A 72,089-nucleotide genomic window follows, 5' to 3' on the forward strand; every position below is an offset into this window, starting at 1 on the left:
AACAATTGTTCATCTACCTTTAATCAAAAAGGCAGCTGGGTTGTTGTATCCTGGGGACAACGTGTAGAAATTATTTGTCTACTATATCGGATAAATTCGTAGATGGTGCGATTTGTCTCAAGATAGTGACTTAGTCCACGCTTCATCCCCGTCACCTCTTTTGGGAATATCATTTTTGTGTAAATTTTAAGGAAAATTCAAGTAATATCTCTCCTTTATTTCCAACAGGAGGTGTAGGAGAAAATGGCATGAATTAAAATAAGTTTTGTTAGACTTGTTGGTTGTAATGGATATCAAATAGCACATAACTTAACAAAGTATGCAAGTCATATAGCAGGTGAGACAATTTAGCTTAAGGAAATACCCAATAGCGGTGAATCAACTTTAGTCTAATGTAATGCTTTTTCAACATCAATGAAATACAATCCTCCCTTAAGAAGAAGAAGAAGATATATTCATCTTTAGGGAACCCAAATGAAGATTATTATTATTTTTTAATTTTGGGTTTTGCTACCATTTATAGTCAGACTCCATAACTTATACAACAAAATACTCATATATATGGTATTTTAATTGTCTTCCTACCTTGGCACCAAAAATAGAAAGAGTATTAGGGCATAATATTATGGAGACCAACCTTCCATACATAAACACTTCACAAAAATGTCTGCCAAATTGCATGTCTAAAATTTTTGCACCCACATTATTGTCTTACTGATGGATCTATATGACTATATCCAAAACTCACACAACGACAACCAAATACCTTTTTAGCTTGTAAAATATTTTATGAATATCTAGTGATATGCAAGAACTTTAATTACATCCCTAAGACCTAATCAAAAGATAATTACATTCCTAAAACTGGTGGAAAAAAATCCCCAAAGGTCTTGAAGTTCTTGAGGCATGTAGGTAGACTCATCATTGTGCAGATTGGACATGCACATTCTTCAGCATCTTAAAAAAAAAGTTGTAGGTTGTAAAACATTTTATGAATATCTTGTGGGTTGTAAAACATTTTATGAATATCTTGTGATATATAAGAACTTTAATTATATCCCTAAGACCTTATTAAAAGATAATTACATCCCTAAAATTAGTAAAAAAAAGTTCCCAAAGGTGTTGAAGTTCTTGAGGCATGTAGACAAGCTCATCATTGTGAAGATTTGACATGCACGTTCTTCAACATCTTCAAATCAAAGACCCAAACCAAAAAAAAAAAAAAAGGAGGAAGTTATGCGCTCGTATTCCTAGGAAAAATGTGCCAGTTTGTTTGACACACTTGATTATTGTATCATGCCTGTATTATTTCATCACCATGAAGAATTTTCTCTTAGGGTTGATTAATGGCATTTCTTTTACTCCCTCCGTCCTACTTTGTTTGTCCTATATTCCATTTTAGGATGTCCCAAAATATTGTCCTATTTCTAAAAATAAAAGTTATTAATTTACTAATGTTCTTATTATACCCCTATTTTATTAATAATTCATTTTTTTGATAAATTTATTTAAGGGTAGTTTTGGAAACTTATACATTTTTAAAAGGTAGACAAGACAATAAATGATGTTCCCTTAAAAAGTTTGACTTTCCAAACAGAACAAACAAAGTGGGACGGAGGGAGTAACATTTATTTAGTGAGAACACATCAAAGTAAATAATTTTTAAAAGAATAAGGTATGTGTTAAGAAAAGTAAGATATTTATCATTTCCCAAGTGACATCCATACCTTTACTCCAATAATAATTATAGTTTTTAGCTTAACAAGTTCACCTAACCTCAAAGAACCATATTTTGTATCTTTGACAAAGATCAGTGGAACCCTTGTTGATGAGGCCAAGCTTGGCAAATGCTTTGTTAGCCACCCAAGGTTGCAATCAGAAGCTAACAATATAGCCTACAAACTCAAAGAGAAAAACATTTGACCTTTTAGGGCAACTTTAGATTGTTTCCATGCATTTTCCCAACGGGACAAGAATTTTCTCAAGATAGCAACCCTAGATGGAACTAGGCTTCTCTGTAATTACAAGCAATGTTATTAATTCCGTTTCGGGACCCGTTTCGTTTTGTACAGTGGAACGGAATATTTCGGTACCAGCCTATTTCAGTGTACCATTTTAAGGTGTTTCAGGTTCCTTAAAAATATATAATATATATTATTACTATTATATAAAATAATGAATTTAATTTTTTTTAAATCTTAAATAATAATAAAAAAAATATTTAAATATTTTTAACTTTCTACAAATAAAATTCACATTTTGAATAATTGTAAACAAATTAATAAATGTATAGTGTATACTCTTTCACCTTTAAAGCAAATGAAGTAAAGTTGATAAAAAATTGATGTGAATATTTTTTAACTTTTTACTTGTGGCATTATTGTAAATAAATAAGAATCTAGGATTAGTTTTTGAACTAGGAAATTTCCTAGAAGTTTCCTTACATTCTCCATTACTCCACACATATTTTCCATATTCACTTACCATGTCCTTTCCATATGATCTCCTTCATTCTTCTTCTCCATTCTCCACAAACTTCTCTGCATTTTTTTTTTTTTTTTGAATGCTTTCTTTGGTTTTAACACTTCCTCACACAATCAAGGCTGGACCACAACACGCCCAACAAGTAAGTGTTCTCTAGCAAAGGAAATGTCAACAATAAAGAAGTGTGATGGCTCAAAGAGACAATGTTGAAGCTGAATGAGAAACAGTGAAGCCTAAAATGGCGTAGATGAGGGTTTTTTTTTTTTTTTTCCTTCTTTAAATAGGCAAAATCTAGTATCGGCCGAAATCTTTATCTCGGCCGAAATTGGTTGGAATGACCTTAAATAGGCCGAAATCTAACCCGAGGTGGAACGTAAGCTATTCTTGTACCGGTTTGCATACCGATATGAAATATTCCAGCCGTTCTGGCCAGAATGGCACGGAATCAATAACATTGATTACAAGTGTGCACCATTTGTTTCGAAGTAAAATATTTTCACATTTTACAGTGATTGTTTTGTATTAAAATTTTTGGTCAAAAGTAAAATATTTTTAATCAACCAAAACAACAAGGCAAATTTGTGCAAAATATTTTACAGAGGAAATATTGGACATTTTACATTTTGTGTAGTCTCTCAGTCCCGATACTTTACCTGTTTCTCTCACTCTCACACTCTCTTAGTTTTCTCTCTAAAACTCAACCCACCATGGTCCTTCTCTCCCACCTATCACCAACTCCACCTTAGGCACCACCCATCATTGGTTCCTCCCTTTGCCGGCGCTACCTATCACTGGCTCCTCCCTTCATTAACGCTTCCCATCACCAACTCCACTTGAGTGTTTTTTCCCCCTATAATCCTCCATTGTTTTCATCAACTCCATCATTTCTTGGCCACCTCCATTGTCATCAACTCATCCATAGGTTCTTAGTTCTAATTTTTTTTCCCTTTACTATTGAGTGGGTTTACCGATCTAGGTTTTTGCTCCATATGGGTCAAGCATGGCTGTTTTTGTGTGTTGTCGAGGATGGTTGGGACGAATTGTGGGTTGTGGTGGTGGTTGGGTTGTGGTTCGTGGTGGTGGAGGGTGGGTAGCTAAAATGGTTTGTGGGTTGTTATGGTGCCTGTGTTGTGGGTTGTGGTGGTGGCTGGGTTGTGGGTTATAGTGGGTAGCTGAAATGGTTGTGGTTCATCAGTACTCGTCGTTGCAGTGGACCCTATGGGGAAAAGGCATTGAGGATCGGCGCTTGCTACTCTCTCATCCATGTCTCTACACGTTGCTGTATTCCCTCCATATTATATACTATTTTATTCGTACACAATCATGGAGATTTGTTTAAAGAAACAAGAGAAGAGAAGAATGTTTGTGATTGTGATGGGGTATCCCCAATCCTTTTTAGTTTTCAAAAAAGCTTTTATTATACAAGAATGAAGAATGGTGGGATTTTCAAATTCATTAAAAAAAAAAATCATCTTTTACATTGAAATGGAATAAGAATATGCTGATTATGGAAATTTAATCAGGAGCTTATTTTGTGGCTAGGAATGCTTGAAGATTGTGGGCAATATGAGTGAGCATATGGCTCAAATGAGTAACAAGCATATGCCGTGGTTTCAATTTTTTATTTTTTATTTTTTCTGTGGTGGCTTTGTTGTGGGTTACGGTGAGCAGGTGAAATGGTTTGTGGGTTGTTGTGGTGGCTGTGTAGTGGTGGTGATTGGGTTATGGGTCGTGGTGGAGGCTGGGGTTCGGGTTGCAATGGGTAGTTGAAATGGTTTGTGAGTTGTTGTGGTGACTATGTTGTGGATTGCAGTGGTTGGTTGGCAAGCTTTTTTATTCTTTTCCTCTCCAATTTGCTGATTTAAGTGGCCAATGGAGTGAGGGTGGTGGTTTGGTTTTTGCCAATATGGTGGTAGTTTGGGTGGTCAGTAGATTGGTGGTGGATTGGTTTTTGCTTATATGACGGTGGTTACTTGGATTTGATGGGTTGTGAGGTTAGATTTTTTTTTTTTTTTTTTTTTTTTATATAAATTTTTTTTGGAAACAAACACTTGAAATTGATTTCTTGCCATTTAAATGTAAACAACCAAATGCTGTAAAAATTAAAATATTTTCAGTAAAATCTTTTACATGTAAAATATTTTACTTTGAAACAAACGGAGTGTCTACAATACTCGTATCTAACAAAGGCTAAGCACAATACATACATTTTACCAAATTCTAAAACATGAAATTTCTTTCCATATATGAATTCATCATTAATTTATCCATAGTTTTTAAAATAATTACTCATGCATTTTCTTAGATTGAGAATTTGATTTGAAATTTGAAGTCTCATGATTTAGATGACAAGCGATCATTCCCATTCAACCTTACAACACTCACATCCGGTTTTACAAATTACTATCTTTTAAGCCGGATTGTTGAGCCCTATATATATCTAGGAATCACTAAAAAGACTTGCTCTCGATAGCAATGCCAATTGCCAAGTACCATACTTCTTACTTTTATTTAACAAATAAAATAAAAGCAACCGGAATAATAAATTATAAATGGAATTTTAGATTAGTTTTTTTTCTTGCTTGCTGACCACACAAAAATTTGTTCCGACAAAAAAACGACGTCGTTGCTATTCTCGCAGCTGCAGCTTTTCTTTCAACCGACTATGCAGTTTCATTTATCAAAATCCTAACCAAATACTGTACTAGCACTGGCTTTAACAAAGCAATCCTGGACCTGCAGCCAAACTTTCAATTACACACTCACTCACTCTAATGCTTCATCCACTTCCCAAAGCCACAAGGCTAATACCCCTTCAACTCCAACAACTCACACTCCCTCTCTTAAACCCACAAGCACAAGCACAAGCACAAACACAAAAACAAACACAAACACAAACAACAACTATCACTCTCCCAAATAACCCTCCTCTAAACCAACACAGCCGCAGCAGCAGCTTTGAACAAAAGTACAGGCAAATCTGCAACCTCCTCCTCTCCTTAACACACTCCAAGTCCCTCCAAAAGGGCCTCCAACTCCATGCCCACATCATCAAATCAGGCCTTCAAACCATCCCTCTCATTTCCAATCACCTCATCAACTTCTATTCCAAGTCCCAACTACCCCTTTTTTCCCGCCAAATTTTCGACGAAGCCCCTCGCAAGTCCTCCACCAATTGGAGCTCTGTTATCTCCTCTTTTGCCCAGAATGAGCTTCCTTTACTTGCCCTCCACTTCTTTCGTCAAATGCTCCAATCCGGGGCTCTTCCCGACGACCATATATTCCCTAGTGCCACTAAGTCTTGTGCCATTTTGTCTATGTGTGATGTTGGGCGGTCTATACATTGCCTTGCTGTGAAGACTGGGTATGAATTTGATGTCTTTGTGGGGAGTTCTACGGTGGACATGTATGCCAAATGTGGCAAGATTAAGTCTGCACGGAAACTGTTTGATGAAATGCCTGAGAAGAATGTGGTTTGTTGGAGTGGGATGATATATGGGTATGCTCAATTGGGTGAAGATGAGGAGGCTTTGAAGTTATTTAAGCAAGCCTTGTTTGATGATTTGGATGTTAATGATTTTACATTTTCAAGTGTTATACGTGTTTGTGGCAATTCAACTTTACTAGAATTGGGGAAGCAAATTCACGGGTTGTGCTTCAAGACGAGCTTTGATTCGTCAAGCTTCGTGGGTAGTTCTTTGGTTTCGCTGTACTCAAAGTGTGGAGTCATCGAGGGAGCTTATCGGGTTTTTAATGATATACCAGTCAGGAATCTTGGTATGTGGAATGCAATGCTGATAGCTTGTGCCCAGCATGCGCACACAGATAGAGCTTTTGAGCTGTTTAAAGAGATGGAAGGTGCTGGAATGAAGCCAAATTTCATTACTTTTTTATGTGTCCTTTATGCTTGTAGCCACACGGGTTTAGTTGAAAAGGGGCGATATTACTTCGAGCGAATGAAAGAGTATGGGATTGAGCCAGGTGATCAACATTACGCTTCCGTGGTGGACTTGCTTGGGCGTGCTGGTAAATTGCAGGATGCGATTTCAATCATTAAGGAAATGCCTATGGAACCAACAGAATCAGTGTGGGGAGCTTTATTGACTGGGTGTAGAATTCATGGGGATACTGAATTGGCCGCCTTTGCTGCTGATAAAGTCTATGAGTTGGGTCCTGTGAGCCCAGGCATTCACGTGTTACTGTCTAATGCTTACGCTGCTGCTGGAAGATGGGATGAAGCAGCGAAAGCTCGGAAGATGCTAAGGGACCGGGGGATGAAGAAGGAAACAGGTTTGAGCTGGGTTGAGGAGGGAAATAGAGTTCACACATTTGCTTCTGGGGATAGATGTCACGCAAAAACAAAAGAAATCTATCAGAAGTTGGAAGAACTAGGGGAGGAAATGGAGAGAGCTGGTTATGTTGCAGACACAAGTTTTGTACTTAGAGAAGTTGATGGTGAAGAGAAAAATCAGACAATTAGATATCACAGTGAAAGACTAGCCATTGCATTTGGGCTCATTACCTTTCCACCTGAGAGACCAATCAGGGTTATGAAAAACTTGCGTGTTTGTGGTGATTGTCACACTGCAATCAAGTTTATGTCCAAGTGCTCTAGAAGGGTAATCATTGTGAGGGATAATAAGCGGTTCCATCGATTTGAGGGTGGGAAATGCTCATGTGGAGACTATTGGTGATTATTTCTGTGTAAAATTTCACAGGCAAATGATTAAAGGAAAAGAAGAATGCTTCATTGCATTTCCAATTATTCCATACACTGAAATGCTTTCTCTGACAGCATTGAGGCTGATCCAAGTTCATATTGAGGGGTAGGTTAAGAAAAAAATTGGATTTTTTCATATCCGTTTATCCTTTGGGTATATTAATTTGAATGTTAACAGGTACGAATCCAAAAAAAAAGAAAAAAAGAAAGGAGAATATCACTTATAAACAATCTGTACAATGTGTAATAGGTGACTTCTCCTCCTGCTGCTTTTTTCTACATGTCAAGTATTCTCTCTCTCTGTGTCATTTTGGTGTCTTTGCTATACAGTCTGTAATTTGTTTCCTAAGCCTTAACTGGCTTACCCAATCTCATATCTAGATTATATTTTGTATGTCCACATTGTTACTTCCGAGTAATCATGCTACTAATTAATTGATCATGTGAAATGTGTTGAACTTGGAATATGTACGATTTTTTCCTTTCCTGTTTTACTAAATGTTTTTCAGACTTCCAAAAAAAAAAATGTGCAAGTATTTTCTAAGCTTTCTTAAATTAGTTCACATTTTCATTGTGGTGAAAACTTTGTTTAAAGTCCACAATACTCGGCACAAATTTTCTATTTGAATTTAATTCTATAATTTTGATGACTATCTGCTTACATTAAAGTTGTTTCCTTCTGATGGGGATAACTATGAACTTTCATGAAAGCATGGAAGATATAAAGTAAATCTGTTGATTTATTATGATATAAGCAAGATTAGGGACCCCCACCAGTTTTTGGAAGTATCATCTATTGGACTGGTTCTTAAAATTGTGTTCTTGTAGAATATATTGCCTTACTCCTCTGTCTAGACAAGGTTTTTAGATTTATATTCATTTGTTCAACTCATTATTAAATGTTAATTGTTATTAGATTCTATCACTGACTCATTTTATCCTTATATGTGCATTGTATTGTTAATTATTATGCAACAGTTAGTAGATATGCTTTATACATGCTGTGAGCCTGTGACAAGTTCCTTAACTATAAGTTTGATCACTGGATCATTGGGCTATTGCAAGTTGCAGCACTATGTTACTATTTGGTTTGTCTTTATAATTAGGCTGTTCTTCAATTAGGTCCTGTGGAGCTTACTATTGTAGGAGTTTCTATTGCTGTTTTCAATCAAGTATCAAAGATAGCAATATTCCTACTAGTCAGTGACTCAGCGTTACAGCTTCTTTTGTGATTAAGCAGATTCTACTGAAAGTTTGAGTACTGAAGCAGATGACAATGGAGTACTCAAGAATGGTTATGCTATCAATCAGGAGATGGAACTGGAATATCTGATGCCACAAGTTGGTGCGAATTTTACCTTCTTGCCCCTCTCGTTTTTGTTGAGGTACACTTTTGGAATAATTGCTATCATTCCAATGTATCTGAAGTTTTTCTTTTTCCTCCAATGTAACATTTTATGAATTACTTTGTTGCCTATTAATATGTTATGGTCTATTTTGACCAGAGTCAAGTAAAAGTCATCACTTATTTACAGTAGTTACAGGAAAACAAATGACAGAAGGTAAATTCCATCAGCTTCAGCAGCGTTGGTCATTGGCAGCATGCTCACAAGCTTTGTCCTCATTTTTGCTGCTAAACCAATATTGAACTACGTGGGTGTAGAGACTGTAAGTTTTCTTTCACTAGTGCTACAATCAATTGTCTATTATGTTTATTGTTCCTCAAAGGCCTGTGTGTTTAACCTACTTATGCCAATGGAATAGGATATATATATATATATATATATATATTCCATGGCATCAAATGATTACAAATAAATGCATATTTATAAAGCATTTTTTCTTGGAGCCCAACTTTAAACAACTCCCTCAATTAACTTAGGTTTCAACTATCTATCTCGGAAATTACTTATGAGCACTGCGAATGCTGCATCCAAAGAACTTATAGAGGAGCTTCAATAAAATTAAGAGAATATCTCCTCCTCACAGAGTAAAAAAGTGTAATAGGTTCATCAGATTGATACTTTTGTCTTGACTAAGAAGTATTGTTCACTAATTATTTGTCGTACCTTGCTTGGCAGTTAATTTAATAATTGACAGTTGATTGAATAAAAACTATTATACACCTTTTTATTATTGGTACTTATACATGCACTTGGTGGGTCTTGCACACAACATTGTCCTCCAACTTACTCTTACAAAGGGAGGAGGTGCCATTAAGCTAGATCTCATTGACAACAATTAGGGACCATATTTACACCATATATTTGGAGATAAGTTGATATTATTCCTGAAGCTTGCCAAATGCATGACATCATCCTATCTCCCCAAATTGATGGTGAAAAAGGTATCATTTTATATTGTCTTTCATGTGACAATTTGCTTTTATGCATATTGAAAGGAAAGGTATTTTGATTCTTTAGTGTAACATTGGTGCGAAAATCTGCATAACTGGCTTGCTGGTGGTTGGAGAAGTAATTCACAAATTCAATGTTCCTGTAGTGAGTTGAAATCACATAACTCCTTGAAGTTAACAGTTTTTTCTTCTCCAAAAGTTCAAAAATATTATCCAGGCCTGTACTAAAAGGATCCCTTTAGCCACCATTTTTTTTGTTCCAACATTCAATTAACTAAAATCTATATATAATGACTGCAGCACAATTCTGCCCCTGCAAAATTCTCCTATGCTAGCCCAACAATACTTGACATTGAGATCTCTTGGTATCAGTTAAACAAACGATTTGAGGATTTTTAATCAAGCTTTATCAACTACTGGGGAAGTGGTTATGGACAGATGCAACACATCTATGGAGACAGGTGATTGATACGAAATATGGGGAAGAATGTGGTGGCTGAACTTCAAGCTCACTCAGAGCACCTCATTGGTGTAGCTTGTGGAGGAGTATTTGCGCAGGATGGGATACTTTTCAGTAAAATTTATTTTTTAAGGTGGGAGACAGCACTTGTTTAAGGTTCTTCCATGATGTTTGGTGTAGAAATCATTCTCTAAAAGAGTTGTACCCTAGCTTGTATGCTTGCTTGCTTGATCAGAATGCATCAATCCATTCAATCATGGAGATTCCGGTAGGTGGGAAGGCCAAATATGGAATTTACAGATGTTTTCATGATTGAGAGTTGGAGTCGGTTCTTTCTTAGACCTTCTATTCTCCCATATCCCTAGGAGGGAGGGTGTGACAAGATGTAATGGATATTGAAAGAGAGCAGAGCATCTACTCTTCACCCTTGTTATGAGGCTCTCCATGGTGCACCGAATAAGTCTTTCCCATGGAAGTGTTTTGTGCGTTAATGCTCCCAAGAGGGTCTCTTTTTATGTTTGGACTGCAGCCTAGGATAAAATTCTTAGATTTGATAACCTTTAGAGGCTTAGAGCATTCACATCAACTAATGCAAAAAATATTGTCTATTTTAGAATAAGAATTTACTTTTTCTAGTTTAGCTAACCATTTTTCAAGACACTCACTTTTGATTATCTATTTTATACTCTATTTCATTAAAGTATCAGTTTTTCTTGATTTTTTTTAATTATTTCTCTTTCTTCACACCCAACAATTAGCATCCACTCTCTTCCTTTACCCTCGAGAAATAATAAAAAATCATTTTGCATAAACTATTGTGACTCGTATATTTTCACAATCACTATAGCGAAATTCCATTTTGTATAACCAGTTCATAGATGATATAGGTGATTTTTGGGTTTCATTTTCTATATTTTGGGTTTTAAGCTATTTTACATGAGTTGGTACAAATGCTCTTATCAAGCTTGGATTTACCTTAGTTGGGTGGTGTTGTATGTGCCAGTGCAGTAGATAAACAGTGGCTCATTTGTTGATTCAACGTGGTGTTGTCTATGATTTATGAAGTTAGTGTATAGAACTTTTGGAATTCCTTGGGTGTTACCAATGAGGGTGGTTGATCTTTTTTTTGGATGGAAGAATTGGTTTGAGAGACACTCTTCGGCAATCTAGAACATCATTCTGCTATGTTGGATGAGGCTATCATGGAAGGAGAGAATAGCCATACATTTGAGATTACAAACAAATCAAAGAATCAATTGGAAGTACTGTTGATTCACACTTTATTTGATTGGTCCCGAGTATGGGGTCTTACAAATTGTAATAAGCTTGTGGATTTCTCAAAATCACTTCTTTGTGTACAATTTTTTGTAATTCTTTTACGTTATAGAGTGCTGACGTAATTTATTTAATTAATAATTTTTTCTTTCTTAACGTAATTTAAAAAAAAGAAAGAAAAAGGGAGAGGCATTGAGTCGTTTCAGATATTTTTAATTAATATATCATCAAGATTACAGTCATTTAAGGGCTATGATTCAAGGTCACAAATGTTTATGGATTTTATCCACTTGTAAATAGAGGCTATGTCAACTTTATGAGGGACACTTGACTAATTGTTACTAGTGAAATTGTATCTTGCCTATCAATTCTATTGAGCGGTGAGAACTCTAGGGTCTCCTTGTTTCACCAACTTGAAGAGGCTTTTCTTCGTTTTCCTCCAAAAAATTTAGACTTCAATAGAATATCTACATCCCATTGTGATCCTAATACATTAACTCAGATCTAATCTTTGGATGGGGTTGTGGTGTTAGGATTTTATTTTATTTTTTTCAGTTCATGATTTAATGGACTGTTGTAATTTATGTGCTTGATTGTACATTGTCCCTAATGTATACTTCCTGTATACTTGGGTGACTTTTTTTATTATAAAATTTTAATATATTTTTAATTACTTAAAAAAAAAAAAAACTTTTTCACCTCCCATTTGAATCTTGAAAAGAAACCAAAATTTTTAATAATGGTTTAGAAAGAAAGCAACTTTTTTTCTTCTTATATTTACAAGGTATTTGGCACTCCCCAACAACTTAGTGATCCACAATCTTGTGTAGTAGTCCCATGTCTCACACACACCAGAAATTTGGTGAGATAAAATCCTGAAGTAGTGACTGCCAATTGCCAAAGGCAAAGTGATAGGATTTGAACTATGGGCGGCCAGTAATTCCTCAGGCATCTTGAACCCAAAGCCGAAAACCCTTTTCAGCCAACAGTATTTTAACCACTTCCCTTTTATAAAGATGTAAAACAAAGCCACTACATAATCTATGGATATTTTTCTTTCTTTCAAGTTGATTTTTCATAGTAATTTTTTTTTTCTTTTCAAATCCATTTTTCTTCATGATTTTATTTTATTTTATTTGCTTTAGATATGTTTCCCTTTTCAAAGTGTGATGATGTTGAATTTGTCCAACAAGTCATATAATTTTATCACTGCCCAACGATCATGTATGGTCACTTGATTGAAAAGATGATTGAAGAGATCCAATTGCTTCTGACAAATTGTTGTTCCTGTGAGTATGCTTTTTTGCTTAGAAATGGGAATAGGGTGGCTAGATTGATGGCTCAGTCTTGTTGTAATGTTAAAGCATTTCTAGCAGCTTAGTCATATTTTCAAATTGTTTGGAATCTATCTTTTGTTTATCTATATTTTCAAATACATTTTTCAATACTCTTTATCATTTCTCTGTCCTATCTAAATATTATTTCTACATTCTTTCTTTGTTTTTTTTTTCTTTAATTTTCCTTATTCTTTTTTTTTTTTTTTTCCTTTCTAAACGGCTATATTTTTCTAATTGCCAAAGCTATAGTTTTTAAATCTCCCAATAGTAACATTTGCAAAATTTTCAACAACCATATTTCCCACTCATTTTTTTAACGGTCATATTTTTGAAATAGTTATGTTTAAGAGGAGGTATATAATGCATTCGATGCATGATATATTTTAACAACAATAATTATGAACAAGAAGGATAATGGCATGAGAGATATATGGTTTAGCCATACCCATTATGTGTAAGTGGAAAATGTTAGAATTTGACCAAGCTTGGCCAATCAAGTCACCCATTAGTGGTGGATTCCAGTTAGTTCAACTGGTAAAGTTTCTGATGGTTGAATAAGAGATTTGAGACTCAATCCCCGCTTACATCAAAAACTAATTGGTGTCTTGGTCTGATAAAAAAAAGCAAACGCTATACGTTGAAACTCTTAATAATAAAAAAAAAAAGTCACCCATTAGTAAGGATGACCAATCAACAAAGCTAGACTTTAATGGCATTAACTCCTCATGTAACATACACGATACATTGGCGTGGGTTGCAAAAGGGGGCGTAACCTTCCATTTGTATAACTAATGCAATAGGGGGTTAGCTCACCGATGTTCTTCCTGATTCTCCTTGCCATGGTTCTTAAGCCATGGATTTCACGTGCCTTACTCTAGTGGCAAGCACAATCACAAGAAATAACTATTTGAGCCATGAAAGCATGGTTTACATACTATGACTTAGAGGTATTCATTTTTCTTATGCTAAGAAAACTGTCTTTTAATCACAACTTCTCATTGGACATGATCTCATTGGGGTGGGATCTAGATTACTTTTCCAAATTTCTGAAAGAATTCGAATGTTGTAATAATATTGTCAAATTCTGCTGCTTTTTGGTATGCACAAACATTCCTTTTCCCCAATTAATCATAACAAGTTCTGGTATTGCCATAGTTAAAATATACGAGAAGGGGATGTATGGAACCTCCTAGCTTAATGTTTTCGAAGTATACCTCAAATAATAAACTTTTATTTATGGAGGAAAATACATGTTATGTTTTCTCATAAGTGCTAAGCCACATTAGCACCCCCAACAACCTGTAGGAAATTCCCTTGCCATCATTTCAGTTTTGGCCTCAATGAAAACTTGGTGGGGGGGCCAAGCTTACGTAAGAATTTAGCTTTGGATTCTGCTAAATCTAATGGATAGAATGCTACTATGGTCACACCAAGTTAGTGAAAACACTTTGGTTGCCCCTTCCTATCATTCAGCCAAAAAAAAAAAAAAGTAGCTTTAGACTCCAATGCCAAGTTAGGGAAAACACTTTGATTACCCCTTCCTACCCCTTTTTATTCAGCCAAAAAAATTAAATGTAACTTTAGACTCCAATGAATCGCACTGTATCAGCCAGGGCTTCAAAAATCAGCTTCAAAAATCATACTCTGATGAGCTTGTGCAATGTAGCCAATAAGAGATTCACAATTTCATGTGAACTACTCAAATATTTTCTACCGGGAATTTTTGGTTTGCACTTGGCTCAACACCCAAATATAAGTGAGAACCAAACTATATGTGTGCATATTCAATGCGTTGCCTGTTGAGCCAGAGGTCTGTGAGGCTTTGGAGCTGAAACAAAACAAACTATAATTTAAGTATAAGAAGAGGATGAAATTATATATATAGTAGCATATTTTATTTATACATACTAGGGTGCTAACACATGTAACTGTTATGCTAACAAATCAAATCTTAAGCACATAAGGTTTGCCACATTGAACAAATGAAAGGTGTAATTTGACGTCCCAGGTGCATTATTAGCAGCATAACACTTTTTTTTAAAGTAAAATCAGCATAACACTTAAATGCACAAATGGAAGCCAAATAAAAGTTAGCTACTTCAAACACATCTATTACATTTCAGCATAGTTTACTGAAAATAAAAGTTAAGGCAATTCTCCTATTAATTCAGGTTGGAATTTGAGACATGAGAACATCTTAAGGTTTGAACTTAGAATATACTTTCTAGGACCCCTGACCAATTTTTCGTTTTTCTTTGTTTTTGTATTTTCCATTTCTGAGATCATGACTTACTCGAAATTTGTATCAAATTTGTATACCTTATAGCCTAATCAAATTTGTATCAAATTGTCTTTTGTCTTTTTCTATTTAGCTAGGTTCTTAAGATTTTAAAATAAGAAGGACAAATAATATCTAAGAATTTGTCAATGAGTATCATTTTCTCTCAACAGGGCAATTTCATTAAAATCTCGACAAATACAAAATTACAAATTAGACATGATATTTGCCTGACAAACAAGGCAAATTGGACATCACATGAGGCTGTAATATCACATCCCTACTCACTTTTTCATATTATAAATCTATTATAAACATTTAATACATGTGGGAGATTGTAATAGGTTAAACTTAATGACTAGCAGACATCCAATTATCATCTAATATTGATGTTAATTATGCAATATCAGCTTGTTGAACATCTTAGTTGTAATTATTCCAGTTTACAAGATACGGTTCAAGCTTTCAACCCATTTAAAAAAGGGTTGGCTTATGGTTAATTATCCACTTTAGAAAGAAATACTTCTATATGTCGTAAATCTGTGTGCTTGGTATACATTGTTGGTCAACTTCTTAAAAACTTGAGCTTTTTGATTGGAAGGTTTCTAAATGCTATCAGAGCCTTGATTTGACAAAGAGGACACTTCCAATCCTAGGAATACAGGACCTACATTTTTTTTTTGGATAGGTAAAGAAAAATTTGACGTAGGATAAATTGGGAAAATTTGTCTACATGTGGTTGTGGTGGCTTTAGGACCGTTTAAGAAGATTTGTGGATTTTCAGTTTAGAATCCCTTGTAAAGGGTTAGGCTTCAAAACATAAACTATTTATTTTATGGTTGAAAAGATAAGAAAAAGAAACTGAAATATAATTTTTGCATTTGTAAATAGTGAACAGTAACGTAACTATCTGTGAATAGTAAACAAGAGAAAGAAGAGAAAGGGACGAAGAAAGAACCCAAAGGCCAACATGCCTCAATACTCAAAATGCTGAATAATTTTTATTAATTAAATCTAACTTTTTTGAGTATGATAAGACACATATATAGACCCTACATAACTTCTAGTAGAACTAAGACTTCTACTTTGACTGGTAAACAAAACCCTAATTGAATTAAACCAAAGCCTGTACATAAAGATCCATAAACTATATTAGACTTATTAATAAAAGCAAACCTATGGCTCATACCCAATACTTGTAGAATTACTAAATACCCTACACTTTAGAAATACCAAATATATATATATATATATATATATATATATCATGCTATGGTTGCGCCATCAAAATTAATTTCTGTAAATGAACTAATAATTTGATTTAACACGCCTGCTTTTGGTAGGCAGACCTGACCCACCACCCCCCCCCCCCCCCCCTCTTTTTTTTTCTTTTTTTTTCCTCTCGTTTTGGGGAGGGGGCGGGGGGGACTAGTGTTTGTTTGTTAGCTTAAATTTTAGGAATGAATGATTTTTATAAGCAGTGCAGCGTGTTACCAGTAATGCCACGCACACCAATATGTTTGAGAGTAATATTTTAGTCTTGCAGAAGGTTAATTGTGAGATGCATTTCCAAATGTGACTCATGAATTCTTTTCTCCTTGTTTTCCAATTCTTTCAAATAAAGATTTATTGCTTCCTTGAACACAGCCAAATGGAGCCTAATTACGATGAAGTTACATACCATTAGGGTTCCCTTGTTCATAGAATGTTCGTAGAAGAGAGACTGCTTCTGATGCCATTATTCCTCCAGTACATTTAAATCCCTTTCCTTGAGGAACACCATGACTATCATTAAAGAGAAAGTTATACAGACTGTCCATTAGAATGAACTTAACAATGCATTAATTAGTCAGAGTGCATACAAAAAATAAAGAACAATTGAAAAGTTACGTAAACACTCTTCTTTTGGATTTCTACTTTCGGAACCACTCACAATCTAATATGAAAGTAAAATATTCTTGGGTACTACCAAGTCAAGCAGAAAATTTTGGTTTTCTTTCTTTGTGACAACACTCTGAAAGCATAGAAGTATTCCCTAAAGAAGGCAAATGAAACCAGAGACTGTAAAATTTTGTATTTAACAATCGTCAAAGAAGGTGGCAAAGACACAGAAAGAAACTAGTAAATTATTAAGAGAGAGTATACTACTGACAAAAGAACAGAGGAAAATAGATGAAATGGAACTTTGTCCACCATTAAAGGATAAATGATAACTAAAATCAATTTGTGTCAGCAGAAAGTATTCATGACAGGGAACATAACTGGAGCCCTCTTTAAAGACTTATAAGAGGCAAGGGACAGTTGAGTCTTATTTTATTGTTTTTTGACATTTTCAAATTTTGAATATTAACTTTTATTGTGATTGAGAGATTTACGATGTATCGATGTATGATTGTAATCTCTGGAGCCTATTAGAACAGGACTCCACAAATGTTTTGGGCAGTGCATTTTGAATGAAAATATTTTCCAGTTAGAATTGTTCTCACTTGGTGGTGATTCCAATCAACCTTAGGTGATGAAGCCTAGGGTTCTCTTGCTTTCCAACATGTTCTGCATCAACATGGTATCAGAGTCTGATCCCCCCTCCATTGACTCAGGTTTCATTGTGTTGGGCTGCTGTTTCAAAGGGGTTGGGCTCTAGGATTCAAAGCCGTGCACGAGGAGGTTTGTGGGACTCATGGACTGTTTGGGGTTTTGTGGCGGTATTCTCGGTCAGTTTGGGGGCAGCAACAGTTTGACCGCAATCGTCAGCTTTGGTGACTCTGCAAATTTAATGGGGCATCATCAGTCAAAAGGGGCTTCGCATGATTCCATAAGGTATGTGTTTGGTTTTTGTTCAAGCGTGGCTGAGGTTGATTTCTTCTTTAGTCTGATTTGGAGTGGGCGGAGGGGGGATTGGGCGCTCTAATCCAAGTTGATGCAGAACGTGTTTGAGGAAAGCAGGAAAATATGAAAACAAAATAAAACCCTAGGCTTCACCACCTAAGGGTGCTTGGAATCACCATGCAAGAACAATTCTAACTAGAAAATATTCTCATTCAAAATGCACTGCCCAAAACGTTTGTGGAGTCCCCTTCAATGGGCTCCAAAGACTACAATTAGACATTGATACATCATCATAAATCTCTCGATCATAATAAAAGAAAACATTCAAAATTTGAAAATGTCCACTGGTAAAATGAGAAACTATCTAAAACAATAAAGTCTGTAATTAAGGGATAGTAAGTGGCACCCCCAATATGGAAACTATGGCAAACAATCCCTGCATCCTTGCTCTGGTGTCCACACCACTGACACACCAACAAGAGTATGCAACAATAGCAATGAGCCTTCTCCATCCATGTTTTACCAAGGTAAATCCAGGGTCAGCTTTTCCATGCCATACATTTAGATTTCTCTTTAACATTAACGAAAGTGTATTATGGTTAGCCTTTTTATAGGTTTTTTTTCTTCTTCTTCTTTTTTTGACTAGCTTTTTGTAATATTTTTATTCTCTTCTCATATCCAATAGCTTTGTAAGGCCAAAGAGATGCATTTTTATCAAGGACATTGATAATAGACCATCACCTCATGTATCATTACTTTTGTACAATGATGCCATTTATTGGTTAAAACTTAGTCATCACTAAATGTTTCAGCTATCTGCTGGTTAAAAAGTTGAGGCATGGACTGGTCAACAGAGGTTACTTAATGTACCAATTTTGCATAGAAGATGATGATCTGTGTAGCTATTTCACAAACAAAATATCAACAACTAGCAGATTTTTGGCACAATAAGAATTATATCATATGCTTTACAACCTTTTTGGAGGGTCTTTCTCTGGATTTGTTTGAATATCAGCCAAATGTTAAGGCTGTTTTATTAACTTTTCTCTCAGTAATGCTATGCCCCTAAATTACACTTTATATCATATCAAGAAATATAAATATATATATATATATATATATGGCATAGTCTCAAATATATTTGCAACAATTTATTATGAGAAACAAAAAGCAAGTTTCCCAAGGAATAGAAAATAAATTGAACCAATCAACAAATACTTAACTTCGAGGATGGGTCCAGAAATAAACCTTTTAAGTGGCTCAGAGCTACCTAAATGCAAGGACAATATTGATCCACAACCTCCAAATTTATCATTTGCACAGCCATAACATACTTCTTTTATACCTAAAGAGAGAACAAGGTAATGCAACGATCAGATTATCGCCTAAAAAATAAAAATAAATTTCCTTTAATAGAGTTAAGAGCATACCAAGAATTGATAAAGCAGCTGCACACATTATGCATGGTTCACAGGTAACATAAAGGTAGCAGTTTGAAAATTTTTCAGCGACTTCTAACTTTGAAAGTCCATTTTTCTGCCAGTGCTCGAGAAGAATATCAATAGCTTCCATCTCCGCATGTCTTGTGGCCTGTACACATACCGCAAGTCAATTTTACTGAAAATTTTATAATAAAAAATCTCACAAGATTAGTTAAAAAGCATTAGTCACAGCTGAAAATAGCATTAAAAGTGGAAGGCCTTTAACATTTACATATGATTACTGTTATTTTATCTGTAAGAAACAAATGTAATAAGTTAAAGTGTCATACTTTTTCAAGGATGTTTGAATTGAGAAGTCACAACTATAATATTATTCAAGAACTCAGGGAAGCCCCAAATCAATAGGCTTAAAAGCTTTGTCAAGTTGCATGACTCGTGCTTGACCGTTGCGAACAGCTTTTTTTTTTTTTTTTTTTTAGGTAAGAAAAATCTATATAAATAAAGCTTCTTTATGCAAAAGGGCACAAAGAAGTCAAAAAAATAAAAGCAAAGAAAAAGACTTAAAATACAAGAGAGAAGATAAATAACGAACAAAAAGAGACTAGTCAAAAAGAGAACCACTAAAAGAAGCAAGCAGCTAGCCTTTCAGACTATCTACATCCTCAAATGTCCTCCTATTACACTCCCTCCATATACATTACATCAAACACAATGGAACTAAATTCCAAACGTTTGAAAGATGCTTCCCCAACTGAAAAGAAAATTTGGTAATGTTATTGGTAAAACCCACGACACCCCAAAAGATCGAAAAGCAAAATACCACAACCGATGAGCCTTCTCACAATAAAGCAACAAATGATCCACGGTCTCCCCACAACAACGGCACATAACACACAAGTCAACAACAACAAAGCCCCTAAGTCTCAAATTATCACCCGTGAGTATCATATCCTAAGCTGCAGTCTAAACAAAAAGAGAGACTCATCAAGGGGCCTTAACTTTCCAAATGCCTTTCCAAGGAAAGATGCTGAAGAGAGGACCTCGCAACTCATTATAAACCGATTGGATATCAAATTCCCCATTCTTCAACTTTCATCTCATGCGATCCCCATTTTCAATTGAAGGGGTATTGGATTCCAAAGTATGAAAGAAATCCACGACTAAATCCAACTCCCAATCATTCAAATCCTGAGTGAAACATACATCCTAACTCCTACTCTCCCCCACACCCTGCCTTGCTAAGGAGAACTCAACTAAGGCCTCTCTATTAATGGCAATCTCATACAAAACCAGGAAAGTAAATTGAAGAGGTTGATCCTCGCACCAACAATCTTGCCAGAATTTTACTCTATTTCCCACCCCAATCTCAAACCAAATATGTTGGCTAAATGTTTCCCAACCCATTCGGAGGGCTCTTCATAAACCCAACCATGCACACCCCTACCCAACTTATAAGTCCATCCCCCTGCTTTTCCCCAAACTTAGTAGCTACCACCATCCTCCAAAGTCTTGTTTTCTCAACCCCAAAACACCATAGCCATTTCCCTAATAAGGCATTATTAAAGGTAGCGAGTTTCCTTATTCCCAAGCCACCATTAACCATAGGCGCATGCACTTTGTCCCATACTACTAAATGTGACTTGGACTCACCCCCCCATACCTCCCCAAAGAAAATCCCTTCGCAACTTCTCAATCTTATTAGTCACATGAGTAGGAATGGTGAAAGGCAACAAATAATAGGTAGGGAGACTCGATAATGTACTCTTAAGAAACATCAATCTACCATTGTTTGACAAATAAAGCTTCTTCCACCCCACCAATTTTGCTCTCAGTTTCCTCCAAAATAGGATTCCAAATAGAAGGGGAATCAAAAGAAGCCCCCAAAGGCATGCCAAGATAAGACATAGGCAAAGTCCCGACTCTACAACCCAAAATCTCTGGCAAAGCATGCACATTATCAACCTCCCTTATTGGAACCATATTAGAACCATTTCATTCTTACACACATTAACCTTCAAGCCTATCACAGCTTGAAAACAAAGTAGCAAAATCCATATATGAAGGATCTGCTCGACATCAACATCACAAAAAAGAATCATATCATCTGCAAAACAAGAGATGTGAAACACATACCCCATCATCCCGCCTACTATCAGCCTTGAAACCTCGAATTAAACTTGTCCCCTCCACTCTCTTCAACATCCTACTAAAAACCTCCATCATAAATAAAAACAACATAGGAGATAACGGATCCCCTTGTCTCAGTCCTCTCGAACTTCCAAAAAAATCAGCTAGAGACTCATTTACCAAAACAAAGAATTGAAACATGGATAACAAGTACGAATCCATTTACACCACTTCTCTCCAAAGCCCATTCTCTTCAACAAAACTAGGGGGAGTGCCTCCCAATTTACATGAGCGTAAGCATTCTCAATATCTAGCTTACATATAATCCTTGGAATCTTACTCTTGACTCAGCTATCCACACATTCATTGGCAATAAAGACTGAATCAAGAATTTTTCTTCCACCCATAAAGCCATTTTAAGACTCCGATATTAGCTGATCTAAAACCCCTCTCAAACGGTTCACCAATACCTTAGCCAAGATTATATACACTCCCCAACAAACTAATGAGCCGGAAATCTCTAATATTAAATGCATCATTCTTTTTAGGGATTAAGGCAACGAAAGTAGTATTACGAGATTATTGTGTTGATGAAACTCCTCAAAGATGGATAAGACATCTTTTTCCACAACTCTCCAACAATGGTGAAAAAAATGCCATAGAGAAGCCATACGAACCTAGAGCTCTATCTCCTTCTATATCTCTTATAACTTGAAGGACCTCCTCCTTCTTAAACTTCCTTTCAAGCCATTCCCTTTTCGTCCCAATTTGATCAAACTCCAAACCCTCCACAAAAGATCTCCACTCCTTTGTCTCTTGATATAATGTTTTGTAAAACTGTACTAATTGGGTAGCCACCACTGAGTTCTCCTCATATATCACCCCATCCACCTCCAAAATACCCAAATAATACCTATGGGGTATTGCCATCTTGTGGAAAATTTAGTACTATTATCTCCTTCCTTGATACATAAGATCCTCAATTTCTGTCTCCATAATATTTCTTCTAAGGAAAGAAGATGTTCTACCTAGGACCTCACTGCTACCCTTTCAAGTTTCTCCAAGCCCAAGAGGGCCAAGACCAGTCAAAAAGAGAACCACTAAAAGAAGCAAGCAATTGATCTCCCAAACTCTCCACGTCCTCAAACGTCTATCTATTACCTTCCCTCCATATACACCACATTAAGTACAATGGAACCAAATTCGAAATATTTGACGAGTGCTTCCCTAACCAAAGAGAATATTTGGGACCATTCCTGGTAAGACACATGAAATATTTGGAATTTGGTGAGGGAGGCACTCGTTAAATATTTTGAATTTGGTTCTGTTGTACTTAATGTGGTGTATATAGAGAGAAGGTAATAGACGACGTTTGAGGACATGGAGAGTTCAAGAGATCAATTGCTTACTTCTTTTAGTGGTTCTCTTTTTGAATCTTCTGTTTCACTCTTCCTGCTCCACTATATACTCCACAAATAAAAACTTGCCACATGTTTATCTAATTTATTAAATGCTAAATTTATGCCTTCTATTATTTCAATTACCTAAATAGGATAGGTTATTTATTTATTTATTTTAGGAAATTGAAATAACAAAAGACATAAATTTAGCATTTAATAAATTAAATAGACATGTGGCATGTTTTTATTTGTGGAGTATAAAGTGGAGCAGGAAGAGTGTGATAGAAAATTTGGACTCGAGAGTTCAAGAGATCAGTTGCTTACTTCTTTTAGCGGTTCTCTTTTTGATTGGTCTCCAGCTTGGAGACTCACATCTAGTGACTCCCCCCTTTATTCCTTACCTTTGTATTTAATTTTTTTCTTTTTTCTTTTTTGTTCTTTTTCTTTTTCTCCTTGTACTCCTTGGTTTGCTTTGTGCTCTTTCCGCATGAAGTAGCTTTTCAAAAAAAAAAAAAAAAAAAAAAAACTAGGGGCTGTCCCTTCTAAGAGATGAAATTTCTATGAAATGTGGTAGTGATTGCAATTTGATTTCTTGTTAGACTAGATGTAATAAACCGGTATTAGCTTCATAACTACAAGATAAAGTGGTTAAAAAAAATGTTTGCAAATCAAAATTCTACGACACACAAAAGGAAACCAAAGCAGAGAAAAGGAGATCAAAGCAGCTCTGAAATGATAGAAACAAGTAGAGAACACATAGTGGCAAAATATGAAAGGAAAAAGAAAAGTGGATCTTACATTTCGTGTCTCAGTAGTTCGATTTCTTCCTGAGGCAATAACTTTCCCATCCTCAACAATCACACAGCTGGTAATCATATTAATAATGTAACCATAAAATCATACTCCAGCTATAATGTGGAATAAATTATCAGCATAACAATTAAGAAAGACTCATTGTACCACTTCATGAAACTTTTTTTTTTTTTGAAAGCTTATATTATAATGTAAGAAGGTAAGAACATAGTGTAATGTTTGTTTTGAAGAACATAGTGTAATGTCCATCTTCACAACACAGTTAACAGTGACATACCACCAAGCCCTGCATATGTGAAGGAGTACATGGCCTGAAGATCAAATTAACACGCCTCTCTCTTAAACATAGTTATGGGCAAGAAAAGCAAGCTTCGAGTAGCTATTTGGAGCAAAATATGAGAAAGTTATTCCATTTAATTTTTTCCTGGTTCACACAATGTGACTTACATAAGAAAAGGTCACATGATGAGGCTTCTATCAACATAAATAACCCAAGATTTCTCAAACCTATACTTTGCTCAGCTATAAATAGTCTCACCTAAGTCAATGAGCTCTACCTCAAAATACACTTCCTCCTCCCATAATAATACGATGAAGGGTGAGATTGCGGGTTCAAAACCCACTAGTTGCATGTATAACTTACCAAAAATAAAGAATAGACTCGTGTAGATTGTCAACAGCTAAAAAGGAACCTGAAGCCTTAAACTAAACATTTTGAAAGCTATAAGTCAAAGTCCAACTCACTAAATGTGATAGTTAGTGTTCTTATTGTAAGAGACTGATACAGCCAAAGCAGCCCCACCATAATCATTTATAATTTTTTCTTAAAAAATGACTAGGGGAAAAAACAGTGTACCAGAATTTTTTTTTAAATGATTGTATATTTAACCTATAAGGTTGAAGCTTCATATTTTTGAACTTGTGTTCAAGTCAAGCTTTAGTTTTGTGGCATTCTATAAACGCTCAGAGAAAATGATTGTATAATTAACCTATAAGGTTGAAGCTTCATATTTTTGAACTTGTGTTCGAGTCAAGCTTTAGTTTTGTGGCATTCTATAAAAGCTCAGAGAAATATTAATCAGGAGCAGGGCATTGCAGGGATACAAACTCTGAATTCAGCAAGAAATATAGTTTCTGACAAAATAAAATAATTCACAAAACAGTGGCACTTAGAAAATATTTTAAACTGTCATAGCACTAAATTTTTAGAGTACAATTGGTGACAGGCATGCCATGAAATTTTGTGGAGTATTATTCACAATGTTAGCAAATATATCTTGTAGAGCAATTAAAAGGTACATATTTCTGAAAAATGCTTGTTGTAAAACTTTATGGAAAAACATTTGAGGTGGGTGAGAGAGGTTTTCTCATTGCATTCGGTTTGAGGTGGGGAATGCTTGGTGTACCCGGTTTTGGCATCATGTGTGGTGTGGGGAGATTCCTCTTAAAGAGGCTTTTCCAGTGTTGTTTCAAACTGCTCAGAGCAAAGAAACTCATGTTGTTGATCTTATTTGTTGGAACAATGGGGGATATTGTGTGGGATGTTATCTTTACAAGGTCACTTCATGATTAGGAGTTGGGGGCTTACAGGCCTTTTTTTTTGTCTTCTATACTCCAACAACATTGATCAGCAAGTGGAGGATAGGATATGCTGGGTTCCTGAAAAGAGTGGCTTTTTTGCTATTAGGTCATATTATAAAATCCTCACAATCGGTTGTGTACATTCCTTCCCTTGGAGAAGTATTTGAGAAATATGTTCAGGTGCAGTGGGTTCACCACCGTGAACACATTGTTCCTTTTCTCATTAATATAATTTTCTATTATCTATCAAAAAAGAAAGACTCTTACACTGGATAATTTGAAAAAGAGGAATATTTGTGTTGTCAATTGGTGCTGTTTGTGCAAGACTAATGAGGAATCTATGGACCACTTGCTTTTTCATTGCACCTATGCAAGTAGCTTATGGTCTTTTTTACTATGCTTGTTTGGTGTTTCTTGGGTGATGCCTAAACAAGCGGTGGAGGCACTGGCCTGTTGGAAGGGGGTTCCAGGCGTGGCCAGGCTGCAGATAATTGAGGGCTATTCAGTTGTCCTATGTGGACTATTCGGAGAGAGTGGAATCGTCACATTTTTTAGGGGAACATTCCATACTGGACTTGAAACGTTTTTTCTTGTGTTCTTTGTATGATTGGATGATGGGGAATGTAATGTCTGTGATAAGTGATCTTTCCTTTTCCTCACTTGTAGAAGTTTTAGATTTGTGCTCATTTTGTTGATTGTATAGGCCTGTAGTATTACACCACCTGTCTACTCAGCGGCTAGATAGTAGTCTTTTTAAAATAAAAATAAATAAAGTTCATCTTTACTGATCCAATAATAAAAACTGTCATACAAAAAGACAGCACAACAAACAGCTTACCCAACAGGCACTTCAAGGCTGTCCATAGCAAGCTTTGCCTGCCACATGAAAGGAATGAACAAGAAACTCAGTAGAGAAACCATTTAAATTCCAAAAAGCAAAACAATAGTTTAAATACTAAAAAGAATACTAGAATAAACTTAGGCATGCACAGTAAGAAAATCAACATGAAGCTCTGCGTTGCTTCCAGCTAATATAGTCAACCCTCAGCTAAGCAGAAGCAATGAATGGCATCTGCAGATCAGAGCAAGCCACCAACTAATAAGTAATTTTCCAGCACTCCAAACTTAATGAATTCCAAAAAAACCACAAAACTTGTGAGCGATAAAGCCCAACAAATCCAATCATCAAGAACAGCTCATAAAGCTGCAACAAATGAAATTGCTCAAGAACAGGCTGGGCTTGGCTCAGGAAAAAGCTCAACTTCGCTTATTTATTCAACTAATTAGCCGTTCTCAACATTCTTTGGCTTTTTTGATAAACAAGCCAAATCTGAACATAAGATAGCTTTGATTGACCAATGAAGCAGCTCCAATATGGAACTAATAACAAAATTATATATGTAATTGATAATAACTTTTTTTTTATAAGGTGGCGTTTGGTACCGGGGAATCCACATTATTCCTGACATCCAAAATTCTAGGAGTGTGATGCCTTGCAATTTGGATGTTTAGGAATGTAACTATTCCTATGTTTGGTTTAATTGGGAATCTAATAAGATTCTTAGGAATGTGAGATTATAATGTTTGGTTTATTCTTAGGAATCTTAACTGAATTATTTATTTTTCCCATTCTATCCTTAGATTTATAAATCCAATATAAGTCTTTTAAAAATAATAATAATAATCTTCCTCTATATAAATAATGAAAAACAAAATATAAACTATAAATTATGACAAATTCATTAAAACTATAGTCTAAAAGAAGAAAAGATGAATATATATCAACAGGATTGTCTTTCCTGTTTATGTTGTTTTGGCAAGAAGAAATAAAGATAAAGGGAAAGATATTGATGATTTGTTTTATATTTTATCTCAGTTGCTTAAATGATAAGGAAAAATAATTAAAACTGACAATTTATAAAAAAAAATACAATTTCCTTTAAGTTTGGGAATCTAAACACCCACCTATTTTAAAGGGAATCCACATTCCTACTGAAAAGGGGTTAAAGGGGGAAATCCAAATTCCCCTAGCATCTGATTCCCTAGTGTGATTTGCAACCAAACATGAGAATCTTTAAACATTCCTAGGAATCTTAAAACATTACCCCATACCAAACGCCACATAAGTGTAATTGATAACAACTATTTTCACAATTCTACATCTACTTATTTTATTTTAAGTGACGCTGCGAATTCTAAAAGGGAGTGACAATTTGTAAAACCCAACACACGAGCCCAATCAATCAGAATTCTAACAAGCAAAAATTCCAACTGGGCCCTTGATCTTTCGAAATCTTTGAAAATCTGACTATTTCGCTCCTTTCACAATAGCCACATCCAACATAATGGGACGAAGTTCCAAACATCTGATGAGTGATTCCCGAACCAATTCCTCCACCCAAACAAGAGAAATCCACAATCCTCCTTTTTATCAAATTCTTATAAAAATATCTATTTCGTTTTCATTAACCATATTTTAGTTTTTAAAAAAAAAAATCTTTTTAATAAGTAACAAAATATATTGGAAGAGCACAAAAAGGATGCACCACCCTAGTACAAGGGAAAAATTATTAACATTTAAAAGATTAGCAACTCTAAAATCCAACACATTAGAAAAAGAAAGACAATCCATTGCTGCAATCCACTTGTAGAGCGTTCTAAGAAACACAAGGTTCAACACAATCTTCAGATGAGTTTGAACACAATGATTACTAATCAAGCTGCATTTGAACAGTCAAAGCTTGGCTCAATTCCGGATGTAATAGCACACTCATTTTGTAGATGACAGGCAGTTGTTTCCCATTCTTACAAGTCTAAAAACATGCCATGGGTGCATGCTTTCAGTGTCAATATTTCTCTAGAACATGAGAATAATCAAATGACAAGAGAAAGACAAAGGGGCTCTTTTTACTACTACTACTATCTCTTATAGGTTAAAGGTGATCTTCTAGCTAATAACTCCATATTCACTTGCAAAAACCATCAAACTTCTTAAATATAAAAAACAAAACACGAAAATACTATTTACACCCTTTTAGTTTGAGGTTGATTCAAAATTGGGCCCTTGACTATGAAATCCTGCAATTTACACCCTCAAGTATTCCAATAATGTCAATGCGCCCATTTCATCCATATCCATTAGAATTTGACCATCACAAAAGCGACAATTTTTTTAACAGAAAATAGAAAAAACATCGTCCTTTTTATGTAGGTTAATGGCAAAAATGTGACGGACCATAATGGAAGGGGCATATTGACATCATTATAATAGTTGAAGGCATAAATTGCAAGTCTCAAGTGGATACCCTCATTTTGGATCCTATCTTTCCATATATTTTCACTTATTCATCTTAACATTCTTATTTCAACTACACTCATTTTATGAATATGTTACTTCTTATTAGCCCAACATTCGGTACCATAGAGCATAGTTAGTCGTATAGTAGTCTCATGAAATTTTCCCTTTAACTTAATAGGTATTCTACAACCTCACAATACTCTTGATGTGTTTCTCCATTTCATTCATCTGCTCTTATCCTATGATTCACATTTTTTTTAATTTCTCAATCCTTATGAATTATTGATCCAAGATATCAAAAGCCCTCGCTCTTTCATATCTCTTTGTCAAATGTCTCTCTAAGAGACATGAACACGAATAAACTATATATGATGCATTGTTTAACTGATTTTTAACTGGAAGCTAGAATTGATAAAAAAAATTATATTTTTTTTTTATAAGTATTAAGATATATATATATATATATATATATATATATATATAAAAGAAGTCCGAATTTAATAAGGATAGAGTGTAAAATCCATATTTTACACCATTCAAGAAGAGATTGTCACATCAGCATTTTACATAAAATTCAATATATCCTACCAAAACCTAATAACATCTCAATAAACTCCCAATTTGGTTAAATTTATATATGGGTATTAAAATTGATTAGGTGTGGTTGTGCTTATTCTAAAATATGTGATAAGATGATGTGGCATGTTGGGACTAAAGGGATAAAACATGGATTTTACACCACATCCTTACAGAATTTAATCTCATAAAAAAAAAGGGTCACCCTAGTACATAGTAAGTGTATAGGGGTCAAGTACAAAAATTACAAGAATCAAGAAAATCAAATATAGAAGAGAATGATTGGTTTCGTAAGGCAGATAACCAATCCAAAAAAGTTCTAAAGAAAAATAACTTGAGGTCTGGTATGGATCTCTTAATATCTTCAAAACACATACTGTTTCTTTCCCTCTAAAGACACCACATTAAACAATGGGGAACAGTTATCCATATATGACCATTTCGATGATGACCAAACCGGCATTGCCAGCAAGCAAGAGCTCCCCAACTAACTTTGGAATAACCCAACTTACTCCAAATAAACCCAAAACCATAGACCACAAATCCATAGCAATCAGACAATGAAGGAAAAGATGGTCAACCGATTCACCATTACACTTGCACGTATAACACCAATCCAATATCCAAACCTTCATTTTTCGTAAATTGTCAATCATCAAGCATTTCCCCAAGGCAGCAATCCAAACAAAGAAAGCCACTCGAAAAGGGATCTTCTACTTCCAAATACTTTTCCAAGGGAAACAAAAAAATTTGAGCCCACTAGAAGACTATAATAAGCATTAACCATGAACCTCTTATTTCTATATGGTTTCCAACTCATTATATCCTCCCCAAACCCCTTTACTGAAGCGCCATGTTTGATATCCCCCTCGAGACAACCTCTAATTCCCAAACATGAAAGCTCCTAAAAAAAACTTACATCCCAAAAAAGGATCCCATTAGTGAACTTCATAAGCTCAGCCACACTTGCCTCCTTATCTCGGCAAAATCTAAACAATTTAGGATATCTGAAAACAAGAGGTATCTCCCTTCACCAACGATCTTGCCAAAACTTCACCCTCGACCCATCACCAACATCATACAGAATATAACTAGAAATAGAAGGCCATCCCCGACTAATATTTTTCCAGAAACCAACACCATATGGACCAGACACCAGAAACTGGACCAAAACACCAGCCACCCCATACATATCCATATTTCACCTCTATCACTTGCCTCCGAAGGGCATCCCTTTCAAGCTCAAATCTCCGTAGCCACTTCCCGACTTAGGTGGGATCAGCAGATTCAGCCCTAGGTAATGACCCTATAATCCTTTGCTTTTTTCCCCTGCTCTTCGAAAAGAACTTGACATGGCTACTTGTGTTGGAAAAAGAAAATCTCTAATTTTAATGACTTCAAAAGAAAATAATTTAATGCTTATTTTTTGGCTTGGCTAAGAATACACATGCATGCATATATAACAATGATTTTTATTTGATGACTAGCTAACAACCTGTTTTGTTGGGAAAGTAATGTGCCTGTCTTCTCATTATATTCAATTAACAGCTGCATTGTTTGGGTGGAAAATGTTTTGTACTGTTTCCACATTTTCCTATGTTTGGTAGATTGGAAAACATGGGTCAACAGAAAACTAACCTCTTAGTCAACAGAAAACACTCTTATTTTTGCTCCTCTTGTTTTCCGCAATTTTTCTGGGGAAAACAAGCCACAGAAAAGACTCCACCGACACCAATAGTATGCACACCTTCAAGGCTTCAATGCTTGTGTGGGTCTTTATTTTTGGGTAAAGTTTGTATTTTTATATTGGGAATTTGCAGTGGCTATTGTGCATTTCTGGTATTGAGTTTTAGTGATAAACATTTTTGGTAGATGCCCATTCTAATGAATTCCCAATGCATTTCTCAATGCAAATTCTGTAGGGTCAATCTCTTTTTTGGGTTTTTTATTTTTATTTTTTTATGAACTAGTTTTGGTTGACTTTGTAGTTGATTTACAAAATATATATGTCATGCATGATCCTTTATTGAACGGACCCTATCGCAGCCAAATCAAAAACTTGTTTTTATTCTCAATCCTAAGAGTTTTGCTTCGTAGAATTATATTGAATTACAAGAAATATTACTAATCTTTTGCATGTACCAAACATCAAAAAAAACATTTTCCAACTCTGTTTTAGGGATGCAACCAAACACACAAAAGTGAGTCAGTTTTCCAGATTATGTTTTCTAGAAAACGAGTCATTGTTTAGAAAACATTTTCGTCGAAACAAACGGAGTGTAAGTTATAAGTGGCAATAAGTCCTAGCATAAATGAGAAGGCCTATGCATTACCTGCTGTATCGCAAGTTCCATAAATGCAAGAGTATTGGGAGAGCAATCTTCCTCATGTGATGCCATCTAACCCAAAACCTAAAAAGAAGTAAATATTAGAAAAGATATGCAAGTGTAATATCATGTGCCTAGGCACCTGAGACAAAAGCAACATGTAATATTGGTTTGTATTTTGAAATCAGATCAGACTTACAATTTTAAAATAACAGAGAATGTATCTGTTTGGAATCCTATCCTAGAGAGAACGGAGAGGAGATTAGCAAGTTGGAAGAGAATGTATTTATCTAAAGGGGGTAAGGTGACTCTCATTAAAAGCTCACTCTCGTCTTTACCTACATACTTTCTTTCCCTTCTTCCTTTACCAGGGAAGGTGGCAAAGCGTATGGAGAAATTACAGAGAGATTTTTTGTGGAATGGGATTGGTGGTGAACCTAAAATACATTTAGTTAATTGGGCCAAGGTTTGTAGGCCTTTGCAGGTGGGGGGGTTGGGTATACGACGGTTGGGGAACTTTAATTCTGCCTTGCTAGGTAAATGGTTGTGGAGGTATGGCATGGAGACTGATGCTTTATGGAGGAGGGTTATAGAGGCAAAATATGGGAATACTTGGGGTAGTTGGTGTACGAAAAAGGTGAAAAGTCCTTATGGAGTCAGTCTGTGTAGATACATTAGAAGTGGCTGGTTGAACTTCTCTAAATTCCTTGTTTATGATGTGGGGGATGGTACTAGAGTGAAATTTTGGAAGCATGTGTGGTGTGGGGATGGTACTCTCCAAGAGGCATTCCCAGAGCTTTATCGTCTTAGTAGGTCAAAGGATTCCTCGGTGGTTGAAGTTATGGGTTGGTCTGCTGGGAGGTTTTACTGGAATGTGCAATTTCGTCGTCCACCACAAGATTGGGAAGAAGAAGCCTTTGACCGGTTTATGGAATTGGTCTATTCTTCGATAGTGCGGGGGTTTGGTTCTGATAAGGTTTGTTGGAAACTTGCAAGGAATAGAGGTTTTGAGGTTAGAGGTTATTATAACTCCTTCTACCCTCCTACTTTTGTTTCTTTTCCATGGAGAATGATATGGCAATCAAAGGTTCCTCCAAGGGTGGCGTTCTTTTCTTGGTCTGCTTCCTTGGGTAAGATCTTAACAACAGATAACCTTCGTAAAAGACGAGTGATGGTGCTTGACTGGTGCTATATGTGTAAGAGGAGTGGGGAGTCAGTGGATGATCTTCTACTTCATTGCTCCATAGCTTGGGAGTTGTGGTCCATGGTTTTCTGCTTGTTTGGTATTCAATGGGTTATGCCTCATACTATTCTTGAGTTGTTTGAGGCTTGGCAAGGAAAGTTTGTGCGACATCGCCATATTGATGTTTGGAGAATGGTGCCTCATTGCTTGATTTGGTGCATTTGGCGTGAAAGGAATGATAGAAGTTTTGAGGGTTGTGAACGCTCTTTACTGGAGCTTAAGTCTTTTTTCCTACACACTCTCTTTGAATGGAGTGTGGTTTTTTCTCATTTTTCTTGTTCTTCCTTTTCTTTGTTTCTTGACTGTTGTTCTTTTATTTCCTGACTTGTGCCCCCATAGTACATCCCCAATGTACAATTCTTTCAATTACATGACATAGTAGTTGATTTAGTTGCCAATCATGAAAAAATTGTACAACTTGCAATGAATGCAAAATCACTTAGTTGTCTTTTCTTTTCCCTTTTCATTTCTTAAAAATAGTAATTTGATCACAAACAAAAGATTAGCATCCAACACAAGATGAAAAACTATAACAAATATTTAATTTGTAAATCAGTCTGCAACTTTGAAACTCAAACTCTTATTGGCATACTATATTTCCTACAATATGAAGTCAAAGTCAATGTGCCTATTCTAAGGCAAACAAATTCCAAAAATTTATGTTAGAGAATGCATGCAGGATTCTTGAAAGCCCTTAACTTATATTTGACTTATTATTTCCTCAAAATTCAAATGCTGTACTTTTAGTTAGCTGAGAAAATGTTGGGAAATAAACTAAAAAACAAATCTCAAACCCTACTTAAAATTAAAGAAGAAAATATTAAGAGACCCATCCATATTTTTATCAAAAGGGAATGAAATAAAGCAACCCAATTATTGTCACAAAATTCTAAAACAAACCCAATTAATATTCTTCATCAAATACCTCTCCCCAAGAGCACAACCAAAAAGAAATCAAAAGCATAATTTATTTGGGTTGGGTCCCCACCCCCCAAAAAGCAACAAGTCGCAGATTCGAGTCTAAAAATGAACCTCTCCATAAAAAAAATAGGGGTGGGGGGTTATGGCTATCTACCAATCACTAATCCCAGACCCTACAGCAAAAGTGAGGTTTTGTACATTGGGTAAAACCTAAAAAAGGCTGGCTTGAAAGAAAAGGTGAAGGGAAGATTCAAACTATTGACCTCCACTTCAAGAAGCCAAATGTGCCATATATCCCTAGGGGTAAGATGTGGCACATTTTGGTCACTTTTTTCAACTCTTAAATCATACCCGTATCCAATTAATTAATCTCCTTCCTACTCAGTTGAACACGAAAACTGGAGTCTACTTTCCCAGGCAGGCATTACAGTCCCTTACTTTGCAACTAAAAATTGAAGTAAGGAGGGCAGGGTCTGCATTTACAAGTAACTAAAAGCTATACATATGCTTATATTCCCACAAGGCCAAGGTCACCCTTATGATCTAACTACCCAAAATTAAGGTTAAGATTAAGATTATAAATCAAATTTCAAATCATAAGAAACACAACCATAAGTTAAGCTGATCCATTATCATCAATTTACAGAACCACAAGAAACGAAATGTCATGAATAAATAATATAATTAGGGAAATGAAGAATAAGTGTAAGCAATTTTAGGTTGATTTGAAGTAGATGGTGTGAGAGAAGAGAAAAGTAGGAAGCGAAGAGAGGAGAGAGTACCTTTGTTTCTAGTTGAAGTTGTATGAAGCTTGTGCAAATAAAGGTATTAAAAAAGAAAGAAATAGGACCGCGGCAGATATTTCGTCTGTGATAAAAGGCGTTGCTTCTAACGGCACTGAAGGCTGAAGCTAGTCTCACTTTGGATATATCTTTAAGGTTGGAATGTGGGCCTTTCTAAAGTAAGCCCAAATAAATAATTTAAAAACCAAGGCTGTCGTTATTAAATCCACACCAAGGCCATTCTTTATAACCCATCAGAAGCCGATCACTATAATCATAAGCCCATCTTTGTGTGGCGGCCCAAAACTGATCAAGGTGTCTCCTCATCCTTTACACCTCGCGAGACCAAACACTACATTCCCTTAGTCTCTCACCCAGAGAAGTCGATGTTTGTGCCGTGTGCCTCGATGAGCACCGCGATGGTCACCGCAGTGATTTCGAGTTCAGATGCAGTGGATCCCAAGCCTCCTCAGACTCAAAGTGATCCGACATGTACGGCGTTGCCAGCCCAAGTGATTCTCGGCTCTGATGGTGCCGCTACTGAGGTCAACGGCTCCAATGAGTCCGATGAGGCTCTGAATGGGTCGTCCTCCACTGTAGCCTAAGTGTTTCATGGTTCTGATGGTGCTGCTACTGAGTTCATCAACGCCGATGAGTCAGTTGAGACTCTGAATGGGTCAACATCCATTGCAGAGGGTGAGGAGAATCTGCAATGAGATCTCCGATTGATCCTTCATGAGCATTTCGGTAATGTTATAAAGAAAGAGGAGAATCGGGTGGAAAGTAAGCCTAAATCCATTAGACCTCCTAAACCCACCCGCTATAATTGAATTCAAACTTACCAAATTATTAATTAGGTTAAATGGGCATCATCCAATTAGATCAAGTGATTATTAGGTTTTAATTAAAAACTCATTTAATCCAAAAACAATATATCCAAATTCAACTCAATCCTTTCCGTAATTAAAAAAAAAAAAAATAAATAAATAAAGAAGAATAATAAAACATAGTTTTTAATAATAAAAAATCTCGACTAAACAAATGAAAATTAACCATTCTATGATTTTCTCGGTAACCAAACAAAAACCCAAACTCTTTAATATTAAAAAAGAAAAAGAAAAAAAAAAAAGCATTACTCTCGGCTTCTCACTTTAACAGTTGTTTAGATAAGACTAGAAGGAGCACTTTAAAAAACAAAAAACAAAAACAAAAACAGAGAGCTTCAAATTCAAGTACATAATCCTCATTCTTCGATTATGTTCTTGTTTCTCAATTTCATTAACTCAAATTTACAGTAATGTCTTGGCTATTTAAATCGTTCCAATCCGACAATCCAGATTCGTCGGAGCAAGATCATGATGATCACAGCCCATCCATGACTCCTTGTGGCGTTAAAGACGACTTCTCCGCCCTCAGCTAAACCCTCGGCCGCTAGTTTCGAGGCATTGCCAACTTCCTAGCCCTACCACCACCTTCTTCAATTACAGTCGTTGATCCATCATTATCATCAGAATCACAATTGCAATCGCAACGGTCTTGTTGAAATCGGTGGAAGCTTGAAGAGTAGGTTGTCCCTTTTGTCTAGTACCAAAGCCGAAGAGGAGCAGAGTGAGAAAATCGACGAGAAAGTGACGGAAAATTAAAATGTTGATGTGTCATTTAAAAAATGCAAACTAAAATATTTTGGTACTTTGGTCTTTTTCACTTTAAGGGGCATTTTGGTAATTTTGATAATTAGTAATTGGGTGGATTGGGGTTTATCCATTATAATTGGGTTGGGTTGGGTTTGGGATAAAAACAATTAGTTAAATGGGTTTTAATGGGTGAATGAGTTTTATATACCCAACCCAATTATGCCCACCCCAAACTCACCCAAACCCACCCATTTGACACCCCTAATTCAGAGCAATAGGTCCTTGAATTACGAGATGGGAGGAGGGTGGCAGTTCTGATTTAGATTTCTCTATCATCGGATGAAGATGCCGAGGTTGTGGAAGAGCAAAATCAGCTGGCTTTGATTTAGTCAGACTCTGAGGTAGCGTCAATGGCTCAAATGGAAGGGGATATAGTAGTGGTGGAGGATTGGGTCTCAGATACTTTATCGGAGGAAGTTGAGCTCCTAAATGAAGAGTGTTTCTCTCCTCTGGCTGTTGAACCATTGGCTTTCTCTTTACCCTTGGCCTAGCAGTGGGTGTTAAGAGTACAACAAGGAATGAGCTACATTCAGAGTGGTTCCAAAGTAGGTTCAATGGATTTGATGATTTTCTGGGAACATCACTACAGTGTTTAAAAGAGCAAGCAACTAACTTTTTGTTGGCTGTTGAAGCTGAGTTAAAGCAGAGGGCCGATTTGGAACAAAACACATGAAATTTGAAGAGTTCGGGACTGAATGGTATTTGAGAGTTAAGAGGTCTTTTTAGCTTGATTAATTATGGCTCTACCTCAACAAGGTGTAGAGGTATTATTAGGGATAGGGCTTTGCTTGTTTCTCAATGAGTGTAAAGTTGTTGTCTTGGAATGTTAGAGGCTTAAATAGGTTGGAAAAGCAGCTACAGATTCGTAATTTGCTTCGTACTTGGAAGGCTGATACTGTGTGTTTGCAGGGGACTAAACTTGAGTGGATTATTAGAGGACTTGTTCGAAGCATTTTGAGTTGTCCTTATATTGATTGGCTGTACTTGGGTTTTGGAGGTGCTTCTGGAGATGTTTTATTGATGTGGGATTGAAGGGTGGTGGAAAAGGTGGAGGAAGTTGTGGGATTTTTTTTTTTTTTTTGTTTCTTGCAAATTTAAAAATGTTAGTGATCATTTTGAGTGGGCTTTCTCAGGAGTCTATGGGCCAAATTCAAACAAAAAGTGTCGTAAAATAGGGGAGGAATTGACCGAGTTGATTAGTTGGTGAGATTTGCCATGGTTTTTATGAGGCGATTTTAATATAGTCCGCTTTCCATTGGAGAGATTAGGGGGTGTAAGTTATACCTGGGCTATGCATGGTTTTTCTGATTTCAACGCTCTTCATAGGCTGATGGATATACCTATGGAAGGGGGTCTTTACACTTGGTCTAATACATCCTCAACATCAAGAATAGATAGGTTTCTCGCCTTTCCAATTCTGGCAGATCAGTCACTTTTTCCTCCCAAAAAAGGTTATCTAGAGTACTATCATATCATTTTCCAATTTTATTGGAAGGGGGGAGTCAATGGAGATGGAGAATTCCTTTTCGGTTTGAAAATATGTGGTTGAGAGCAGAGGAGTTTGTGGATAAAGTGAAGGTTTGGCGGGCATCTTATATGTGCCAAGGTACTCCTAGCTATATATTGGCTAAGAAGTTGACATCTTTGAAATTAGATCTAAAAAAGTGGAATGAAACAGAGTTTGGCAATGTCACCTTTAAGAAGCAGCAACTTTGGAGTAAGTTGAATGCTTTGGATGCTAGAAGGGAGACGCACGCTCTAGGGTTCTCCACTTGAGGGAGGGGTACAAGATTTTTTTCATAAGATGGCGAATTCTAATAGAAGAAATAATGGTATTGAGAGCCTGTTGTTAATGGCAGTTTGTCCTTCGATCAAGGTATAATTGAGAATTGTATAACTCATTTTTTCATGAATTTATACTCTGAACAACAAGTGATTCGACCTTTTCCAGATGTGCTGGAATTTCCAATGATATTCAGAGATAATGCGGTTTGGTTAGAGAGACCTTTTGAGGAGGTAGAGGTTTTTGAAGTCATTCAAAATTTCAATGGTGATAAATATCCTAGGCAAGATGGGTTTCCAATGGCATTTTTTCAAGCTTGCTAGGAGATTCTCAAATCTGATCATATGGTTGTCTTTCATCATTTTTATGCAAGAGGTCAGTTTAAAAAAAGTCTGAATGCAACATTCGTTACTCTCATTCCAAAAAAAAATCTACCACTATTGATGTCAAGGATTTTCGTCCGATTAGTCTTATTGAGGGGGTTTACAAAATTATTGCTAAAGTCTTGGCTACTCAATTACACGCGATCATGACAGATATAATCTCATCTCTATAGAATGCTTTTATGAAGAATAGGCAAATTCTTGACCTTGTACTTATTGCTAATGAATGCTTAGACAGTAGATTGAAGACTAGTCTACCAGGGTTACTCTGCAAACTAGATGTTGAGAAGGCTTTTGATCATGTAAATTGGGGTTTCCTTATGAAGTTGTTAGAACGCAATGGGTTTCCTAATAAGTGGAGGCAGTAGATTTTCTTTTGTCTATCTATTGTTTGTTTCTCAATATTGATTAATGGTTCTCCATGTGGGTGTTTCGAGAGTTCTAGAGGGTTGAGAAAAGGCGATCCATTGTCTCCTTTGCTGTTTGTCTTAGTCATGTAAGCCCTTGGAAGAATGTTAGACAAAGTTGTCCATGAAGGTCGCCTGTCAGGCTTTCGTGTGGGTAATTTAGAGGGAAGATCTTTAGTGGTGTCTCATCTCCTCTTTGTTGATAACACTCTAAATTTCAGTAATGCCGATCTTGATCAGCTTCTGATTCTCTATATAGTGCTCATTTGGTTTGAGGTGGGCACTGGTTTAAAAATAAACCTAAGCAAGTCAGAATTGGTTCCTGTTGGAGTGGTGCATAATATAGAGTTACTGCCGTCTGTTCTTGGCTACAAGCAAGGTAGTCTTCCTATGAAATATTTGGGTCTTTCTTTGGGTGCTAAACTCAAGGATAAGACAATATGGAACCTGATTCTAGAGAAGATGAAAAGGAGATTAACGGGATGGAAACGTTTGTATTTATCCAATGGAGGTAGAGTTACTTTAATTAAAAGCACTCTATCAAATTTGCCTACTTATTTTCTATAGAGTTCCACAAATAACAAACTCACTATCCTAAGAAAATATACTAAAACAATCCATCAATTAACATAGCTCCAAAAGAAGTCTTCAATCTATTTCTCCAATGATCTACCACCAAAAGATATTCCACTGCTCTAATCTGAAAGGGTGGAGAAGAGGGAGTGAGCTAGAAGCCCAATAAGAGACTACATAACATGAAGATGTCTTTCAAAACAAAATAATAGTATCATTGACAAAATATAATCTTTACAAAACATTTACAAATAGTTTTAACAATAATATAATCTATTCTATAAAACTGTCAGAAAGAAAACATTTACTATAGCACTGTAATCTGTAAATAAAATGATAACCACTTTAATTAGCCAAAATACACTAAATAGGTAGAAACAATATATTATAGTAATAAATAATTTTTCCACTTATAAAAATCAATAACAATAAAACAAAAGTTTGATATGAAAAACATTAGTCAGACAAAGACATAAACTGCTAAACACTCGGTGGGTGATTCCCATAGGGAACGATAACACTAACCTCAAAGAGGCAACACTGGCTCCAAAGAGCAAATGATAACACTGACACCGAAGAGCAAACGATAACACTGCACCATACCACAATAACACTACATCGGCCGAAGACCAACACTTAACCCTATGTTGGCAAAGGTTGCAGACTGTCTAGCTGACCGTTTGAAAACATTTTTACTTTATTACAATATTGCCAATACTAATCATATATCATATGACAAATACTTTCTCAAAAATATAGTTTTGAGTCATTCTTAGCATATATAGTTTCAAAATAATATACAAGAAATAATAAAACACAGGTATGTATAAAGTATTGACAATGTATAAGTTTTTGAAAACTTCACTTTTGCAATTATGTATATATAAATATATTTTTACCAAAAATATATATAAATATACACGTCTTGAGAGATGTCATGTTCTGAAGTCCACTTACCTCTAGTTGCTAAACCAAGCTTTACTTCAATTGTCCGAAAAGATGTCAACTAGAACCTAATTAAGGATTAAATAACTCAATAAGAGCAAGTTTTGAATAACCAAAAAGTCCTCTTATAAAACTTTTCCTTAGCCACTAAGAAGATTTCACAATATAAAATTTAACATATCTTTCTAATATACATCATACCTATTCTAGATTTTATATAATTGTAATGCATTTCCTAAAACTAAAATCTGTTATACCTATATATAAGTACACGTAGACCATCTGAACACCACCCTAGGACCCTAGGACATCTACAAGTGCTTAACCTATAAAGGATGTGATGCTACTCCACGTACATATATGAGGACCTGTTTCAAAATCAAATCAAATAATGCACGTCTATAATAACACTTCTATGATAACTTCTATTCTTATGCAATTGTTAGTATAATGCTAATATTTTCAAGCAGCCTAGAGATGAAGGTTCCTTAATCAAATATGTGTTCAAAGATATCAATAAGGCATGCATATATAGATGTTTACCTCAATGCAATGAATTTGATGGCTCCCCCTAGCAGTGCCACGGTCTTCTATCTTTTAAATTTTGAGAAACCCTAATTCTCTACTCTTAAACTCTTATACGCTAAACACAGATTTTTTTTTTTTTTTTTTTTTTTCAAATCTTGCAGTCTCTCTCTACCTTTCACGTGACTAATTTAAAAGACCCGGTATATATACCTCTATAACAACACTCCAATTCAGTATAGGAAGATCAATCCCACTCCAATTAGTACTCTTTAAATAACACTCCTACTTAGGCTAGAGTTTAAGACCCACTAAAACTTAAATAAGCTTCCAAGACTTTAATTCCCAATTAAACTCAAATTAAGGTTGTTTAGATAGGCTAGAACTCTAAAGAATTCCAATAACACTTAAACTCCTAATCCAAAAAGGTTTTAATCTCTAATCCTTTTCCTTAACTAATAAGGAGACTAAGGGGCTATTTGGATTTGCTGTTTCCATAACTCATAACTCAAAAATGGTGGGACCCATGGTTGAGAAGTTCGTTTGAATTTTGATTTTAGTTTTTGTTTCCATCACTCAATTCTCTGATTTTTGAGTGATGAGTTATGGAAACTGAAAACACATTTTAGGTGTTTTCAGTTTTCATAACTTTGTTTTCGATGGCATTTCTGTAATGAAACTCACAACTCTCTCACTGTTCAGCCACAATGTTTGACTTTTGCGTTTTTTTTTTAATTTAAAAAAAAAAAAAATTTGAAACAAAAAGTAATGGCAGAACTGAGTGACGAGTGCCAAACGGGTGGAGTTGGGGAAATTGGGGTATTTTAAGTGATAAGTGATGAGTGACGAAAATTGAGTGAGAAGTGATGAGTGATGACAAAAAAAAAAAAAAAAAAAAAAAAAAAAAAAAAAATCCAAACAGCTCCTAAAAGTTTAATATGAATAATCCACAAAATAACTCTCACGTTACATCTTTTATTTATTTTCTTTGTAGATATCTTTGTTTCCTATCCCTGCTGCTGTGGCTAATTGAATTGAAAAATTCAGCGAAATTTCTTATAGGGTGGGATAGGGAACGAACCCAAATTTCACCTAGTTAAATGGGCTACTATTTGTACTCCTTTATCTTCGGGTGGCTTGGGGATAGGAAAGTGAGACCTTTTAATGAAGCTTTACTTGGGAAGTGGCTTTGGAGATTTTGGCTTGAGAAGGATGCCTTGTGAAGGCAAGTGATAAAGGTGAAATATGGTTGTAGATGGGGTGGTTGGTGTTCTAGTTTTGTTCCTAGTCCTTATGGTGTTAGTTTATGGAAAAATATTAGTTGGGGATGGCCTTCATTTTCTCGTTACATTCTATATGATATTGGTGATGGGTCGAGGGTAAAATTTTGGCATGACCGTTGGTGTGAGGAGACACCACTTGCTGTTAGTTATCCAGAATTGTTTTGATTTTGGTTTTGATTTTGCAGAAATAAGGAGCAAGTGTGGTTGAGCTTATGAAGTTCACTAATGGAGTCCTTTTTTTTTTTGGGATTTAAGCTTCTTAAGGGGTTTTCATGTTCGGGATTTGGATGCTGTGTTAAGCTTCATGGTTACCATATATGGCTCATTAATAAGGGGGTTTAGGGAGGATAAGATGTGTTGGAAAACAGATAGAAGTAAGGGGTTTATGGTTAGAGATTATTATTGTCTTCTAGCGGGTTCTATTGATTTTTGTTTTCCATGGAAAAGCATTTGACAGCAAAAAATTCCTACTCGAGTAGCTTTCTTTGTCTGGACTGCTGATTTGGAAAAATGCTTGACAATTGACAATTTGAGAAAAAGGAAGATTTTGATATTGGATTGGTGTTATATGTGCAAGTGTAATGGTGAATCGGCTGACTATATTTTTCTCCATTGTCCAGTTCCTATGGATTTGTGATCTATGGTTTTTGGTTTATTTGGAGTAAGTTGAGTTATGCCACAATCAGTTGTTGCGCTTCTAGCTTGCTAGCTAGGTCGGTTTGGTCGTCATTGAAATGGGAATATATGAAGAATCATTCCCCATTGCTTAATGTGGTGTCTTTGGAAGGAAATAAATAGTAGATGTTTTGAAGATATTTAGAGATCCATACCCGACCTTAAGCCTTTTTTCTTTAGAACTTTATTGGATTGGTTGTCTGTTTTGCAAAACTAATCAATCTCTTCTCTTTTTGTTTTTCTTGATTCTTTTAATTTTTATTCTTAATTGTTGACCTCTGTACACTCCTTGTGTACTAGGGTGTCCTTTTTTGATATCAATAAAGTGTATTACTTATCAAAAAAAGAGGAAGAAGAAATAGGACCACGCAGAGTTGAGCGTGAAGACGGGAGCCAACGTAAGCCTAAAGTATGGGCAGAATCAAATTCCACTTGGTATGGTAGGCTAATTATTTTAAAAAATAATAGTGTATTGTGTATTTTAGTAATCTAGTCGCTAGCCCGTGCGATGCACAGGATAATTAAATAAATATTAAAACTAAAGTTTACTTGAAGATATTATTGTTGGAAAAAACACATGTTTGTATCCCATACAAAACATACGTAGCAGAAAAACTAACGAATCTACTTCATTTGCAATTGATAACATGTACTATGTAAATTTCAAAATATAAGAACAAGAGAGTGTACCTTGGTGCGATGAAATTCAAAACCAAAGATTAAAAGTGTAAGATTAGAAGTACTTGGGAACACTTTTAATCTTCACTTCAATTCCACTTGTGCCCAAAAAGTGTGGTCTCTCAATCAGTTTATATGTGTATGTTCAAGGGAGAATAAGAGAGTGTCCTACACTCACATACAAACCATTTCATTTACTTACAAAATTCTGTATGTTTCTCTCCTTATAATTGATTATCTAATTGGACTAGCCTTTTGGGCCATTCCAATTGGGCTTTAGTATGTGGTTTGGAGTGAAACCAAAATGGAACAAATAAGACTCTAGCTCCAATGGGCCTTGGACTTTTCTGTCAACTCTTGACAAGTCCAAAGTTACCATTAATTATATTTAATATCACTATATAAATATAATTGTACTCTAAACTTTATTAATAAATTATATCCCAAGACTTTATTATACGTGCAACTCCTTCATAAAATATTCGTAGTAATACAAAGTCATGAATGTAGACTACCACTTTGAAGATTACTACATCTTAATTCTTGAGTACCAGGTTTAATCCTTTAAGTTATTTATCATATATTTATGAAATTCAATTTTATAAATATATACTTTAGTAACTCTCTACTAAAATAGTTAGGCCTAACATTTTGAATAACCAAACCCGTTAAACTTATCTCAAAAGAATATTTTATATCTCCATTAAGAGATTATGAATTCCATCTAGAGAATACATGTTCCATCAACACTAAATGTGGCTGCCCAACATACTGAGATTTTGATCGTGACTTTAGATCTCAGTCCTGATATATCAAAGTAACCTACACTTTATGATTATGTCCATTATTATTTCAAGATTAAGAGTTGATATAAATAGAAGTCGTGAGATTTATTATTCATTTGACAGTCGTTAGGAGAATAATAAATCTCACGACGGTCCAGTTCAATATGTCTTAACTCTTAAAACATATCAACATATCAACTAGAAGTCTCCACTTCCATGATTAAGACAAATTATCTTAGTTGATATGTTATAGTCTTCGTAGATGAAATGCCCAATTTCATCACCAATTACAAACTAAAATTTTGAGTTTACAAAGAACTTGTGACTAATATCTTCTGTAACTAAATCACATAAATTACATACTATGCATCTCATGGACTATATGATAATGTTCCAATATTCATGTTACCATTATTTTAGATAATAATAAAACAATTTTATTAATCACAATATTAAGTCATATATAATGTCATACATAATGTCATACAATAAGATTTAAGGGTACTAATCCTTACAACTATGACTTGAAAATGATAACAAAAAACTTAGGCTACATGAATGCAATTCATATGTAGTTAAATCTATTACTATAAAAGTGCTCTTACATTTGTTTTGATAATTGCTAATAATTTAAGAAGACAAAAGAATCACTCCATAGTGTAAACATATAACTGCTCTCAATATAGTGACTTCTTAAAATTAGCCTATGACATCTACCTAACCAATTGTAACTCCAAAAGTTCTTACATGTAGGCACTTTGAACAAATCATCATCTTTATTTGCAAGGATACAGTGGTAATGGTACAAAAGATGGACGAAAAACTTCTTTAAATTAGTTAATTAATATAGGCCCAGCAGAGTAAATTTAGAAGACATCGTGTCTTCATATTGCAATAAGCAAACTAAGATTATGTCCTCTACCTCCGCCACTCACTACCATCAATGTTTGCGCCTCGATGCCACTGTTCTCCAAGTTTTCCCCTCTCTTCTCTCCTCTTTGTCATCACTATTATCTATAAATTTCTAGAGTATATTTTAATACCTCATTCTAGATGACTAACACTTGGCAAATAACATATCCAAGGGCTAGAAAAAACTCACATCTATTTCTTCCTCCAACATCTCATTCCATAGAAATTTCAGATTTTCTCTCCATTTGTCTTTCTTTCTCTCTCTCTCCAACATCTCTTTCTTCTCTTCTTTGTCCCTCACCCTTTTCTCTCTCCATCATCAAAACTATCACTTGGAGCCTTTTTCTCAGTTCCTTATACTACAAAATTACAATCCCTATCTCTTCAGATCTGTCAAGGATTTCAATGTTGCTTTGATTCCCATGAAGGAAAAGATTTGATTTTGGGTGGTCATCATGTTAATGGATGGGTTTTATCAAAATTTGGTTTCTGCAACTTTTTAATACATATAAACTGTCTTGTGGTACAACCCCTCTTTTGCAAAGAAATCACTCGAGTACACAAGAAAATAAATTGAAGAAAACCAGCCAAACATAGACCGATCTCTAGTGAAAAGATTTGAAGGAAAGCATTTTCTTGATTTTTTGCTCAAGATCAAATCTTGTTCTTCTCTAGAAAGCCATGGTCTAAACACCTTTGTTGATCAGCTAGTTGTGATGATGTTGGAGAGACAGAAAAAAGACAAATGAAATGATGTTGGATGGACTATTCTTTCTAGCACTAGATGATTAACTAACAGGTTCAAGTTGTGGGATGATAGTGTTGGGCTATTGGGGAAACACCACCTTTTGGAACTTAAAAACCATTTTTAACTTAAAGTAGTGGTTATTATATCATATCATCTTCCCTATAGATAGGATTAAGCTTTAACTTGGGTTGGTGATTTATATGATATTGTAGACATCATATGATAACATGTTCCTCTTCCATTTATCTCATGTTCGCTTTACCTTTTTAAAATTTACAATTTTCTATCTTAAATGGGGTACAAGTTTTCATCTCTGGAATCAAACTAGTAGAGCAATGTTGGCTAGCAAATAAAAAAGTTTTGAGAATCAGGCCTGCAAGAACACTAAATAGGGTTTACTCTAAACTTTCTTATGCAAATTTTTTTCATAGGTATATAAATTAAAAAATAAAACAACACACATAATTATCAAACAACCCAAATATTAAATAAAATAAAAAAAACATGTTCAGAATATTTCTCTAAAACCCACAAAATTTTTTTAAACAAATTCCCCATCTTTCTAGTAAGCATAGCAAGGAGAAGCATAGTAACCTAAGTATTAAGCATTATACAAATTCACATACCTATCAATGACAAAGAGGAGAGAAGACGAAGGAAATTTTGGAGAACAGTGGCATTGAGTCGCAGAAGACGGTGGTGGCGAGTGGCAAGTGGCAGAGAGAGAGATATCGTAGTATCTAAAATTCTAATACTAAAGTGTCGTCGTTTTAATCTGATGTTACAATTTATAAATGGGTCTAAAACGACGCCATTTTGTATTAGATTTTTGGAAGAAGAAAAAAAAAAAAAAAAAAAAAAAACTTAAATGAAATGATGTTGTTTCTAACTCACTTTCACGCTGCACTAGTATTCTCTTTCTCTCGAAATTTCTTGTATTTTAACAGAAAAGGCTTACCGACCACCGCACCAGGAACCTTTGGTGGAGCTTTGAGCGGTCGGCACTGGTGAGTTCTTGAACAGGCCTAGACTTCTATGTCAGAATTTCATAGGCAAACAATTAAAGGAAAAGAAGAATGCTTCCATTAAAGTTATTTCCTTCTAATCTGATGGGGATAACTATGAACCTGAACCTACATGAAATTTAGCATGGAAGATATAAAGTAAATCTATTGATTTATTATGATATAAGCAAGATTAGGGACCCCCACCAGTTTTTGGAAGTATCATCTATTGGACTGGTTCTTAAAATTGTGTTCTTGTAGTATATTGCCTTACTTTGTTTAGACAAGGTTTTTAGAATTTTATTCATTTTTTGTTCAACTCGTTATTAAATGTTAATTGATATTAGATTCTATCACTGATTCGTTTTATCCTTATATGTGCATTGTATTGTTAATTATTGTGCAACACTTAGTACATATGCTTTATACATGTTGTAAGTTGTGACTAGGGATGGCAATTCGTGTTTATGTGTCGGGTTCGTGTTGTGTTAACTCATGAGTATTTGACTATATAGGTCAACACTAACCCTACATGTTTATTAAACGGGTCAAGATTCTTCAACCCTAACACGACCCATTTATTAAACAGGTCAGTTGTGTCGACCTGTTTATCAAATTTTATCAAAATGAAGAAAAAAAAATTATGAAAAAACAAACAAATAAATATTTTTAATATAAAATCCAGAACTCAAGAGTAATTGCATCACAAATAATTATTCAAAACTAAAGCATATCCCAATATCACAAATAATTAATCACAATATGTCCAAAAAAAAAAAAAAAAACCACATCAACTAATAAGTTTATATACCTAACCCAAATATGACACGAACCTATTAAGCCTTAACTCATAACCTGCTAATTTCGGGTCGTGTCGTGTTGAGTTCACAGGTCATGTCCAATTTTGCCACCCCTACCTGTGACAAGTTCCTTAACTATAGATCCTGTGGAGCTTAATATTGTAGCGTAGGAGTTTCTATTGCTGTTTTCAATCAAGTATTAACTTGTTAGCGTTTCAGCCTCTTAATTTTGCGATTGAGCAGATGCTACTGAAAGTTTGAGTACTGAAGCAGATGACAATGGAGTACTCAATAATGGTTATGCTATCAATTAGGAGATGGAACTGTAATATTTGTTGCCACAAGTTGGTGAGAATTTTATCTTCTTACCCCTTTTGTTTTCGTTAAAGTATGCTTTTGGAATAATTGCTATCATTCCAATATATCTGAAGTTTTTCTTTTTCTTCCAATGTAACATTTTATGAATTAATTTGTTGCCTATTAATATGTTATGGTCTATTTTGACTAGAGTCTAAGTACAAGTCATCACTTATTTATAGTAGTTACAGGAAAACAAATGACAAAAGGTAAATTCCATCAGCTTCAGCACTCAGCAACGTTGGTCATTGGTAGCATGCTTGGGTTCCCACAAGCTTTGTCCTCATTTTTGCTGCTAAACCAATATCTACATGGGTGTAGAGACTAAGTTTTCTTTCACTAGTGCTACAATCAATTGCTATTATGCTTATTGATGATTTATGTCATGATGCAGTGTACGGAATTTTATTGTCTTTTGGTGCTTGCGGAAGTAACAAATATATGACTTTGGGGTCTGTTATGAATTCATAACAGACCCCAAAGTTTTTCACACTAAGGCTTGATAGTTTTTTTTTTTTTTTTGGGTAGAAATGGAAGGTTTTATTTACTTATAACAAAAGTTCATACAACAGCATCATTATTCGACCTTCGGGCACATAGTCAACTACTCCCAAGGCTAGCCAAATCCCTTACTAAGTAGTGGTATACAAAACTAGGACAAGTATTATAGACAGTTAGAAGATGTTGTTGGTGGGTTCCCCGTTTTGCTAGGGCATTTGCGCATTCGTTTTCTTCACAATACATATGGCGCGCCTGCGCCTCCCACGCCTGCCCCATGAGGCTCCTGCAATCACATATTAAAGACAACACATCAGGAGGGTAAGTAGAATTTGTATCAGTTAACTAGGATAAAACTATTACAGAATCAATCTCAAGTTGGATAAATTTGAATCCCAATTCCCATGCTAACAGGAGACCCTGCCTAACTACTTCCAACTCTGCCATATTGTTAGTTGCTGTATCCATATTTAGAGAGAATCCTGATATCCTTAAGCCTAAGCTATCACGTAGTAGTCCCCCTATGCTGACCATCCTTGGGTTACCTATGGAACTACCATTCGTATTTAGCTTTATATTTGGTTCATTTGGCACAGCCCATCTAATAATTTGCGGTGTCCTAACTTGAACTGGTCTATCAGAACTGGCTAAGAAAAAATATTCGGTTGCTGCTTGCACCGTTGTGTAGACTAGGCTATGCTGGGATCAAGATTGGTTCTTACAAATTTGTTCATTTTTGGCTAATCATAAATTCCAACATAGGAAGGGAAAATATATTTTCCAAGGGAGTTGCTGGTGCAGAATTACACTATTTGCAGTAGCATTGCTCTACATTAGCACTACAGCACAGCCAAGCTTGTAAAGGCATGTGAAAAAAGGAAAGTGGCAGGATCCCTGGGGATTGATCCTAAGCCTCCTTAGCCCAGTGGCAATCACGTAATATATGAATTGTTGTTTCCAGATTGTTGCATCTAGGACATTGTTCATTAATATTTAGGCGAGAAAATGCTAAATACTACCTTGTGGGAACTTGATTGAGCATGGCTTTCCAAAGGAATAGTTGGATCTTTTTGGGGCATTGTAATTTCCATATCCAGTTCCACAACTATTTATCTAGAGGCACTTGTTTTTGTTGGTATAAAAAATTTGATGCCGAACTAACCGAGCAAATACCATTATTATGGGGCCATACAAAGGAATCTGGGAGCCTAGTAATCTGTGCCACTGGAATACCTCTAATAAGGTGCTCAAGTTGTGTTGGGAGAGGAACATGGAGAGAGTTGAAAGTCCAAGTATGATTATTTTGCAATGAGTTAACTCGGCAGTTTTCTTCATTTTGCATTAGCGATCCTGCAATGCGACTTCGGAGGGTGCCCCTAGGGATCTAGTGGTCATCCCATACCCTAATAGTTTGCCCATCCCCTACTATCCATTTCGTAACCATTGTATTCCGTCAAATAGCGCTTTCCAAATATGGGACCCTCTAGGGGTTCTAGCACTCTCAAACAGGCTCGTACTTAGGAAATATTTGGCTTTTTAGACTTGGGCCCAGAGCATATTGGGCTTTTGATACAGGTGCCAAGCCTAGTTCATAAGGATTGCTTGATTTCTATGTCGGATTGATTGTATCCCCAAACCCCCTGCTTCCTTTGGAAAGGTTATCATGTCCCAACTAACTGTATGATAGCTCCACTGTTGGTTTGTATCTTCGCATAAGAACTGGCGACTTAATTTGCCTAATTGCTGACTAACTTTCTGAGGAAGCAGTGTTGTTTACATGGCATAGATGAGGATGGAAGCCGCCGAAGATTTAACTAATATGGCACGACCAGCCATTGAAAGATATTTGGCTTGCCATTCTTTCAATTTTCTTTTGAATTTTGTCAACTAAATATTGGTATGCACTTGTCATTCAGCAGGTGGTGAAAATGGGGATCCCTAAATAGGTGCCTAGATGCTTCGTGGTTGGAATGCCAAATATTCCTACCACTTGATCTTTTGTTCGTCGATAGTTCTTGTTATCAATGTCTTTTGTGCTTGTAATTCCAACATTGGGGTTGTGTTTGTGCTTTGCACTCTAAAAAATAATAGTAATAATAATATAATAAAATCATATCTTACCTCCAATGTGCCTATGGATAATGTGAAAAATGAATTAGCAGAAGACAACTCAAGTATGTATAAGTTCACTGTCAATTTCTTTAAGATTTTATCTCTTCTTACCGTGTGTGTGTTAAAATATTTAGTATTCTTAAAAATAAAAAAATAAAAAAAAGTATGTACAAGCTTAGATTGCCCATGTTTGGTTTTCAAAATTTATCAGATATGCGGACTTTCATGTGCAAACTGTACATGCTGGGGAGAAGAGCATGTGGTTGAAACAATATATATACCACCGTAGTACAAATTGTACAATATTATGAGCTCAACCAATACTTAAATTGGTTTGGTTTTATATATATATATATAATTGAATTTGAAAATAAAATATAGTTAATAGCAATACCATACAAATACAATTTCACTCTTTTGCCTTGAGACTAGAGCCGGTCTTCTGTCTCCGATGGAAATCCTCTCTTCCCAAGAAAGAGGGAAATGGTTGTGATTCAATATGAAAAAAGGATAGCACTCACTCTTCAAAAAAAATATTTATAAAAGATCGAACAATCTTTTGGGTCGGACCGTTTCTAGATTTTGTTCCTTAGGATGACGTCGTTTCATGTATGCCATTAGCCAAATGCTCGGTGCATTGGCATCTTATTCTTGTTCTTATTCATGTTTTATTAAACTAAAAAGTGTTTTTCAAAAAATAATATTAGTTTATTATTCATTATTAAAAATAGCATTATAGTAAAATTATTTGAGAGAATAGTATCTCTTTGAAAATCATTTTTTGAAAACAAGATTTTAAGTATTAAAATTTTAAATTTTGCATTGAAATTTTGTTTTGGAGACACGATTTTAATACTAAATTTAAAATTTCATTGCTTAAAATCATGTTTCAAAACACAACTGTTAAAGAGAGACTATTCTCCAAAATATTATTATTCATTTTTTAGAAACCCGAATGCTACTGCTCTAAAATGCATCTAAAATAAATGCTGAAATATGTAAGAATAATAGAAGGGGAGAAATTCTCGAGCCCTCTAATGGGCTGGTCCATGGAGCCCAATACGAGCAAGCCCAGCCCAATGAGTATGACTTGAGATTTCAGTCCTCTGCCAACCAAAAGGCTTTATGTCCAACTTAAGGTCAATTGGCGGGTCAGGAGACTCAGGACACCAAGCATGACCACATTCAACTTAACTGCCAAGTACGACTTTACGTCGAGAACAAATAAAGCGTAGTCTAAAGGCAGTTTTATTATTATTATTACTATCATTATTATTATTATTATTATTATTATTATTATTATATAGCAAGTGAAGTTGCAATAATACTTTTTAAGGAAAAAATGCTAAGTTCACCGGTTAACTGAAATTCATTTCAATTTTCTAATTTTGCTTTCATTCAATTGAGTTCTCTAAATTTTAAGTTTATTCAATTAAGGTCTTTCTACCAATTTTCATTATATTTTTTTTGGAAAAAAAGTTGGAAATATTTTTCAATAATTAATTGGATTTTTTTAAATTTTGAAAATTTTGAAGAAAAAAATAAAAATTTGGACACTTATCCACAAAATTTGATGGATAGATCTTAATTGAATGAACTTGAAACTTATATGACACAATTGAACAAAAGAAAAATTAAAAGACTGAAATGAATTTTGATCAAACTTAGAGGTGCACTTTGCATTTTTGATCAAAATTAGATTATAGTTTTATGTATAAATATTTATTTTATTCTTGTCATATTATTATTTTTTATTCTAAATGGTTTTTCTTTTATCTATTAATATTTTTAATTATACATGTTTACTAGAAAATATCACATTGGATATGAAATCCTTAAGAGCAAGAAAGAGAAGAACAAAAAAATTAATTAAATCTTAAGTAGAATCTATTGATAAATTTTGTAACTTGCAATATAGCAAATATACCCAAAAAGAAAAAAAAGAAAAAAAGAAAAGAAAATGAAATATCACAAATGAATAAAGAATTCATAAAAAAAAAAAGATTTAGAAGATAGTGAAATAATACAACAGAAGTATAACAATAAATATTAATTATCATAATTGATGATGCACAAAAATTAGTAAGTTGAATGCTCCAAACTTCAACAGTTGGATGACTTGAAAACAATGGAAAAGACTATCGAAGGTGACGAGGGTGAATCAGCCAAGGACCCTATGACGGTTAAGTCAGTTTTCTCTCTAGAACACAAATGTAGCAAGTGGGTGAATAGTAGAACATACCTTGGTTGAATGAACCTTGGTCCCTTTGAGAGTTTGGAGTGGGTATACTTGTTAGGTGCCACTAACATTATGGGAGATGTGTGGACTTAGGCCTTGTTAATGGGCCGGGTCGGGCCAGCCCGACCCGTTTTTACTTGGCCCATGGGTCTAATGGGCTGGGCTTAATGGGCTATTGACTAGTCAATGGGCTGGGTCGGGTCGGACTGGATGGAAAAACCCTAGCCCATGGCCCTACCCATGGGCAATGCCCATTTGGGCTTTAGCGGGCTGGGCTAGTGAGGTGGGTTTAATGGGCTACCCATGGGCATTTTTAACAAGTCTTCAATGGGGTTATAAAAATTTAACCAAAAAAATTATAATTATATATTATTACAAACTATCAAATTGAACAATTAAATCTACTAAAAAGATTCTATAAAAAAAAAAAAAATACTAAGACATACCTCTTAAAAAGGTACTAAAATAAGATTAATTAACTTTTATTGATAAGAATAAATAAGTACATTGAATTAAATATCAACTCTTAAAGGAAATATTTGAAGAATAAAATATCAATTCTTAAAGGAAATATATGAAGAATCAAATATCAACTCATTAAGGAAAGAATTTCTTTCAACCAACGGTAAGGCTTTTTTTTTTTTTTTTTTTTTTTTTTTTAAGGAATTTCTTCTATAATTGTAACTTGTAAGGAAAGAATTGGAATTTATCAAAGGAAAGAATAACTTTCTTTCCAGAGGCACAGAGATAGGGTAACAGTCATCTTAGTAACTTTGTTTTAAAAATCAAAACTACTAGACTAATACCAAAATATATATTTATTATGCATATTGTATCACAATCATTCCAAGTATTTAGTGGTTAGGTGTGTGGTCTTAAAGTTTTTATAATGTCTAAAGTTCAATCCCTCACCCACCCAACCCCCAAATTATTTTGTTATAAATTTTGGGCAATGAGTTAGGCTAACGGGTCGGGCTACTGGGCTGGGCTAACGGGCCGGCCCACGGGGTGCCCATGGGTAAAGAAACCAACCCATAGCCTGTGGGTCATGGGCTATTTGATGACCTTTATGTGGATTTAGTAGGGAGAGTGGAGTGAGTTTCGGGGAATTCACCCCACGTTTCGAGATCAAGGTTAGTGGTTTAACCATTTGAGATTATGGAAAACACTCAAAAAATTACTTAGTGTTTATTGGTCATCCATACTTTCATGGTATGGACGACCTAGTTCTCCTTAGAACAAGATTTCCTTTTGATGATACGCTTAGACGTCTGTATTTTATGTTTGTGGTGCATATTCCTCCTTTATCCCTTATGAAGACCATTTTGGATGTTATTGGTCTTGGAAAATCATTATGGACGAAGAATACTTATTGTTGATCACCATCAGTTGCCCCTTTGTCTGTAGGTCGTCCATGCCTTCGTCGTACTTGCCCCCCCCCCTCCTTTTTTTTTACACGTGGCACTCTATGATTCATTGACAGATCACACCCATGGTGCCCTTTGATTTGTTAAGATCTACTAGTGTAGGCATCGGCACGTGGCTTGATCAAAGTGGTCTAGAAATCATGTCATTTCGTTTCTCGAGAAAATGGCTGTGTGGCGTCCTTTAGCTGGTCCGCGTCGCTTTGGTGACCCATGTGGTCACCTATAAATAGGTCAATACCTCTCTTATCCTCTCACTTTCTCAAATTTTCTCTTCTGACATTCTCGACTTCTTTTGTCCTTCACGCCTTATCTAGAAGTCCTCCGTCCTTAGTCCTCTTTGTCTAGAATCCGGTATCATCTACTCCTTTGTCTTTAGGTTTTCTCTTTAGAGTTCTGTTGTAAATGGCTGAGATTATAGTTTCCTTATCTAGTGATAGGGACAATAGGGAGATAGACGAATATTATGATGATAGTAATAGTAGTGGTAGCAATAGTGAGAGTAGTTCTTCAGAAGAACGGTACTCGTTTGGTACCCTTGAGATTCCTTTAGAGGTTTTCCAGGAAGAGGTAAGGAAGAGGGTAGCATCTGGATTGTTTGCCGAACAGTCTACTGCTCCTCTGTCGTCCACCCCACCTTCTTCCAATCAGGTGGACGATGTGTTGGAATGTTATGCCATGAACATTCCGTCCAAAATTTAGGCAAAGAGGCTTCATACACTTAGGAATAAGTACCAAATTCTTGAGGATGTCCACACTTGTCTTCCTGCTTTTGGTGAATGGTGTTGTACTCCAAATTCCCTTAGAGTTGGTATATACAAAGCCTACCTTTTAGAGGGTTTGAGGTTGCCTTTAAACGCCATCGCTAGAGAACTCCTCCGTAGGCTAGGTATTGGACTCAACCAACTCAACCCCAATGGTTAAAGCATTTGAAGGGAACCGTCCTCTTACAGTGGATGGGTTCCTTTATTGCTATAAACCTACTGAGATCCACAAGTCTCTTGGATTTTACCAGTTTTCAGCTAGAGGCTCTGGTTGTAGGATGATTGAGTCTCTTCCAATGTCTAATAGGCTTTGGAAGAAGGAGGTTTTCTTTATTTCTAGGTTTTGGGCTGGTGACCTAATTGAAGTGGAAAGGGATGCCTTCCCTCCTTATACTGGTGCTATGGGTTATCTACGTTCTAAGAGTACGTTATTTTTGATTTAGCTTGTCTTGAAATTTTATATCCTTGTCTAACATTTCTCCTCTTTTTTCAGTTGTAACTAGTCCATCTTTAAGTAATTTTTACCTTGAGCGCATCCAGAGGGCTCGTTCTTTTGTTGACAGAAGTTTATTTATCTATTTTTTAACTTTTCAGTCATTGGCGTGGTCTTGTCTAAACTTTGACGATTCTTTTCAGGAATGGCAACTATGAAGGAGAACAAGGAGAAAGAGTTGGCTAGTGGCAATGAGATCATCCAAGTTGAGGATGTTGCCCTTATCCAAACTCGTCTAGGTACCTTTAAGACATTAAAATTGGTGCCTTCTAGCTCCTCAGAGAAGAGGAAGGCCATGTCTATGACAGTTGATATTGGGAATCTCCCCAACTGTCAAGGCTCCAAAAGGCCTAAGGTGGACTCATCCACTCATGCTAAAGCTCCTGTCGTTGAGCTTGATCCTCTTGCAGTTGAAATTCCTGTTGTAGTTCCTTTTGAAGTTCCTTCTTCTAAGACTCCCTCTTATCCTAATCCGGAGTTGTCTATAGTTCCCCCTTTTGAAGATCCTGCTACTGCCTCTCACACTCTTCTAAGGAGTAAGGCCTTGGCCTAGAATAGGTTCAAGATAGTGGTTAAGCAAGAGGACATTATGGCTTGCTATGACCTGTCCATTAGGGAGTTTGAGTGCTCCACTATCCATGATCTGTTCAAGGTATTCTTCTTCGTACATAGCAATTCATATATTTTATTGCTAAGTTATATTTTAACATTCTATTTTTACAGGTCATGTCTAAGTTTATGGCGGTGTCCAGGCAGGCCACAAACTTAGACAAGGAGAAGATCAAGCTGGAAACCAAGGTCCTTGCTATAAAGAGGGAATTAAGCAGACGAGCTGGGGAGAGGTTGAAACTAGAGGACAAGTTAAAGCATCCGGAGTCCAAGGTGAAGGAGCTAAAGAATTTGGCTGAGGAACTTAGGACAGATATTGTCGACAAAGAGTCTCATCTAGACCACCTTGAAAAGAAGAGTGATGCACTTTCATCTTCTTTGGGTAAGGCCAAGGATAACGCAATTAAAGAGTTTAAAACTTCTGATACTTACACCAAACTCCTAAACGAAAACTATGCTATAGGATTTGAGGACTTTCGTTAGGACGCATGAGAGGCTTTTCTTGGAGTGAATTTTGACTCCATTAGGCTTCATGTTGTTGTTGAGAGTTCTTTAATCTTGAGCACCTCTGAGGACGTTGACATAGATGATGATGCTACCACCTCTGACGGGCCTAAGAACGATGCCCCTGCCGGTTTATCCTAGTAGTTTCTAACTTTTATTACAAGCAATTTATCTTCTTTTTTTTTTTTTTTCTTTTTTTCTTTTTTGGGGTCCGTTGTTTTGGACCATTTTTAATTTTCTTTAAGTACATTCACTTTGTCCATGGTTTTGGACGCAAGTTTCATATATTTGTCTTTTTAGGCTTAACTTTCAAGAGTTTTTGGATGGTGGTCATCTACCCTTTTTATGAACAAGTTAATTTTTATATGTGTGTGTGTGTTTGTGTTTGTTCGTCCATGGTTGGACATTTATTCTCATCCCTTTATGTTTGCAAGTATTTGTCTATGTTTTAGACTTGCTTGTTTAGGGATCTTGGACAATTGTTGTCAATGACTATTGTCTATTTTATTGCATGCTTTAATTCGTCTTTCACTTATTTAGCATCTACAAGTATATGTGGGAGGTGTTTGTTCCTTCCCTTATTATTATTATTATTATTATTATTATTACCTTAAGGTTTTATCCCACTTTGTGGTGTTTTGCCTTTCCTTCGTCTAAATGTGGCTTATGACGATACATCTCTGCGTCCCGAGATTTTATTTGTCCATGAATTTCAACCCTTCTTGTGGACTTTGATTTTGTAAAGGATTAAAAACACTTAAGTAGAAAATCTAAACTGATTTATATACAAACTAGGAACTTTGTACACAACATAATATCGTCCATAGACATTGCACATGCTAGTAGCTAGTGCTTTTTTGGAAATTCAAATACTAGAAAACATAAAATGCTGCTAGAAGACATAAGTGCTGAAAGATAAAATAGATAGACTACTAGTGATAACCAATAGTTTATTGGGGTTACGATTGTCCATGCTGACCTTCTGGATGAGTCTTTATTAATAGTACTTCCTCATGTGCTTCACGTTCCATGGATGCTTCAGCCTTCGTCCATCTAGGGCTTCTAAATAGTATGATTCTTGTCTTTTGTAGTTGATGACTCTATATGGTCCCTTCCAATTGGGTCCTAACTTTCCATGAGTAGGGTCTTTAGTGGCCAAGGACACCCTCTTTAGGACGAGGTCTCCAATGTTGAATTTCCTAGGTTTGACCATCGCATCATAGTGCTTGGTCATCAGATTCTTGTAACATGCTACCCTTTGTTTTGTGTCCATCCTCACATTGTCTAGGAGATCAAGGCTTAAACGGAGCTGCTTCTCATTCTCTTCATCCTAATAATAGGCTACTTTGAAGGTGGTCAATCCAACCTCTATGGGTATCACTGCATCATTCTTATATGCTATCTTAAAAGGAGTTTCTCCTGTAGGAGTCCTCATTGTTGTCCTATATGCCTAAAGGACGCTAGATAGCTCGTTGGGCCATATTCCCTTTGCCCCCTCAAGCGAGTCTTGATTATCTCAAGTAAGGATTGATTTGCAACTTCTGCCTGCCCGTTTGCCTGTGAGTGGGAGGGTGAGGAGTAGTGATTCTTAATTCCAAGCTGCTTACAAAATTCTCTAAACGGTGTATTGTCGAACTGTTGTCCATTGTCTGAAACAAGCACCCTAGGAACCCCAAAGTGGCAGATAATATTTTTCCAGACGAAGCTTCTGACGTTTTGCTCAGTGATCTTTACCAATGGCTTCGCTTCTACCCATTTAGTGAAGTAATCAATTCCCACCACTATGAACTTCTTTTGCCTCGTTCCTATTGGAAATGGACCAAAGATGTCAAGTCCCCATTAGGCAAAGGGCCAATAAGCTATCATCGGGGTAAGATACTCCGATAGTTATCTAGGTATGTTGCTAAAGCGCTGACATTTGTCACATGCTTTGACGTAAGCCTTGGCGTCTGCCTGCATTGTGGGCCAATAGTAATTATTTTGTGACGAGGGATCTAGCTCCTGAGTGATTTTGACATACTCCTTCATATATGTCTCTCATGACGTAGTAGGACTCGTCTGGAGTTAAGCATCTCAAGTAGGGCTGAGAAAAACTCCTTTTATACAATACCTTGTCCATAAGAACAAACTTTGCTGCCCTAATCTTTAGCTTCTGAGCTTCTTCTTTATTCTCAGGGAAGAGTTCGTCCTTGAGATAGGACACAACTGGTGTAGTCCAGTTGGCTTCTCTGTTTATCTGTTGCACTTCAGGGATGTCTATACTCAGGATATACTGGACTTTAATCTGATCGTTAATCAAGTCATCCGTAGAGGCTGCTCTAGCTAGGTTATCAGCCTCCATGTTTCCTTCCCTTCGATGGAACTTTGTCGTTATAAAGCCTTTGATGCTTAACTTTGCTCAAGTATCTTTTCAATCGTTTTTCCTTGGCTTTGCACGTTCTATTCACTTGGCCTATGATTAGTTGAGAATCTCCATGGACGACCACTAATTCGGTTCCCAATGCCTTAGCCAAATCCAAGCCCTTAATAAGCGCTTCATACTCAGCTTCATTGTTAGTTGTTTGGAACTGTAGATGAACAACATACTCTAGACGATTCCCTCGGCGACTACAAGACTACTCTGACTCCTCCTGCGTGCTGAGTGGATGAACCATCTACATGGATGATCCATTCTTTTGCCCCCTAGTCTTCAGTCGGTTGGCCATGAGTTAGGGTGAACTTCGCAATGAAATCCGCAAGTACTTGGGCTTTTATTGCTTTTCTTGGTCGATACCTCATGTCGAATTCACTGAGTTCAATTACCTACTGGATTAGTCGTCCAGCTGCTTCTAGCTTGGTCATGGCCTTTTTAAGCGGGTAGTCTGTTAAGACGTTGATGACATGAGCTTGGAAGTAGGGTCTAAGTTTCTGTGCTACTGTTACCAATGAAAAAACTAACTTCTCCATTGGTGGCTATCATCTTTCAGCTCCTCTTAATACCTTGCTGGTATAATAAATGGGCCTCTGTGCCTTTCCTTCTTCTCTGACTAAGGCTGAGCTCACTACATAAGGAGAAATTGCTAAATAGAGGTGCATTTCTTCACCTGGTTTGGACGAGTTCAACAAAGGAGTTGTTGTGAGATACATCTTAAGGTCTTCAAATTCTTGTTGACACTCGTCCATCCATTTGAATGCTTTCCTTAACACCTTGAAAAATGGCAAACAATTGTCAATAGCTCTTGAGACAAACCTATTGAGAGCTGATACTCCTCCAATGAGACTTTGCACTTCTTTGACATTCTTTGGTGACTCCATGCTTAGTATTGCCTGGATCTTGTCGAGGTTTGCTTCAATTCCCCTCAATGAGACCATGAAACCGAGGAATTTCTCGAATGAAACTCCGAAGGCACACTTACTCAGGTTCAGGTTCAGCTTCATGTTGTTTCATCTAAGCATGTTGAAAGTTAGGTCGTCCAGGTGCAATGTCTCCTTTGCACTTTTGACCAGCATGTAGTCTACAACATTCTGCCCAATTTGTGGATGAAACATTTAATTAATCAGCCTCTGATAAGTAGCCCCTGCATTTTTCAAATCAAAAGGCATTACTTTGTAGCAAAACAAACCTTGACTTGTAAGAAATGATGTTTTCTCTTGGTCTGCCTCGTCCATCCTAATCTGGTTGTACCCTGAGAATGCGTCCATGAAGCTTAGCAATTGGTGCCCTGCTGTCAAATTTACTAGATGATTAATGCATGGAAGAGGATAACTATCTTTGGAACATGCCTTGTTCAAATCTGTGAAGTTCACACACATCGTCCATTTGCCATTAGCCTTTTTAACCATTACTACATTGCCAGCCAATCTGGGTAGTAAATTTCTTGGACGAACTCCGCTGTTACCAACTTCTTTAATGGCATTGTCCCGTTCTGGGGCAAATACTCTCCTCTTCTGACGGATGGGCTTGTAGGACGGGTTATCACACTTGGGTCAATCCTAGGCATGTTTTCATGGCTCCAAGCAAAAACATCCTTACTCTTCTTGAGGAATTGGACAAGATCTTGGTTCGTCTTCTCACCCATACTTGTTCCAATCCTTGTGAACTTCTCCTGGTTGGACTTTGTGGGCGCCAGCGGTTTTCTCCTTAGGAAAAGGGGAGTACGTCTTGGCTGAGTGGACTGTGGCAGAGAAAAGATGGAGTCGCCACCTAGATTTGGTCTAGGAATCATAAAATAGCGCCCTTACATGGAAGTACTGATCTTACTACCAAAGTATGGGTTCGAAGTTTAGGTATAAGGATAGGAAGGTGTTAGACACCCAACCCCACCCGATCTGTGGGTCGGCTTCCAGTCATTGTGTTTTACGTCTTAAACTCATTAAAGGCTCATTCAATATTGTTATCTATACTCACACACACACACTAGCATACATCTAGCAATCAACATCGCATCAATCATTCCAAAACCTTAACATACATCTATCATGGCAACTCATATCAAACCTAGCATACATTTATCATGCATATCATATTATCTTATCCAAGGTAGCAAACAGATAAAGATATCACATGGTCATAGCAGCATCAAAGAATTATTGGAGAGCATCAAGAACACAAACATATTCCAAGCATGTTCAACTCATCATTAAATATGTATCCAATGCATGCTCATGTGGATGCATGACTTACCTTACTGCATCTCAACACCTATGCATCAATGAATGGACATGTGAATGCATCTTCATGGTAATAAACCTAGAAAAGAAAAGAAAACCATAATCTAGCATGTTAAAGGCAAACAAACAATTAAACAGAGGAATAGAGACTCAAAACATAAAAATGAGCCAAAATAAAGGCATATAACATAAGGTAATAAAGAAAAAGAAGCAGAAAAACTCGGATTAGGGTTTCTGGGCTGAAGTATGCGTGCGCATACATAAGCCTACATATGTGGACTAGTTGTATGCGTACGCATACTTCAAGCCTGCGTGCACAAACATGCCCCCAGAAACCCTAACCTGATAACTCGAAACATAGAAACAAAGCAGAGACAAAAACTAAGAAAACTAAGAACCTAACATGCTTTAAAACGTGAAAACTACATAAACCTAAACTAAACAAGCATATTAAAACATATATAAAAATCAATTAAGAACAAAAGGAACACAAGTTATAAAATATCCAAATTAAGGGAGAACCATGAAGAGAGACTTGCTTTGCATGTGGAACACAACTTGGTTGATATTTAACCGGTTCCTCAGTGCCTACAACACAAAGATTAGATTGATAGAACAAGAATAATCAAAATAACACACTAGTTTAGGTAATCACAACTCAAGAACAAACTTTAATTGAAAAAGGTTTTGAAAAAAAATTGGAGAGTAAACTTTCTGGCTTAGAACTAACTAAAGATAGGTTTATAATTTGTTAAAAACGTGCTAAGGGGCTGTGTGTCAGTTTTATAAAAGAGAATTAGGGTTTTAGGGAAGATGGAGGCTAAAAAATAACCCTCTCTAGCTAGCGTTTTGATTGGAGACATAAAATGCATATTTATAAGTTAAAATTAGGATTTTGGGGGCTTTTTAATGATCTTTGGACATTCTCAAAGGTCTATAGGCCGATCCACATCAAAGCATGATGTTTTGGACCGTTAAAATGAAGTTTTAAAACTCAGAAAATTGGACTGCCTAGTTGGCCCAACTTCAAATAGTCTTAACTTACTTAATATAAGTCCAAATTAGGCAAAATTTGTGTTCAAATTGAGGCCCAAGATGTCGGCCTTCCAATGAAATAAATCTCACTCAAATATTATTTGTAGATCAAAAGTTATGGTCAAAATAGTGAGAAAACGTCATTTTTCAATATTGATTTCAAAGCGATTTGAGCATTTTTGAGTTGTGATTACTTCCAAATTATTGTGAACTCTTTAATTATCCTTGGTTGACATATGTCAAGCTCATAATTAGGGTTAGGGACCAAAATTTATTAACGGGTACAAAATGCGGTGTCTATAGACTCGTCTAAGGGAATATCTTCTAATATCTCAATTAGCTCGATGATTATCCTTCTTTCCTCTATATTCATTGTTGGCATTTGCTCGTCCATATGTAACATGGCTAGACAAAATTCTCTAGCTGCTAATTGATCACCCTGGACCTCTCTTATGCCAAACTCCGTTGGGAACTTAACAGAAAGGTGACAAGTGAAAGTTGCAGCTTTTCAACTATTCAAGGTAGGTCATCCTATGATGGCATTGTATAAGGACGAATAGTCAACAAAGACGAAATTCACTTCCTTGACAAGTTGCTGTGGATAAGATCCGAATGCAACTGGTAGGGAGATAGTGTCTACTGGTAAGACTTTCGTCCCCTCGAATCCAATCAGGGGGACATTTGTTGGACGGAGCAATTCTTTATTGATCTTTATCTATTGGAAGGCCGGGTAGTAGAGGATATCTACTAAACTCCCATTATCCACCAGTACTCTTCTTGTCGTGTAATTCGCAATTGTCAAAGTGATGACAATTGCATCGTCATAAGGATGGTGTAGTCTTCTTACATCTTCATCAATGAAGGTTATAGCTGGTTCGTCCATCTTTGGTGCTCTAGGTGGACGGCCAGTGAGTTGAATGTTTTGAATAACTCGAAGGTAGGTTTTCTTGGATCTAGACGAGCTGGCAGCCGATATTCCCCCAACAATAACCTTTATTTCTCCAAGTGGTGGACGAATTGGCTCTTCTACTTTACCCTTTAGTGGTAGTCTTTTGTCCTTGTGCTCTTGTCCAAGGAAATTCTTCAACTTTCCTTGCTTAATAAGAACCTCAATTTGCTGTTTTAGATCATAGTACTTGTCAATGTCATGCCCATGATCTTGGTGAAAATGACAGTTTTTCTCTTATTCCTCTTGCTAGGATCTCCTTTCATCTTCTCTGGCCATTTCAAGGATGGGTCATCCTTGATTTGCATCAACACTTGGTCAAGTGGGGTATTCAAGAGCGTGTAGTTGGAATATCGCCTTGAGGACGATCCTGCTTTCCTGCAGTACAGTACATTAGCCAAGGCATGTGAGAATCCTGACATGGTTGGATCTGGACCCTACATGTGGAATGGTTGTGAGCAAAGGAGAGGAAACATTGGTTAGGGGAAAGGATCTTTGGTCCATGCCAACAACATGATCATCTTGGGGAAGAGTGAGATTTGTATCAGACATGGACACCCAGCACTCACGAAAGGGAGATAGTGACCCCTTGTGGTCAAAGGCTATGAATTCCCTTGCTTTTTATTGGTTGCGCTTGTGATGGACCACTGTTAAGGATATGTGCATCATTCTTAATGCCCCTGATATCCCTTTCCTTGTCCAAGGATTGCTGTCCACGTAGTGGTCACTCTCCACGCTGCTACCTTGACTTCGGCGTTCTCCTTCAGCCATTACATAGTACAGCAGTTATATTAGGATTCAAATGGAGGAATCATGGTTTGACACCTGTCTTTTGTACTTGGCAACATTCCTCAGACTATAAGAGGAACATGTTGCTAGACCATTAGGGAAAGAACCAGGAGAGAACATTAGAGAAAAGAGTAGAAAGTTTGTAAGGAAGTGAGGTAGAGAAAAGGCCTCTCTTTTAGGAAGAATATTATCATTGTACAAGGAAAACTTCCATTTTTCACATAATAGAGAGCTTGAAGAAGTAAGAGACATTCACCCTTGCTCACCCGTGGTTTTTCATCCATTCTTAAGGGTTTTCCATGTACATTCCTTGTTTTCTTTACTTTCCTTGCAACGCTTTCTTTTTTTCTCAATTTTATGATGTTAAAGTTTTCATTTTTATCACTTTTGAGCTTTTTCATCAAAATGTACTGTTAGATAGCTCATCCATTTTTCATACAAGTTCACAAATCTAACTTGCACGTACACCTGCCATCTCAGTCTCTTTTTTCTCCCATCTTGGCCTTCTTTGGATGAGGGCCTTGTTTTGGATGTGCATGTACCCAGCCTCCACTTGTTTAGCCTTCTTCTTCTTCTTGGCAATGATTGTGTCCTTAGCATTCATAAAGCTTAAAGTTGAGTGTATTAACTCGGCCATCATCTGTGGCTTTTGATCATACAGCTTGTGAATGAACAAATCAGAGGTAACTCCGTTGTTGAAGACTACCAAGAGGATTTTATCGTCCATCTCATCTACCAGTAGGGCTTTCCTATTAAAATGGTTGATGAAAGTCTGAAGACTCTCGTTCTTTCCTTGCTCTATATTCAGCAAGTTGGACGAGGAACAATTATGCCTTTGACCTCCGACGAAGTTGTTGACGAACAACTTGCTTAACTCTTGGAATGAAGTTATAGTGTTTGGTGGTATTTTTTCAAACCACACCCTGGCTAGGCCTTTTAGTGTAGTAGGAAAAGCTCTGCATATGATCTCATCTAGAATGTCTTGGAGGTGCATTGTTTTTTTGAACATAGTGATGTGATTAGAAGGATCTCATGTTCCATCATATGAGTCCAAGGTAGGCATTTTGAACTTGAAGGGTAAATGATGACTTGTGATGGACGTAGTGAAGGGAGAGTCAATTTTGTGGACGAGATTGTCCACATGTTTCGTCCTCTTCATGGAGTCCTTCATGTCCTTCATGGCCTTTCTCATCTAATCCATCTTTCTCTTCAAATATGGCACCCTTCGAGTAACGGTGCCTCTGGATTGATCTCTTCCTTCAACGTTGTTCTCTGCCCCTCCATTCTCTGAGTTCTGCCTAGGTTCCTTGGTATGTTGATGTCGACGTTGCTTTTTTCTATTGACTTCCCTAGTTAATTCTCGGTTTTGTTGTGTCAAATTCGCCATTACAGCTGTCATGGATTGCAACTACTGTTGGATGAACGTTGGTAGCGGTGCTAGTGCACAGTTTGGATGACTGAAGGCATTTCTACTCTCCTAATGTTTCGGGCTTATGGCCATTGACCTAATCCGGACCATGCAGCCTTTTGTCTCAAAAAATAAAGTGGCTAACACTTAAAACCTTTCCCACAGACAGCGCCAATTGATGATGCACGAAAATCAAGAGGCTGAATACTCTGAGCTTCAATGGTTGGATGACTTGAAAACAATGGAAAAGACTATCGAAGCTGACCGGGGTGAGCCGGCCAAGGACCTTCTGATAGTTAAGTCAGTTTTTTCTCTAGAACACAATTGTAGTAAATGGGTGAATAGTAGAACATACCTTGGTTCCTTTTATAGAGAGTTTGGAATAGGTCTACTTGTTAGGTGCCACTAACATTGTGGGAGATGTGTGGACTTAGTGGGGAGAGTGGAGTGAATTTCGGAGAATTCACCCCACGTTCCGAGATCAGGGTTAGTGGTCTAACCATTTGAGATTATGGAAAACACTCAAAAAATTACTAAGTGTTTATTGGTCATCCATATTTCGTGGTATGGATGACCTAGTTGTCCTTAGACGGAAAGATTTCCTTTTGATGATACACTTGGACGTCCGTATTTTATGTTTGTGATGCATATTCCTCCTTTATCCTTTCTGAAGACCATTTTTGGACGTTATTGTTTGGACGATCATTATGGACGAAGAATAATTATTGTTGATCACCATCAATAATAACATTCAAACATCTAAGATAACAAATCTTGATTATACAAAATGACTTTTTTTATTCCAATGCACAAACCATTTACATAATTCTACTTACAATACTTGTTGCATTTGTTAATGTAGAACAAAATTTTCAAAATTGATAAAATTCTACTTAAGACCAATTATGTCATAAGTAGATTAAGAAGATTAGTTATTACTTATTATAATTTTTTTTTTTTATAATTCGATAATTACAATAGGGAGGAAGAATTTAAACCCTAAATATTATGGACACACTAATAGGTACCAATTAAGTTATAGTGTGTTTAACTGATTAGGTGTTTTTTTTTTTTTTTTTTTGATACCATTGAACGAAAAGACAAAGTCTTACATAGTAGTTGGAACTACCCAAAAGTGATGGATTGGCATTACAACTACCTGAAAAGCAAGATTATATACATCACAAACTATGAGCCTAAGAACAAAAATAGAATGGACAAACAGACCATTCTGATACAAAGACAAAAGCTCCTCCATCATGTTTTGCTCCTGCCAGCAAGGACTTCTAGTAAAGTTGACCACTTCCATAGTTCTCTTGTAATTAGTCAAAAACATCACACGGCTTAAACCAAGGCTCCTAGCTTTGACAACTGCTTCCACCATTGCTTCCTGCACTGCTTGGGTGGCATTTGCTGCTCCATAACTTGAGACACCATTGAAAATGAGATTCCCCTACCTATCTTTTGCTTCATAGGCATAACCAGTCCTTTTGCTCCTCCTTAGCCTTGCACATGCTATCTTAATGATTATCTGCCAGGTATCACCTAAGTCTTGAGGATTGTTTTTCTGCCTTGTTGGCTAGTGTTGAGAATTGTTTTGGTTGTTGAAAGCCACCTAATACCTGCAAATCAAAGATTGAATAGTTAGACTAGTCTCCATAGGGTCAGGATGTTTCCCTTCATGCACAACCAAGTTCCTGTGATTCCAAATGGACCAAAAGATAGTGAAGATAGTATGTAATAACTCCATCATTTCCACAGTCTGTCTCTTACAACTCAGCAACAAAGATTTGAGCCATGCTTGGACAGTCACATTGTTTAGGCCAGAAGTGTGAATGTTGAGAGATGATGCAAGCCAAATGGCTCTGGCAAAAGGACAATATAGGAAAAGATGGGAGGTGGTTTCATTATCATTGTCACAAAAGGGATAGTAGCATGATGTTGGAATACCTCTACTCCTCAGGGTATTGAAAGTAGGGATACAGTCTTGTAATAATTTCCAAATGAAAAAGGCAGATTTTCTAGGGAACTTTCACCTTCCAAATGAACATCCAATCCACAGTGGGTATACTAAGAGTAATGGTGTGGCTAGAGGACATAGAATTGTGGTCAGTAAGAAGTAGGTTGTAGGCTTTTTTCACTTGGTACTTACCAGACTTGGAATGTTTCCACAACAATTTGTCTTGGCCAGCACCTACCTTGGAGATGGGGGTTTTAAGAATTTTAGCACTAACAGTATGAGGGTAAAGGGAACAGATTAAGTCAGGTTTCCAGGTGTGTGCAGAATGGTCAATAAGGTTAGACACAGTGCCAGAGTTGAGATTATGATGCTGAATAAGCTAATCATTGCAGGAAAACCAAGTAGGATGTTTGAGTGGTATATTAGACCCATTCCTTACAAGCCACTTGCTTTCTTTAAGCTTGGTATTTTTTTTATCTAAGATTTTCCTCCAAAACCAAGAATGGTGTGGTTTAGGTAAACAGTTCTGGATGCATCCCTTGGGAAAATATTTAGCCTTAAAAGTTTTTGCAATGAGAGATTGAGGTTCAGTACAGATTCTCCAATATTGTTTTGCTAACATGGCCTAATTCATAAGGCCAAACCTTTTTAGCCCAATACCCCCTTCTCTTTTTGGCTTGCACACATTTGTCCCAATGAATAAGGTGTAATTTCCTCACTCCTTGATCATGTACCCACTAAAATGCCCTAGTGGCTGCATCCATTCTATTGCAAATTGTTTCAGGAACTCTAAAACAAGCAAAAGTATATAAGGGCATGGCTTGAAGAACTGCGGAAATGAGGGTAGTTCAACCTGCTTGGGAGAGGAGCTTGGCTTTCCAACCTTGCAACTTTGCACTAAGCTTGTCAACCAGAAATTGAAAATCAGATATTCTTTTCCCCCTAAGCTTAAAATTGAGGCCAAGGTAATTACTAGAACAATGGACAAGATTAACTTATAAGGTCTGGGCTAAAGCCTGCTGATCCTCCATGGGTATATTAGGCGAGCAAAACAGATCAGACTTAGCCAAATTTATTGCTTGACTAGATATAGAGCAATACCAAGCCAAGATAGACTGGATTTTTGTTAAGGATCGACTGTCATTTTTGAAAAAGAGTAAAGAGTCATCTGCAAACAAAGGGTGTATAAAAGAAACTCCATTTCTACCTAACTTAACACCTTTGATATCTTTGCAAGCTTCTGCCCTCTTGAAAGCTATGGATAGAATGTTTGCACACAAAAGGAATAGGTAAGGAGATAAGGGGTCTCTTTGTCGTAGCCTTTTGTGAGGAGTAAAGGATTGTGTGATGTGTCCATTAACAAGCAAGGTGTATTACACAGTGGTTACATATTCCATAACCCAATGAACCCACTTAGGACTGTCCTAGTAACTGATTAGTTATTATGAAGTGAACCAAAAAAAAAATTGATAGCAAAACCTAAATACAAAAACTTAATTAGAGTAATTCATCTATAAAAAGTACAAAAACGGTTTTTTAGGGAAAAATTTATAAAATAGAAAATTAAATAAATATTTTAATAATATTAAGAAAACTCCACCATAAACTGTACGTATGAAGATTCTACGTGTGATAATCCCAATATTTTTACCATGTGGGCATACTTGATGTCATATCGAAGTAGACTCTTAAGAAAAGAAGAAGAAACCCTAGTAGTGGATTACCTAGAACCATATCAAGAAAGCCGTGGCTGAATTTTTATTCTTTTCCTGTCAAGTCAAGGGAAGTAGAGGAATCGGATACACTAGAAGATAGATACACTTATGGAAGAAGATGGTCCAATTTCATTAGAAAAATGATAAACCGTGAAGAATAAAAATTAGATATTCACTAGACTAAACCACTTTGTTGACTAATAAATTAGATATTCATCCAAAAAATATATTTTTTAAAAACCATCATGTAGATTCATAAAACTTTTAACCACCAGGCCTGCTGCCCCAAGTGGTAGTGGTACTTGGTCTTACTAGTGACCTTCAACTCAGAGGTTCTAGTCCATGCATAAACAATTACACAGCCAAAAAAAAAAAAAAATCATAAAACTTTTATATTTGTTGGGTACCTTCTTTTTTTTTTTTTTTGGGTACGTTTAGATTCATAACTGAGGGAGGCTTTCCTAGCCAAAGAGAATGAATACAATATTGACCGGTGTGTATGACGGGTGACCCTTTTTTTATTATTATTATTATTTTTAATTTACTTTTAGATTTTTTTTTGGATTTTTCATAGACAAACTGTAACACCATATTTTCCAAAAGAGGGGCTTAACGGATACTCTAATAGTATTAATGTTTGATTGACATTAACTTTTAACTTTTATATACTATTTTTTAGTGGGATCCCGTTAGCTCAATTGGAAAAATCTTTGATAGTTGTATAAGAGATCTGAGGTTTAATCCCCGCCTACACCAAAAATTGATTGGTGTCTTGGTCTGTATTTTGAAAAAAGTGAGAAAAAACGAAAAAATAAAGGTTGTAAAAAGCTAAGTTAAAATCTAAATATTTTATTTTATTTTTATATTTTGTTGAAAACTTTTTGATGAAAATGTGTTATAATATGCCTGTATTTTGAAAAAAGTGAGAAAAAACAAAAAAATAAAGGTTGTAAAAAGCTAAGTTAAAATCTAAAATTTAAAAGCTGATGCTAAACTCATTCTTAGTTTATAAAATATTTTTAAAAACTTTTTTATAGAAAAATAAAAAGTAACTTATTTTTTAAACAATTTTTTATATAATTTTAATGAAAGTAATATAAAAATATTCTTAAAATAATTTATTATCTAATACATATAAGTTATGAAAACTTTTTTTTTTTTGGTTAACAGGCATGATATTCAACAAAAAGGATAAGGCCAAAGTATTGGCTACCTGCCTATAACAGTACATACCATTCCTATCAGATACAAGAAGTCTATTTAATTCATCCGAAGGGGAATCATCAAATACAACAAAATCCTCCCTCATACAACATCCTTTCTTAGCTAAACTCTAAAAACATGTGCTACCCGGACCTGTGTGAGATTTGCCATGAGAGATCTGCAGTCAAGAAGCAAAGGAGAAAATAATTTGTTAGAATTGTCAACCTTATTTAGCATCTCCACAATAGCCTTGAAAACTTTTCGAACGCATGGAACTATTTTATTGAAAATAAATTAAAAAAAAATAATGTGTACTTGCTTATTAGAATTTTAAAATCAGTATTTTTTTTTTTTTTTTTGGTTGATAGAATTAAAAATCAGTAATTAGCTTCGTGCTTTGTTGAGTAAAGGAACCTTTGTCAAAATCACCAATCGGCAGAGGATACGATATGATTATTTATCTATTAAGTTAGTATATTTAAATATATATATATATTAATGGTGGGTGTCATTCTGGGTTCTCGTAACTAGGGAAGGCTGACATAGAATCTTGCTGTCTGGGGGTGGTCTAACGGTTAGTTCTACCTTCCTCATCACCATTTTGTTTTTGTTTTTGTTTTTGCTTGAACTTTGAATGTACTACTTCCCCCATTAAAGCATTCATATATTTTGTTGTTTATTCAAATGATGGAAGCCAGAGCCAGTGTTTGTAAATTCTTGATCATATGGTATTCTTTCTTTGGCTGTTCAAGCCAATGAATTTATCTTTTTGCAAAGTGCCCAGTACTGTTTGATTCCTTTTACTCAACGTGGAAGACCCAATTCCAGTCATGGCCTTAGACACCATTTCCTGTCTGTGGAAAAGCATGGGGGAGATGCCCCTCTTTGTGTTGTTCAAAGGCACAAGGTACAAACTTAAATACTAACATTGTTTCTGTCTAGGCCTTCCATCTCTGCCAGTGGTGGTGTTTTATTTATTTATTTATATTTGGTGTTTTTACTTTGTAAATAAAACACTGTTAGTTTATTTATTTAAACTGAGAAGTAACCTCAATGAAAAATCATAGGTATTTGATTCAACCCCATATGAACTATGACGGTCTTTTTGCCTACTGATATGAATACAGTGTAAAACTGGATTTTTGTCTGCATCAGGCTTTTTTTTGGTTCCTGTTTTGCCTGATTAAGTTGGGAGTTCAAATCTTCTATCCCACTCTTCTTCCTCCACTATATACTCCACAAATAAAAACATGCCACATGTCCATCTAATTTATTAAATGCTAATTTTATGCATTTTATTATTTCAATTTCCTAAAATAGATAAATAAATAACCCATTATATTTAGGTAATTGAAATGATAGAAGGCATAAATTTAGCATTTAATAAATTAGATGGACATGTGGCATGTTTTTATTTGTGGAGTATATAGTGGAGCAGGAAGTGTGGGACAGAAGATTTGGACTCGTTAGTTGGGCCTTGAACCTTTTTTTTTTTTTTTTTTTAATTGGATTTGAATGTTCTTTTTTTCTTTGGGCCAAATTACTAGTTCAAATGTTAAACTTGCAACTTTACAATGGCATTGCCAGGAATGTATTCAGAAACGATGAACTTGGTCAGGAAATAATGCAGATTGCACTTCCCACGGCACTGGCTTTAACGGCGGACCCCATTGCTTCTCTAATAGACACAGCATTCATTGGCCATATTGGTCAGTGCTTACCGTTCATTTTCATTTTTATGTGTTGTAGCAAGCTTGTGCATAGCGTTTGTTACAATGTTGACTTGTGTTTGAGTTGTGAAATCTTATTAAAAGATGATGGTATGCATCAGAGAAGACTTGTATTCATGATGCCCCCAATGGGAAAACAGATATATACAACTTCTTACCTTCCATAAGTCAATTCCAAAATTTGATTTAGTGAAGAATGTTGCTTTGGACTT

At 35.9% G+C, this 72,089-nt stretch overlaps 4 protein-coding genes across 21 annotated transcripts in view; 2 read left to right on the plus strand and 2 right to left on the minus strand.

Annotated features, from left to right (window-relative positions):
* The first annotated feature begins 5,126 nt into the window (after positions 1-5,126).
* LOC126693000 (putative pentatricopeptide repeat-containing protein At5g52630) lies at positions 5,127-47,771 on the plus strand. 12 transcript variants are annotated; one of them, XM_050388841.1, is made up of 4 exons: positions 5,127-8,589; positions 8,749-8,872; positions 9,087-9,551; positions 9,861-11,451. In XM_050388841.1, exon 1 carries the CDS (start codon positions 5,259-5,261, stop codon positions 7,176-7,178), a length of 1,920 nt encoding a protein of 639 aa, XP_050244798.1. In that variant the 5' UTR covers positions 5,127-5,258; the 3' UTR covers positions 7,179-8,589; positions 8,749-8,872; positions 9,087-9,551; positions 9,861-11,451. The 12 variants fall into 12 exon arrangements, with proteins under 12 accessions (XP_050244798.1, XP_050244800.1, XP_050244795.1 ...); XM_050388843.1 differs by lacking the exon at positions 9,087-9,551 and having other exon boundaries at positions 5,127-7,454; positions 8,445-8,589; XM_050388838.1 differs by lacking the exon at positions 9,087-9,551 and having other exon boundaries at positions 5,127-7,310; positions 8,327-8,589.
* LOC126693004 (tRNA-specific adenosine deaminase TAD2) lies at positions 13,844-46,383 on the minus strand. 6 transcript variants are annotated; one of them, XM_050388852.1, is made up of 10 exons: positions 46,264-46,370; positions 40,044-40,099; positions 39,612-39,678; positions 31,307-31,384; positions 25,938-25,975; positions 23,504-23,570; positions 19,167-19,326; positions 18,985-19,081; positions 16,592-16,695; positions 13,844-14,475 (listed from the first exon to the last, which is right to left on the minus strand). In XM_050388852.1, the coding sequence occupies exons 4-10, from the start codon at positions 31,370-31,372 to the stop codon at positions 14,417-14,419; spliced, it is 591 nt and encodes a 196-aa protein (XP_050244809.1). In that variant the 5' UTR covers positions 31,373-31,384; positions 39,612-39,678; positions 40,044-40,099; positions 46,264-46,370; the 3' UTR covers positions 13,844-14,416. The 6 variants fall into 6 exon arrangements, with proteins under 6 accessions (XP_050244809.1, XP_050244811.1, XP_050244813.1 ...); XM_050388854.1 differs by lacking the exon at positions 39,612-39,678 and having other exon boundaries at positions 46,264-46,371; XM_050388856.1 differs by lacking the exons at positions 39,612-39,678; positions 40,044-40,099; positions 46,264-46,370 and adding exons at positions 26,105-26,171; positions 34,247-35,037.
* Positions 47,772-62,841: 15,070 nt separating the features above from the next.
* LOC126691234 (uncharacterized) lies at positions 62,842-64,855 on the minus strand. Its single transcript, XM_050386294.1, has 3 exons — positions 64,328-64,855; positions 63,300-63,509; positions 62,842-63,243 (listed from the first exon to the last, which is right to left on the minus strand). Exons 1-3 carry the CDS (start codon positions 64,853-64,855, stop codon positions 62,842-62,844), a joined length of 1,140 nt encoding a protein of 379 aa, XP_050242251.1.
* A 5,341-nt stretch (positions 64,856-70,196) lies between these two features.
* The window catches only part of LOC126693003 (protein DETOXIFICATION 42-like), a 9,128-nt gene continuing 7,235 nt past the window's right edge, over positions 70,197-72,089 (plus strand). The window contains exons 1-3 of one of the 2 annotated variants that reach the window (XM_050388849.1): positions 70,197-70,721; positions 70,846-71,054; positions 71,735-71,856. In XM_050388849.1, coding sequence (XP_050244806.1) covers positions 70,978-71,054; positions 71,735-71,856 — 199 coding nt within the window. In that variant the 5' untranslated portion in view covers positions 70,197-70,721; positions 70,846-70,977. The remainder of the gene's footprint in view (positions 70,722-70,845; positions 71,055-71,734; positions 71,857-72,089) is intronic. The other variant, XM_050388850.1, reaches the window with a different exon arrangement.

This window comes from Quercus robur, chromosome 7, assembly GCF_932294415.1.
Source record: "Quercus robur chromosome 7, dhQueRobu3.1, whole genome shotgun sequence".
Taxonomy (NCBI): Eukaryota; Viridiplantae; Streptophyta; class Magnoliopsida; order Fagales; family Fagaceae; genus Quercus; species Quercus robur.

What these genes read in the sequence shown, in the direction of transcription:
- LOC126693000 (XM_050388848.1), top strand. Translation starts at nt 5,259, where the DNA reads ATGCTTCATCCACTTCCCAAAGCCACAAGGCTAATACCCCTTCAACTC.
- LOC126693004 (XM_050388853.1), bottom strand. Translation starts at nt 31,372, where the DNA reads ATGGCATCACATGAGGAAGATTGCTCTCCCAATACTCTTGCATTTATG. An exon ending in AGCCTTGAAGTGCCTGTTGG is followed by an intron (nt 23,571 to 25,937) that starts GTAAGCTGTTTG and finishes TATGATTACCAG; the next exon opens with CTGTGTGATTGTTGAGGATG. An exon ending in AGCTGCTTTATCAATTCTTG is followed by an intron (nt 19,082 to 19,166) that starts GTATGCTCTTAA and finishes TTCTCTCTTTAG; the next exon opens with GTATAAAAGAAGTATGTTAT.
- LOC126691234 (XM_050386294.1), bottom strand. Translation starts at nt 64,855, where the DNA reads ATGCACCTCCAAGACATTCTAGATGAGATCATATGCAGAGCTTTTCCT. An exon ending in AAGAGACTGAGATGGCAGGT is followed by an intron (nt 63,510 to 64,327) that starts GTACGTGCAAGT and finishes TTCCACATGTAG; the next exon opens with GGTCCAGATCCAACCATGTC. An exon ending in AGAGGAATAAGAGAAAAACT is followed by an intron (nt 63,244 to 63,299) that starts GTCATTTTCACC and finishes GATCTAAAACAG; the next exon opens with CAAATTGAGGTTCTTATTAA.